Source organism: Equus przewalskii, chromosome 13 (assembly GCF_037783145.1).
Source record: "Equus przewalskii isolate Varuska chromosome 13, EquPr2, whole genome shotgun sequence".
In the NCBI taxonomy this organism is placed as follows: Eukaryota; Metazoa; Chordata; class Mammalia; order Perissodactyla; family Equidae; genus Equus; species Equus przewalskii.
This window is the reverse complement of record NC_091843.1, coordinates 64,713,875-64,785,963: the sequence shown is the minus strand read 5'-3', so window position 1 is coordinate 64,785,963 and position 72,089 is coordinate 64,713,875.

The following is a 72,089-nucleotide window of genomic DNA, read 5'->3' as shown; positions in this document are numbered from 1 at the left end:
GTGTTCAACCTAGCTTCAAATATAAAAGGATATTGATTCTCAGATGACATCATCAGAAATCTATTCCTTTTTGTATCTTAGTTGTACTTTCTTGTGTTTTGCTTTTATTCTCAGTTTTCTCATAATTGATGATCAAATAGTTGCCAGAAGCTCCAGCTTGACAACCTCAGTGGAAAAAGAGACTTTATGAAATTCATAGTACAATGTATAGGGCCAATGCTATTTGCATTTGGTAGACTGAATTTAAGTCAGCTGCTCATCCCTTCATCGTTTTAGCCAGGAGGATATGATACTCATGACCACTCATAAAGAGATTGTTTAGGATCAACCCCACCTAAAGAGAATGGCTGATCAATTCTACAAAGAGAAATCTTGGCGCTAGGATTAGAAGATAATAATTGGGCTGAGCAGTAAAAAGTAATACACACTCACTATATTATTTCACAGTAATTAGTTATAGAACTATTTATTAGTTGTTACGTTTTCTATCCCTTGGAGAAATAAGTTTATAGATTTAAGTTGGATTGTGTGTAGTTGTCACGACTCTGGAGAATTTTGCAGCGATGTAGATTCATGCTACAATGTGGGATTTTCTAAAAAGTTCGGTTTTACATTTCTATGTAATTTGTAAGCTCCTTTGATTCTTTCAAATGACACATACATGACCGATCTCAGGCAGTCAGATATTGACTTCAAGTAGGAAGATAAATCTTCTCAATGCAGCATTTCCTCTACTATGTAGGACAAGAATGTTGATCACATGTCTTTGTAATAAAATAATTAAAAATATTTGTGTACCCCTTGAGCTTAAGTAGCAAACATACTGTACCAATTTTCACTTTCCCAAGCAGTTAATTCAAGATTGAAAGTTATTTTCCCCTGTGTCTCAAATAAATGTTGGTCAGTTTCTTACTCATGGGAAATTATGAAAAACATAAATTGAAGAAAGATTCGTAAATCTTGACTCTAAGTCCGTAAAAAAGTCCAATACTAAGAAAAATTATTTTTGCCCATTTTTGAAAATATCTTCTATTGCATGGCTTCGGTATATAGTCCTTCTAAAAAGTATTAGGCTATTCTTCAGCTGAGTCAGTTCCTTAATGACAGACTGAATATAGGATTTTCCTGAAATAAAACCTAAAGTTAAACAAGCTTATTTCTATCATCCACTATATTCTGAGTAAACAATATTTAGGAAATCTTAAGGCATTTTCAAGACTCATTTTGTAACTTATTCCCAGTGTGTAAAGAAATCTAAATCTGGAATTTCAGTAGACTTGTTATTGAAAAACTGATTCACAGATCTACCTACAATTTGTTAGCATGATTAAAAAATAAGACTAGTCAAAACAAATCTTTAGGAAGGAACTGATGTGAGCAATGCTTTGTGCTGAGCAGTCATTTCAAAAACTAATTTCCTGGGGTCGGCACAGCAGTTAAGTTCACTCGTTCTGCTTCGGTGGCCTGGTGTTCAACAATTTGGATTTCCAGTGCAGACTTATGCACCACTTATCAAGCCATGCTGTGGCAGGTATCCCACATACAAAGTAGAGGAAGATGGGCACGGATGTTAGCTCAGGAACAGTCTTCCTCAGTGAAAAAGAGGAGGATTGGCAGCAGACGTTAGCTCAGGGCTAATCTTCCCCCCAAAAAACCCAATTTCAATCTAAAGACAACACCGCAATTTGAATTAGAGAAACCATCAGACAATAACTTAAGCCCTGACACTTTGGCAGCTGTATTTTTGTGAAGAAAATTTCATGGTTCACAATAGGTTCTATCAGCTATAAAGGGGTAGTTTTCAAGGGTTTGTGAGTAAATTAAATCGAATATGTCCACAGGAATGTACTTATTGACAATATTTCTCTCTCTTAGTAAATCGAGCTTGCTTTGGAGCTTAGTGGTAATTCTACTTTGTCGTTGTTGCTTTAGAGTGGTAAATCTGAAGCCTGTAATATTTTGATGGCTGCTATTCATTGCAGCTGCCCTAAGATAGGCTTGCCCTAGAAACACGTGCTGTTTCTCATCAGCCATTTTTTACCTAGGCTTGAATTGAGATGGTAGAAGAGTGGAACTAGTGTTATTGTTTTGAGATGGCAGAAAGGTTACACTTGGTGACCAGGGGCTCCCTAGGGAAAGACAACTTGAAAGTCAGGTTGCTCTGCCATTTAGGGCATGTGTGACATCAGGTGCTCATCATCTAGTCCTTTCAAGTTGGCAGAAGCAATTAGATATTTTTCCCCAGCACTCTTTCCCACATAATTGTCCTTTGCTTACTCTCTCAAGCTAATGGGTTGTGTTTTCCGACCTTGAGGCAACACTCTCCACCTGCCATCTCTGCTATCTTCTGGAATCCTTTCCCTAAAACCGCCAGGAAACGCAGCTGTCTTGAATTACATCTTCTCAGAATTAATATTAACGATCAAAGGTCATGTGTTCCAGAGTTTTAGAACATAAAACTTCTAAACTGCAAGCTACCTTAATGCTGAACTAGCTTTCATATTCCAGATCCATAAAGTTCAATAATCAGCCATAACTCTATCAGCTAATTACTAGCAGAGTCATGAGCAGCCAAAGATATAACCTTCCATTTCCCACACCTGACAAGTACAGAATTTTTTCCACAAAGTCACTGTTAAAATTAATTAAGCAATGTAAAGAATGTTTCCATATCTTTGTTGCATAACTCAAGAAGTTGACAGTAAGAAAGGAATTTCAGGCAAGGCTAAAAAGAAGTTCCCAAGACGTGGAAGGCTATTTGGGATTATATTAAATGAGGTGAATAAGTTGATATAAAGTAAAAATACACTTCATAGTGTGCCTTAAAAGATGCTTTTTAGGGGTTAGCCCTGGTGGCCTAATGGTTAAGTTCAGCATGCTTTGCTTTGGTGACCCGGATTCGGTTCCCAGGCACAGACCTACACCACTCTGTTAGTGGCAATGCTGTGCTGGTGGCCTACATATTAAAAAAATAGAGGGAGATTGGCATGGATGTTAGCTCAGGGCAAATCTTCCTCAGAAGAGAAAAAAAAAAACTCTCATTTAATGATAATTTTCACTGCTATTATTACTTATATTCATTATTAAATTGTCATAGTCTAAAATGACCCCAAGCAATGATTGGACCCATATTTCATTATGTTTTGCCTGCATATTAAGTTACCAAATAAAACTTAGCCTTTATGAGATTATCCACTTAAACTTCTGTATCTTGAAAATTTTAGTCCAATCATAAATAGTAGAACTAAGATAAAAAGTTTATTTTCAAAATTAAGCAGATGATACTCTGATTGGAATAATTTTTAAACACCTGAAAAATGCTGATGGTTCTCAAAGTAAATCATCTGCTATAATGACCTAAGTAAGCAAGGAGTTTGGGTCCCTAACCCTTCATTATATTATTAAAAGTCCACAGGTCCACATAATTTTGTTCCTTTGTGAGTGCTGAAGTCCTTAATTATGTGAAATGAAAATACTTCTAGGAATTTTACTCTTGTTTCTTGATAAACTCTCTGTGATGAGAGAACAATATTCAGTAGCATAATCAAAATGACCTAGATTGAAGAAACTCACTGTCACCTACTCCATCTGATAAACCTCATCTTCTTTGACTTAGATTCCAAGAAGAATCATTTTCCCTCACTTTGGTGGCAAGTGACATTAGAAAGTTCTCGAATTCCCCTTGCCCTTCTTGCAATAACTCCTATGTACATCAGTAGTAGGAGAGGGGCTGGTATAAAAAAGAGTTTGGGAGGATTCCAAGGATTTTCAGGTACTGATTGCCTAACTTGAGTTCCAATAGTCAAACTTGAATCTCCACATAGCAATACAGTTGCCAGAATTGAGGTATAGCACCAGAGGCCATGGCAATATCAGAATTCTCTCCAAAGTTTTCATATTTGAGTTGTCCCATTGTCGTTTTGTTTAAGATAATTTGCACAAGCATGACAAGCAATAGAGGAGGAAAACTTAGCTACAATTCCATCTGCTCTATCAGAAAATCAATTCAAAACACTCTCAGGAAACAGGACAGAAAGAGCAACAAAGTACATTATTGTTCAGTATTTAATGCTTACATTATGCTTGGCATGGTGAAACATCATTGCTATTTGACAAATTTGTAAGAGTCAAAGACTTGTGAAAAAAAATCATGTCCTTTTAAATTTTTTTAGTAAGGCTTTGCTTATTATATTTTTTCAATAAGGGATTTTTGTCAGGACTGAAGCTTTCCATAATCATGCAAGGCAGAATTTCTGGAAAATAGGAGACTCAGATTCACATTCAGAACTACTAAGTTAAGTTGATGGAAATTTAATGTCATATAGAAGTTTAAAGTAGGTAATCTAGTCTACCCTCCTTTTCCTCATCATTACTTGGAGTTATTTAGATGTTGGGTCTATACTGGATTATGTAAGATAGTAAACTTAAAATGAAGAGGAACCATTTACATTCAAATTACATTACACTGAAATGTTTAAACCAATGAATTTAGATGACTACCTTCTTAGGAAGACAAAAATTTAGAGAAGCCCATAGCAGTATAATATTCTTTATTCCGTAGGCTGGGTAACCCAAGCTAGAGTGAGTAAAGTGTTCTTTCAAGCTGATAGGGTGGCTTCAGTTTTGTTCTAAAGAAAAAACGTATTTGCAATTTGAAATAATATTGAGCTTCTTAACTGTTTTTTCATTTGTATATGAAATATTGGAAGGTAATCTGAATTAGACATCTTCCCAATTTTGAAGAAATTACAAATAAATAATACAAATATCTGCAGTACTTGAAAGTAATGATGAGACTGTCAGGAATTTATTTCTAGGATTTTCATTTGGATATGAATAATAACCTGCTGATACATTTGTTAATTCACTGAAGGATGATGAATTTTGTTACACCCAAAGATAAACTCAAACTGCTGTTAGTGAGAAAGAACAATACTGGAAAGGGTCCTGGGGAACAAAGTTTGTGGTGAGCACTTGGTGTCTTAATTGAGATATGGTGAAGAAGTAATTCAATTATAGAAAATTCGCTATTTCACTTGGGTGTTTGTCATTCAACTTGTATCCTCGGGAGATGATTTGAACACAGAGTTCAGGCTGAATTAAAGAAAAACAATGAACTCTCAGTTATGCCATAAGCCAATCATTTAGTTTATGTACCATCATCCAAGTCCTTTGATTATCCTCCTTCCTCTGGCCTTCCTCTCATGTTTCTTTTATTTTTCATTAGTATCTCCAGAAGACAGAAATAGGAAATATGTAATGGAAAGAAAAATATACCAGGTAATTTATCTCTTTGATGGTTGCTCTGGCAAATTAATTCATAACAGAGGCATTCTGGGAAGATGGTGGCCTAGGAGGATGCTGAACTCACCTTCTCCTACAGACATTATAAATCTACAACTACCTGTGGAATAATTTCCTCTGAGAGAGATCTGGAAACTGGATGAAAAGAGTGCCCAATAAGGGACAACACTGATAGCTATGGAAGAGGCAGAAATATACCTCTGCTGAGGAAAAAAACACATCCTAGCTGCAGTTCTTTATGGCCAGGCGCATGTGGGATCTGAGTGGGAGATCTATGCCACAATAGGCATTTAAAGCCTTTAGAGTCAGCACAACTGAGATTAGTTCCCATAATCCTTTGCTTTGCTGGCTTTGGAAACCAATGGAGAGTAACCCCAGAAGTAACTATCAAACTTCAAAGAAAGAAAAATTTACCTTTCAAGGGCTCATACACAGATTCACCCATTCTGGAAACCAACACAAAAACAAAAGAAAAATGCATAGTCCATTGGTAAAAGAGATTTGCTTACTAAGTTCTGAGCACATCTCAGAGAGGCAGGAGGTGAGTGGGCCCACTACCCCAGGGACTGAGACACTGGAGGAAGCCATTATTGTGACCAAGTTCAGTCATGCTGACATGGATGCTGGCAGCTGCCATTGGATTCCTTCCTCTAGCCTGTTAGCAAAGGGATTTGCCCCGCCTCCTAGAGCACCAATTCAATCTACACAGTCAGGGCAGGGAGCCCACTCAAGGGACTGACCCAACCCACCAGCAAGCCTGAAGTGAATTTGTAGGCCTATGTAGGTGGGGTATGTGAACCTCTGTAGCAGAGTGGGGCAAGTGTGTCCACTTCAGCAGGGCATGCACATGGGGTGGGCCTGCGTTGGTGTAGTGTGAGGATAACAGCAGACTTTTGCTGCTGGCCATCTCAAACAACCACACAAGTGATCTGCTCCACCTTCCAACTTCTGAAACGATTATGTGTTGCTGTGCCTGGGTCTGGCTCCACCCATCTGTGCTCCTGAGGGATACCAGACAACAGCTGGGAGCTACATAGAGCCACACTGGAGGCCTGCAGCAATAGCATAGCCTGAGCCTAGCAACCAGCCACTCTGGAGCCTGACTTGCTTAACAGCAAAATGGTAGTAGTTGTGTGCTATTGGATCTTGCAGCCAACTATGTCAGGGCTTGCCCCAGCAATAAAGCTACCATAGCAGCCAGACACAGCTGAGCTTCACAAATAGCTGGCCCAGGGGCCAGCAGCATATCTATGCACCCACAGCACGAACAACCCCACCACAACAAAAAGGCACATGCAGCTTACACAGGGGACACTCTTGAAACATTTGGCCTGGGTGACAAGAGGGGAGCACATTGCTGGGCCCATAAGGCATTTCTTACATGAGGCCAGATTTCCAAGATCAGGAGAGGTAGCTGATTTACCTAGTACAGGGATATAAGCACAGAGAAGTAGGCAAAAGGAGGAGACAAAGGAATATGTTTCAAATAAGGGAACAGGACAAATCCTCAGAGAAAGCACTAAATGAAACAGAGATAAACAATCTACCTAATAAAGAGTACAAACTAATTGTCATAAAGATGCTCACTGAATTTCAGAGAAGAATAGACAAACTCAGTGAGAATTTCAACAAAGAATTAAAAAATATAAAAAAGAACCAATCAGAACTGAAGAATACAATAATGGAAATGAAAAAGTTCACTAGAGGGAATCAACAGAAGAATAGATAACACAGATGATCAGAGAGCTTGACAAAAGAGTAGAAGAAATCACCCACACTGACCAGAAAAAAGGAATGAGGACAGTCTAAGGGACCTCTGGGACAACATAACATACTAACATTCACGTTAAAGGTGTCCCAGAAGGAAAAGAGAGAGACAAAGGGACAGAGAACCTATTTGAAGAAATAATAGCTGAAAATTTTCCTGAGAAAGGAAACAGATATCCAGGTACAGGAAGCACAGAAAGCACCAAACAAGATAAACCCAAAGAGGCCCACAACAAGCCACATTATAATTAAAATGTCAAAATTTAAAGATAAAGAGAGAATCCTAAAAGATGCAAGAGAAAAGCAGCAAGTTACATGCAAAGGAAACTCCATAAGGCTATCAGCTGACTTCTCAGCAGAAATCTTACAGGCTAGAAGTGAGTGGCATGATGTATTAAAAATGCAGAAAGGAAAAAAACATACAGCAAAGAATATTCTACCCAGCAAGGTTATCATTCAGAACAGAAGGAAAATTAAAGAATTTTATAGACAAGCAAAAGCAAAATGAGTTTATCACCAATAAACTGGCCTTTAAGTAATTTTAAAGGGATTGCTTTAAGTGGAAAATAAAGACCACAAATAGGAGTAAGAAAATTATCAAAGAAAAAATCACTGGTAAAAGCAAATATACAGTAAAGGTAGTGGATCAACCACCTACAAAGCTAACATGAAGGTCAAAAGACAAAAGTACTAAAAATATGTATCTCCTTGATAAGATGTTAAGGGATACGCACATACACACACAAAGAGGTTAAATATGATATCAAAAATGTATAATTTGGGGAGGTAGAAGTGTAGGACTTTTAGTAAGAAGTCAAACTTAAGAGACCATCAACTTAATATAGATTGCTATATGCATAGGTTATTATAAGTGAACCTCATGATAATCACATACCAGAAACCTATAATAAATACATACGCAAAGAAGAGAAAAGAATTCAAACATAATACTAAAGAAAACCATAAAATCACAAGTGCAGAGAGCAAGAGAAAAAGAAAGGAACAGAGAAGAACTACTAAAACACCCAGAAAACAATAACAAAATGACAATAAGTATATACTTATAAATAGCTACTTCAAATGTCAATGGACTAAATGTTCCAATCAAAAGACATAAGGTGGCTGAATTGATTAAAAAAATACGTATATATATACTGCATACAAGAGACATACTTTAGACCTAAAGACACTCACAAACTGAAAGTCAAGGGATGGGAAAAGATACTCCATACAAATGGAAACAAAAAGTAAACAGGGGTAGCAATATTATATCAGACAAAATAGACTTTAAATCAAAAAACAAAAGCTGTAACAAGAGACAAAAAAGGGCACTACATAATGATAAAGGGAACAATCCAACAAGAGGACATATCACTTGTAAATATCTCTGCACCCAACATAGGATCACCTAAATACAAAAAGCAGTTATTAACAGACATAAAAGGAGAAACTGACAGTAACACAATACTAGTAGAGGAATTTAACATTCTACTTACATCAATGGATAGATCATTTAAACAGCAGATCAGTAAGGAAACATTGGCCTTAAGTGACACATTAGACCAGATAGACTTAGCAGATATATACGAACATTCCACCCCAAAACTAGAGAATACATATTCTTTTCAAATGCACATGGGACATTCTCCAGGATAGATCAGATATTAGGCAACAAAACAAGTTTCAATAAATTTAAGAAGATTAAAATGACACCAAACATCTATTCTGACCACAACAGTATGAGAGTAGAAATCAACAACAAGAAGAAACCTGGAAAATCCACAAATATGTGGAGATTAAAAAAAATGCTGCTGAACAGCTATTGAGCCAATGAAGAAACCAAAGGAGAATCAAAAAATGCCTGGAGATAAATGAAGATACAATGGATCAAAATTTATAGGATACAGCAAAAGTGGTACTAAGAAGGAAGTTTACAGCAATTTAGGCCTACTTCAAGAAACAAGAAAAATCTCAAATAAATAAACAATATAATAACAATACACCAAAAACTAGAAAAAGAAGAACAAACAAACCCCCAAATTGTTAGGAAATAATAATAAATGAGGAACTAATAAAAATCAGAGTGGAAATAAATGAAATAGACACTAAGCAAATAAAAAGAAAAAAAAAAACCTGAGAGCTGGCTCTTTGAAAAGATAAATAAAATTGACAAACCTTTAGCTAGACTTACAGAAAAAAAAAGAGAGAAGTCTCAAATAAATAAAATCTGAAATGAAAGAGGAGAAATTAAAATGAATACCACAGAAATACAAAACCTTATAGGAGTATACTATGAAAAGCTATATGCCAACAAATTAAATAATTTAAAAGAGATGGACAAATTCTTAGAATCATAAAACCTTCCAAAACTGAATCAAGAAGAAATAAAGAATCGGAATAGACTGATCGCTACTAAGGAGATCAAAACAGTAACCAAAAACTTCCCAAAAACAAAAGTCCAGGACTAGAGGGCTTCACCAGTGAATTCTAACAAACATTCAAAGACTTAATACCTAGTCTTCTCAAACTCTTCCAAAAAATTGAAGGGTCAGGGATGCTTCCTAACTCATAATACGACGCCAACATTACCCTGATACCAAAACCAGACAAGCACAACACAAAAAAAGAAAATTATATGCCAATAGCACTGATGAATATGGATGCAAATCCTCAACAAAACATTAGCAAATCAAACAGAATACATTAAAAAGACCATACAATATGATCAAGTAGGGTTTATTCCAGGGTTACAGGGATGAATCAACATCTGCAAATCAAGCAATGTGATACACAACTTCTGCAAATCAAACAACGTGATACTAACAAAATGAATAAAAATCACATGATCACCTCAATAGATGCAGAGAAAGCATTTGATAAGATACAACATCCATTTATGATAAAGAAACTCTGAATAAAATGGGTATACAAGGAAAGTACCTTAACATAAAGAAGGCCATATATGACTACCCCACAGCTAACAGCATACTCAATGGTAAAAACTGAAATCTATCTTTTTAGGAACAGGAATAAGACAAGGATGCCCACTTTTGCCACTCTTATTTAACAGAGTATTGGAAGTCCTAGTCGGAGAAATTAGGCAAGAAAAAGAAATGAAAAGGATCCAATTTGGAAAGGAAGAAGTAAAACTGTCATTATTTGCAGACGACATGATTTTTATATATAGAAAACCCTAAAGAATCCACAAAAAGTATTACAAATTGTAAACAAATATAGCAAATTTGAAGGGTACAAAGTCACCATACAAAAATCAGTTGCATTTCTATACACTAACAATAAAATAGCAGAAAGAGAAATTAAGAATACAATCCCATTTACAATTGCAACAAGAAGAATAAAATAGCTAGGGAGAATTTTAACCAAGAGCTAGTGGGAATGCAAACTGGTGCAGCCACTATAGAAAACAGTACGGAGATTCCTAAAAGAATTAAGAATAGAACTACCATATGATCCAGCTATTGCACTTCTGGGTATTGATCAAAAGAACACAAAAACACTCAGTCAAAAAGACATTTTCACCCCTATGTTCATTGCAGTATTATTCAAAATAGCCAAGATGTGTAAACAACCGAGTGCCCATCAATGGATGGATGAATGGATAAAGAAGATGTGGTATATATACACAATGGAATAATACTTAGCCATAAAGAAAGATGAAATCTTGCCATTTGCAACAACATGGATGGACCTTGAGGGTATTATGATAAGCAAAATAAGTCACATGGAGAAAGTCAAATACCTTAGGATTTCACTCATAAGTGGAAGATGAAAACAACAACGACAACAAACAAACACCTAAATACAGAGATTAGATCGGTCCTTACCAGAGGGAATAGTGGAGGGAAGAGGGAGGAAGGCAAAAGTGGTAACAGGGCACATATGTATGGTGATGGATGGTAACTAGTCTTTGGGTGGTGAACATGATATAGTCTACACAGAAAACAAAATATAATGATGTACACCTGAAATTTATATAATGTTATAAACCAATGTTACATTGATAAAAGCTAAAGACAGAAAAGAAAATTCATAACACATCAAAAGACCTATTTATTTCTTCCCAATGTTTCCTTAGAAAGTGTATGTGAGATTTATTTTCTTTTTTTCCATGACACGTAGCATACAGCACATATGTACATACGCACAGAAAGCGGAGAGAGAGAGAGACTTGTTCATCCGTTCTGTTGCCGCCAGTGCAGGCCTTCCTTCTCTGAGACACGGATTTGTGCGGTGTCGTTCCTGATTTTATTCCATACTGCATATCTTTGCCCTACCAAGCTGCCTTAAACATTGCATTTTTATTCGTCTTAGAGTGACTTGTAAAGACCTGTTCAATAAAATCCAAATACTTCACATGGCTTCTACCACTTTTCACATTCTACTGCCACCCATCTTCTCCATTCTCATTTCAAGTAATTTCCTGAAAATCCCTCAGATTATCAGACCAGAGTCCTTTCACCATCTTACAAATATAACAAGTCACTCTTTTTCGCCTTGGTTCGCGTACTCTGTGCCACACCAGGCTGTGATGCTTTCCGTCCGTCTCTCTAGTCATCTGAGTGTTGCCTTTAATTAGCTGTTTTTTTTTTTTTTTTTTTACTTTTTCTCCCCAAAGCCTCCCAGTACATATTTGTATATTTTAATTTTGTATATTTTAGTTGTGGGTCCTTCTAGTTGTGGCATGTGGGATGCGCCTCAGCATAGCTCAATGAGCGGTGGCTTGTCTGCACCCAGGATTCGAACCAGTGAATCTCTGGGCCGCCGAAGCAGAGTGCGCAAACTTAACCACTCGGCCACGGGGCCGGCCCCCAAATCTGTTACATTTTATTTAACAAATGAAAAAAAGTTAGCTTTAATTTCTAAGAAAATCTGAACAGTATGATATTAAGTGAGACTAATGGCAATGTCCCTGCTACAAATTTCATCTATAAATAATTATTTTTTAGTACCGAATTTTGAAAGAGTACTCTTCTCGGATATTGTATAGATTATGCTTCTACATTTAGTATTTGGATGGCTGGATTTAAAGTGACAACAATATTGCTATTATGTAAAAATAGGTGTATTAAAGAGCTTCAGTTAGAAGAAGGGCAGAAGACCTTTGAAAATGGAGTAACATTTGAAAAATGTACAGAAAAATGCTTTAACTCAATCAAATTGGACATATCATTCTAACATTCACACAAACTATTCAAATTTCTTGAGCTATTTTTGTTATCTTACTTCAACATGAAATAACAAGCAACTAAACTTCACCTTTGCTAGGTAAGATTTAAAATAAGGTATTTCATATAGTCAAATGAAGAGCTGAATCCATATTTTAACCTCTGCATCAATTTTAAGTACACTTCACCGACAACTCAGAAGTTTGAGAGAAAAACAAAACTATCAAAGATACTTTTAATGGTTTAAATCATCAAGGATAATTTAAAAGAAAAAACTGTGTTTATAATGTTATTTCTTTCTCATTAGTGCAAGATAAGACACATTTTGTTTTGCATTTGAAAAGGCTATGAATCATCTTAAGGGATTTATTTTTTTAAAAACATGGTTTTGTTAACCTTTTTAAAGCGGTTCTATTAGGAATATTTATTCTACAGCCTTGTTTTTTATGTGAAAAACTGATTCACTTTGAAAAACCCTCTAAGATTTTGTTAGTCATTAAAAATATTCAGCTATTAGATAGGCATTCAAGGCAATATCACAAATGTCTGTTATTTTCAATAAAGACTCAATTATATGTCTTTATTTTTCTTTCCCTTTGATATGAGCAACCATCAAAGACGAATATCATTTCTATGATGGACAAAAGACATTTCATATTGACTTCTGGCTTTCCCAGAGAATGAAGAGGATAATGAAAAATAAAAAGGAGTGAATAAAGAATGTAATGCTTTGTAATCTTGAAATCTATTCTTAAAGAATCTGTAGCTGAAATCCACTTCTGAATGACACCATACCTCATCATATCTAATACTTCACCAGAAAGACAGCTTGTCTTTTCACAGAAGTTTTATCAATTATCTATTTCAAAAATGCCAGGCACATGAGAGCTTCGTTGGCCTAAACCATCTTAAATCCTTTCAGGTCAATGGGGCCATTGATTCTGTTCTCTGGACATATCATGAATGTGTTATGAATTGTTGGGTCTCTGTCCTATGAGGACAAAAACTCAGCCAAGACACTTTTGAAAGAGGAACTAGTTTGGTGGGGTTTTGTTGTTGTTGTTGCAAACTCAGAGAAATCTGCTTAGTTTGATCCTAGTCTCATTTCTTTTTGGAAACAATCCTAACTTGTTTCAAGTCCTATCTTCAGTTCAATAACTTAAGCAAACAATAAGCTCAAGGAAAAAAAATTGATCCACCAAAGTAGGCCTTCTTCTGCGGGGACTAAATGACAATTTATGGCATATTTCAATAGTGCATGATTTTTTCACAAATTTCATTAGCACACCATTGATTGCTCAGTTTTCAGCTCTCAAAACAATTTAACATAGTCTCTTTCATGCAGAGGATAACATATTCATATTATTTGATTTTTGATGAAACCAAATGACCCTTTAAATTTGCAATAGAGTTCTTTAATTTTGTATGAGTTTCTTTACTGCTGTTCATTTAATTTTCTGTTTCCATTAACCATCTGCAAGCATTTGACTCTATAACAATTATTCAGCTGTGCTACATCATGACTGACATATTTTATAAATGAAAAAAAAAAAAGAAAAGAAAATGGAGGAGGGTTAGCGATCACCAGAGAAAGGAGGAGAAAGCAATCGAACACAAATGTCATGGTTTGGAATCATGCATTTTCCATTCAGCTGAAACATCTGAGTGGTAATTATTGGTCCAACTGTAAATCTAGCCTAATTGCATTTTGTCTTCATTTCTGATAAGCACTTCACGATGATGATGATTACTCCTGCTAAATACATTCGTTCCATGAATGTTTTCCCACACTGATGGCCAGGGGGCCTTGCAGATAAAAAGACTGCAGACAAAATGCCTCAATTCTGCCACAACTAAATCAGTATTGATTTCTTTTTCCAAGTAGGAGAGGGATCCACTATATATGCCTTTCATTTCTCTGCCTACCCACCACATACAGAGGTTTGGTCAGCATATACGAGAATGTACTTTAATTAACTGACATAACTGAGAGGCCAATCCTGGGCAATTAGCACTGATTAACTGTGTCACTTGTCTGACAAATAAAGAACATTACATCTTGCCTGTTTCTTAAAGGCCTCAGTTGAAAAGAACCCCACTGTTTGATTTAATTTTTCTTTGTACCATGGAAACCTTTTGCCATGTTGATTTAAATGTAATTTTTGCCTCTTTATACTTATGCTTTTTTTCCTCCCTATTATTGAATACCCAGCAAGCCTTTTCAATGATGGCACGGGGCACAGGCTGTTAGCGTCTTTTCATAAATCTCTGTATTTCATACTAGGGCAATTAAGCTAAACATTTAGATTTCTGCTACAAATTTAGATGCACAAGTGGAAGCAAATGGCTATGGAATTGAAGGCCATTATATGACTTCATCGTTGCAGCTCAGCTTTTCAAACTCGGTGAGTGCTCTGACAAAGAAATTCTAGAAAAATTGTAGTTCTGGAGTCTTTCTGAGAAAATCTCAGTAACATAGCATCAAGTAAAATCCACAAGGACTAAAAATCACATTTAAACTCCTCATTTGGCTGATTTAGACATTTCATCTAACCTCTTGAAACATTCATGAGCAATACTTGAATCCACCTTTGACAATGGGGCAAGGGAGAAAGACTGTCATCAAGCTTCTGGAACACAGTCTCTAAATAATGCTTATTATATCCCAGGGCTGAACATCTGCAGATGGTGGATAATAGTCAAAGATGTAAAAAGCTAATATAGAAAGAAGTATGGATACAGAAAAAAAGGCTTACGTTAAAGGAGTCTGGTTCTTAAAGACTGGTATAATGCTTGAAACGTTCAGAAGTAAATAAATCCTGCTAGAATAGAACTTTCATAAAAAGCATTCTCAATGGACACTTGTTATTTGCTTTCCCACTATCCATTCCTCTTTCTTCCTGCAACAACCCCTGCTTTTCATTTGGTGTTCTATTTGTCTCCCCTTTTCAGTGTATATGGCCTGAAAGTGAGGCTCCACTCTGGCAACACATGCGGAACACGTAAACCGGGCCCATCCTTGAATATTTCCTGGCCACGTCATTCATTTAGGGGTGAACACAATCTAAGCTAGTCTGATTAAAGTAACTCTCAAGGCTTTTTCAGACTGCCTCAAGAAAAGATCTCCCTTCCACTAAAGTTTAACAAAGGGATATGTATTGTATCCACATAACTTGCCATTATGCATAACCACAGAATGAAGTCAACACACTAAAGAAGGTAGAAAGAAACCAGAAGCCTGTGTCATCATTTGGGTTTGTGCTTATATGCGTCAATATATTTCCTTGTTGCTTAAGCCAGTTTGCATTGATTTTTCTGTCACCAAAATAGTTAATTATAGAAGCTAAATCTATTTGAGCAGGATTACAGAGCAGCATGAAAAGCAAATAGACATAGGTAAGAAGATGTTCAAACTTTAGTTTGGAGCAAATGCTACTTAGCATCTTCCACTAGCCCCTTAAACTTTATTCATTAAGTGTAAACTTCCCTGAGCCAGATAAAACTTCTAACGGGATCATGATTTTACTTCACATTATATATCACAAACAGTCCAAAAATCGCTTTTAGTTTCAGTGATTCAGAAATAAGATTGTCCAGTCCCATAGAAGAGAAAAACTCTAAGCTTGCGTCTGCTGTCTTTTTACCAGCTTCAGAAATGGAAGCCTATAAAAGGAAGAATATGATTCTTTATTTTTCTTCTCTTGCTTTTTCTCCTTGTTAACTGTGGCTTCAGAATTGACTGGAGAGAGGCAATGAATCTTAGGATACACTTTGAGGAAGTCAAGGGAGAGGAAACCAATTTATTTAGTTGCTACTGATAGAAAGACACAGACAAGATGGAGAGGTATTTGAACTGGGACGGAAAAGTGGCTTCAAAATCATAGAGATGGTTAGCATCTCTGCCCTGCTTCACTGGCTGTAACCTCAGGGTAAGTTGCTAAACTTTAACCTTCGCATTTGAGGTTGAAACCTACCTTCTAGGGTTATTGTAAGAAATACAAGATCAGTATGCGCAGCAGGCTTACCCACTGTAAGAGTTTATTAAATCATTAAAGTTATTTGGGAACAGTTATCAGCAGGAGGCGGGAGGAGGAAATCATACCTTTTTCTAGTCACACAGAGTGAAAGTATATGAAGAATGGTTACTTCATTTGAAGTGTTATGATTTACCACAATGTGAAAAATATAAAAATAAAAATAGATAAAATCCATGTTAGAGATTTATTCTAATTATCTATCCTTCTGACAAACATTTTGAATCAAGAGTTAACTACTTCTGAGAAAAGAAAATACTAACTGTAGTCCAGCTAGGAGATCTAAGCTCTTTGTGATTAAGATTAGCAGACATTTGGTCCTGTCTAAAACATCCATAAGACATTTGGTCCACACCAAAAGGTCTTTGATATTTGCTCATATTTGGTCTTGTCCCAAATGTCCACAGAGTCATTTGGTCCATGTCAAAAGGTCCTTGATATTTGCAGGACCGTTTGGTCCAGGCTAAAAGGTCCTTGATATTTGGTCCTGTCCAAAACCATTTGGCATGGACCAAATATGCTCATGGGCATTTTGGACAGGACCAAACCTCCTGCAAGGGCAGATAACAACCTAGGCACCCCTGGGAGCACAATGAAGAGTACTTTGCAAATAGCATCAATAACTCTCTGGTTAGCACATTCAGGAATGTTGGCCAAATAACCTTGTAAGCAAATATTATGAATACCAGAGATAACAATATATTTTACTTTTTTGCTAAAAAATTATTTTGCTTTTGTATCATTTACAAAACACACCAAACTGAAACTCCTCTTAGTAATTATTTTCTTCCTCAAGCATTTATGGTTGTACATGATTGCATATTTCTACAACTGTTTATGTGTTGCATTAATGTACTTTGTAAATTTGGCTGCCACATGCATTATAAACATTTGCTTTTTCAACTCTAGGTGTTAATTTAAGGTTCCACAATTAAACATGCTTTAATGAGTGATATACCAATAGATTGGGCCTGTTTGAGACTAGAAAGTAGGAATTTATTTATTCAAAGTATACCTATGTCTAAATAAAGAGAATATCACCCCTCCCACTGGTTGGAATATGTATGGCATGTGTATGAAAAATATTCTTGACAAAAAATTGTATTTTTTGAAAAAATGAGATTTTGACTTTAAAAAATATGATTATTATAATAAAAATAATAGATAAAGCTTAGGTTAGTTCTATAGTTAGGAGCTGGAGATTACTCTGAAGATTGGAGTCTGTATTAGTTTTCTATGACTACATAACAAAGTACCAAAAACTAAAAAGTATAAATTAGCATACGTGTATTGTCACATTTTCTGTGGGACAGGAATCTGGGCATAGCTTCATTGGGTCCTCTGCTCAGGGTCTCACAAGAATGAAATGAAAGTAGTTGCCATGCTGCATTCCTTTCTGATGCTTGAGGCCCTCTTCCTAACTCAAGTGGTTCTTAGAAGAATTCAGTTCCTCGTGGCTGTATGATTGACGTCCCATTTTCTGGCTAGCTGTGAGTTGGAGACTATTCTCAGCTCCTAGGATGGCCTTCATGTCCTCACCATTTGGCCTCTGTGTAGGAACTCTCGCTTGAACATTTACAAGTTCAGCAGGAGAACATATCTGACCTCCATGAAGCCTCCCGTCCTTCTTCTATAGGGCTCTCTTGATTAGGTCAAACCATTCCAGGATAATCTCCCTTTTAATTAAGTCAAAGATAACTGATTATTGACTTTAATTACATCTGAAATAATTCCTTCATCATATAACATAACATAATCACTAGAATTATATCTCATCCTATTCAAGAGCTCTTTTCACAGTCTGGGAGACAGATCATACAAGACATGTATACCAGTGCATATGAACCTGAGGGGCCATCTAGAATTCTGCTTACCACAGAATCTATTTGGGAAATATATCCTTATTAGAGACTATTTAACTTTATTTCCCCAAGTACAGATTCCTAGGTAATGATTAAGAAGAATTCACTGAATCCAAGTATGTAAATATACTCATGAACAATCACGGTTCTTTTCGTGTCTCTTTAATGTTTTCTACACTTTAAAATGAGAAATTGCACAGATATATCTACTTCTTACTTCAGGACTAGCATTACTAAAACTTAGTTATTGTTTATTCATTTGCCCAAGGAAAAATCTTCAGTTATGCAGTCTTCATCAATTGTTCTTAGGATTGGTTTTGATTCCATCTAAAATGCTCAGAGAAATGTTGGCTGTGACGACATGATGCTATAGTTTCCATTTCTTTAACTGTAATTATTATTTTGCTTTGATTGGTGCCATCCATGTGTTCTATTTATAAAAATGGAAGTTTGATGATTTTATGATGAAATAAGCTAATTTTATCCTGAAGTCTGAACAGAAACTGGAACCATGACGTCTGTTTAATATCATTACACATCCAGTGACATTAGTAGCTTACTTTATGCCCAATATCATATAAAGTTAACTAGATAGGAACAGACAAAGCTTCAGAGAAGAAGCTGGAAGCCCACCTTTAAAACATTCAATTTTCCTGATTTTAAAAGTTTATCATCACCCACCACAAATTAATAGGATGTTAGGGTACTGATAACTCCATCTTTCACCCCTTGGACGTAGGAAGGAGTTAGAGGTAAGTGAAAAATGGGAAGGTATATTACTGACTTAGAGCCAGATGGATTTTTGGGTGAAACATTTGTTTTCCTTGTCTGATGTCAGAATCAGCAGAAGCATGCAGAAAAGTATTTGTTCTTATTGTTAATTCATGTACCATTCCAAGAGTAGCAGTGTGGGGGGGTGGTGTGTGTGCGGGTGTGTTCATGCATGTGTGTGTGTGATGTGAATAACTTTGGAAAGAACTAAAATTTATACAGTTATAAGTATTATTCCTCAATATATGTGTTTGGGGCTACTTGAATAAGTTGTCTTTAGCATCTTTCTCTTTGTCACTCTATTGACTGCCAATTAGGAAGTCAACAGACATGAAATTATTTTTAAAATGTGGTATCCATTCTGAGAAATGATTTCATAATACAGATGTCTATTTTGCTCAAATAATTGATTTTTTAACATACAATATAAACAATTTTTTAATAGTCACAGATCATAAACACGAGCGAAATGGACCCAGACATCTAGGACCCAGCAGGCTCAGCACAGCCTCTGAGCCTCTTGATATGATTCCGACAGGGTGATAACATCCCTCTCCCCACAGGGCCTTCCACGTTCAGGCTGACGGAGCAGCTAGTGTCCTCAATGAACTCCCTGCACACCTGCGTTCACTGTACCTGAGAGCCTGTCCTACCCAGCACCTGGTAACCCTTGCCTGCTTGATGGGCTACAGACAGCTCTGTCTGTGATGTTGGCTGGTGGCGGTTACGCAAAGTGCTGTGCAAGTAATTCTTTTATTTTTTTTAAATTATTTTATTGAGGTCATTTTGGCTTATAACATTGTATAATTTCAGGTTTGTTGTTATATATTAGTTTCTGTATACACTGCATTGTGTTCTCCATCAACAGTCTAGTTTTTATCCATCACCATACATATGTATCCCTTTACCCCTTTCGTCCTCCCCTCCACCCCTCTCCTCTGGCAACCATTAAGCTGTTCTCCTTATTCATGTGTTTATCTTCCACATATGAGTGAAATCATATGGTATTTGTCTTTCTTTCTTTGGCTTATTTCTCTTAGCATAACACCCTCAAGTTCCATCCATACTGTTGCAAATGGCACAATTTTGTCTTTTTTATGGCTGAGTAGTATTCCACTGTATGTAAATATCACATCTTCTTTATCCATTCATCCACTGATTGGCACTTGGTTTGCTTCCATGTCTTGGCTATTGTGAATAGTGTTGCAATGAACCTAGAGATGCATAAATCTTTTTGAATTATTGATGTCATGTTCTTTGGATAAATACCCAGTAGAGGGATAGCTGGATCATGTGGTATTTCCATTTTTAATTTTTTGAGAAATCTCCATACTGTTTTCCATAGTGGCTGCACCAGTTTGCATTCCCATCAGGAATGTATGAGTGTTTCCTTTTCTCCACATCCTCTCCAACATTTGTTATTTTTTGTCTTGGTAATTAGAGCCATTCTCATGCGTGCGAGGTGAGATCTCATTGTAATTTTGATTTGTATTTCTCTAATAATTAGTGATGTTGAACATCTTTTCATGTGCCTATTGGCCATTTGTATATCATCCTTGGAAAAAAGTCTGTTCATATCCTGTGCCCGTTTTTTGATAGGGTTATTTGTTTTTTGTTGTTGAGTTGTATGAGTTCTTTAAATACTTTGGAAATTAGTCCCTTCTCAAATATATGATTTGCAAATATTTTCTCCAAGTTGGTGGGTTATTTTTTTGTTTTGTTCATAGTTTCCTCCGCCTTGCAGAAGCTTTTTAGTCTGATATATTTCCACTTGTTTATTTTTTCTTTTGTTTCCCTTGCCTGAATAGACACAGTATTCAAAAAGATACTGCTAAGACTGATGTCAAAGAGTGTACAGCCTATGTTTTCTTCTAAGAATTTTATAGTTTCAGGTCTTACATTTAAATCTTTAACCCATTTTGAGTTAATTTTTGTATATGGTGTAATATGATGGTCTACTTTCATTGTTTTTCATGTGGCTGTCCTGTTTTCCCAGCACGACTTGTTGAAGAGACTTTCCTTTCTCGCTTGTATGTTCTTGGCTCCCTTGTCAAAAATTAGCTGTCCATGGATGTGTGGGTTTATTTCTGGGCTCTCACTTCTGTTCCATTGAACCATTGTGTTTCTGTTTTGATGCCAGTAACATGCTGTTTGATTACTGTAGCTTTGTAGTCTGTTTTGAAGTCAGCGAGTGTGATACCTCCAGCTTTGTTCTTTTTTCTCAGGATTGTTTTGGCTATTTGGGGTCTTTTGTTGTTCCATATACATTTTAGGATTCTTTATTCTATTTATATGAAGAATGTCACTGAGATTCTGAATGGGAATGCACTGAATCTGTAGATTGCTTTAGGTAATGCAGACATTTTACCTATGTTTATTCTTTCAATCCACGAGCATGGAATATCTTTCCATTTTTTCATATCTTCTTTGATTTCTTTTAATAGTGTCTTATTTTTCAGTGTATAAGTCTCTCACCTCCTTGGCTAAATTTATTCCTGTATATCTTATTCTTTTTTTTTGGTAACTGCAAATGGGATTATATTCTTGACTTTTCTTTCTGTTAGTTCATTGTTAGTGTATAGAAATGGAACTGCTTTTGTATGTATTATGTACCCTGAAATTTGTGTAGTTGTTTATTATTTCTAATAGTTTTCTGGTGGATTCTTTAGAGCTTTCTATATAGAGAATTATGCCATACAGAAAGAGTGAGAGTTTTACTTCTTCTTTTCCAATTCGGATACCTTTGATTTCTTTTTCTTGCCTAATTGCTCTGGTCAAAACTTGTAGTAGTATGAGGAATAAGAGTGGCAAGAGTGGGCACCCTTATCTTATTCTTGTTCTCAGAGGAATTGCTTTCAGTTTTTCACCATTAAGTATGATGTTGGCAGGGGGTTTTTCATATATTGCCTTTTTTAAGTTGAGGTACTATCCTTCTATATACATTTTATTGAGGTTTTATCCTAAATGGACTTTGAATCTTGCCGTGTGCTTTCTCTGCATCTATTGAGATGATTGTGTGATTTTTATTCCTCATTTTGTTAATGTAGTGTATCATATTGATTGAATTTATTTTTTTGCATCAATGTTCGTGTGCAGTATTGGCCTGTGATTTTCCTTTTATGTGTTGTCTTTGTCTGATTTTGGTATCAGGGTAATGTTGGCCTCATAGAATGAGTTAGCAAGCATCTTGTCTTATTTAATTTTTTGGAATAGTTTGAGATGTATGGGCATTAAATCTTCTTTGAATGTTTGGCAGAATTCACTAGACAAGCCATCTGGTCCTGGGCTTTTGTTTTGTTGGGAGGGTTCTGATTATTATTTCAATCACTTTACTTGTGATTGGTCTATTTAGATTCTCTATTTCTTCTTGATTCAGTTTTGGGAGTTTGTATGGTTTAAGAATTTATCCATTTCTTCTAGGTTATCCAGTTTGTTGGCATATACTCTTTCGTAGTATTCTCTTATAATCCTTTGTATTGCCATGGTATCTGTTGTAATCTCTCCTCTTTCATTTCTAATTTTATTTATTTGAGATTTCTCACTTTTTTTCTTAGTTTGTGTGGCTAAGAGTTTGTCAATTTTGTTTATATTCTCAGAGACTCAGCTCTTAGTTTCATTGATAATTTCTATTGTTTTTTTAGTCTCTGTTTCATTTAACTTCTGCTCTAATTTTTATTATTTCCTTCCTGCTGCTTATTTTGGGCTTTGTTTGTTCATCTTTTTCTAGTTCTGTTAGGTGTAGTTGAAGATTTCTTATTTGAGATTTTTCTTCTCTGTTGAGGTAGGCCTTATTGCTATAAATTTCCCTCTTAGTACTGCTTTTGCTACATGCCATAAGAGTTGGTATGTTGTATTTTCATTTTAATTTGTCTCCAGGTACTTTTTAATTTCTCCTTTGATATTTTTCATTGATCCAATGGTTTTTCAGTAGCAAGTTGTTTAGTCTCTACATATATGTGACTTTCCCAGCTTTTTTCTTGTAGTTCACTGCTTCCTTGTTGACTTTCTGTCTGGATGATCTATCCATTGGTGTATGTAGGGTGTTGAAGTCTCCTACTATTATTGTGTTCCTGTCAATTTCTGCCTGTAGGCCTGTCAATAGTTGCTTTATACACTTTGGTGCTCCTGTGTTAGGTGCATATATATTAATAAGTTTTATGTTCTCTTGGTGGAATATTACTTTTATCTTTATGTAGTGCCCCTCTTTGTTTCTCATTATCATTTTTATCTTGAAGTCTGCTCTGTCTGATATAAATATGGTTACTTCCATCCCTTTATTCTGAGGCTAGGTTTGTCTTTAGAGCAGAGATGTGTTTTCTGGAGGCAGCATATTGTTGTGTCTTGTTTTTTAATCCATCCAGCCACTGTGTGTCTTTTGATTGGTGAATTCAATCAATTTACATTCAGAGTGATTATCGATATATAGGGGATAATACTACCATTTTACCTCTTGTTTTCCAGTTGTTCTATATTTCCATTATTTCTTTTCCCTTGTATTTCTGACTGCCATTTCAGTTTGGTGGTTTTCTGTGATGGTTTTCTCTGTTTTTTTCCTTATTTATGATTTGTGACTCTGCTCTGATTTTGTTAGTGGTTACCATGAGGTTTGTATAAAAGATCTCATAGATGAAATAGTTTATTTATTGATAGGCTCTTATAACCATTAGTCTAAGCAGGTTCCATCTCTTTCCTTTTCCCCTTCTGTGTTATTATTGTCACAAATTATTCATTTTGGTGTTGTGAATTTGTGACTAAATTGAAGTGTTCATAGTTATTTTTGATGCTTTCTTTCTCTTTATCTTTTATGATATAATTTGCTAACCTGTTCTGATAGAGGGCTGCTCTTGCTGATTTTGTCTGTCTATTTGTCTCCTTGCTCAAAGCTTTGTAAACCTTTCCCTTTTTGTTTCAGATGAGAGACTCCCTTCATCATTTCTTGTAAGGCAGGTCTAGTGGTGATGAACTCCCTCAGCTTTTTTTTTTTTTTTTTTTTTAATCTGGGAAAGCTTTTATTTCTCCATCATATCTGAAGGATAATTTTTCTGGATAGTGTATTCTTGACTGATAATATTTGTCTTTCAGTATTTTGAATATATCATTCCACTCTCTCCAAGCCTATAAGGTTTCTGCTAAGAAATCTTCTGAAATCCTGATAGGGGTTTCTTCGTAGGTTATTTTCTACTGCCGTGATGCCCTTAATATTTTTTCTTTGGCATTGACTTTTGATAGTTTTAATATTATATGCCTTAGAGAAGGTCTTTTTGCATTGATGTAATTAGAAGTTCTGTTTGTTTCATGTACCTATGAGTCCAGTTCTTTCCCCAGGTTTGAGAAGTTCTTAACCATTATTTTTTTCTTTCAACAACCTCTCTGCTCCTTTCTCGCTCTCTTCTCCCTCTTGTATACCTATAATCCTTATGCTACTTTTCCTAGTTGAGTTGGACATTTCTCAAAAAAAAATCTTCATTTTTAAAAAAAATCTTAGTTCTCCTCCACCTGAAGCATTTCTAGGGTTCTATCTCTGAGGCCACTAATTCTCTCCTCCATAAGGGCTACTATATTTTTTATGCTTTCTACATTATTTGTTGTCTCATTAATTATGTTCAGCATATCCAAAATTTCTGTGTTTTTTAAGGGCTTCAATCTCTTTGATGAAGTATTCCTTCTGTTCATTAATTTTATTCCTGAACTCATTGAACTGCCCTTCTATGTTTTCTTGTAACTCATTGAGTTTCTTTATGGCAGCTATTTTGGATTCTCTGTCATTTAGATTTCAATCTTCTGTGACTTCAGGTTTGTTTTCTGGAGAGTTGTATTTTTCCTTCTTTTCTGCAGTGTTTCTGTAGTTCTTCATAATGATTGACAAATTTACCCTCTGCTGGCACATTTGTGGTGGTAATCACCTTTTCCTTTTTGGGTACAGCTTTGGTTACTTCTTTCTGGTTATCTGGGTCTAGTGTTCCTCCACTGGGGCTCTGTGGGCTCAGATGCTGCTTTCCTATGCACCACCTGCACTGCTCTTCCTGGGTTATCTTGGGGTGCTGACTGCTCTGCTGTAAGGGGTATTGGGTTTACAGGTGTCACTGTAGCTGGTGGGGGCCAGGTGGTCTGGGGATTTGTATACAGCCCCTGCCACTGTTGGAGCTGGTGGTGGTGTTGCCACCACTGGGGGCTGGGTCACAAATTCTGCTGTGGCCCCTGTTGCTCCTGGTGACAGATTCCACCTGCCACTATTGGTGGGGGGCAGGAGCTGTGTTTTCTGTTCCCACCCCGTCTGCTTCTAGGTGTGCCATTCAGGCCACTCTGCCTTAATGCATGCTGGCGACAGCCACTTGGTGGGTCACACTCATGCAGGCAGAGCTGTTGTCCTTGGCAGACAGGTCACACTCATGCAAGTGGGGCTGCTGTGTTCATACAGGTAAGTCATGGCCAGGCTGCTGTGCTATGCAGGTGGGCAGGTTTCACTTGAGTGGATGGGGCTGCTGTGCTTAGTGGGTGAGGCACCGTCATGTGAGCTGAGCCCTGACACTTAGTGGGGAGTGTTCACCCAGGTGGGGCCACCACAGTAGGTGGGTGCACTTGCAGGCAGGGCTGCCATGCCAAAAACCTTCACGTGTAGGCCAGGCTGCCCCCACCTCCACTCACATCCTGTGTGAGGAGCCACAACCCAGATCACTCCTGTCAGGAATGGGAGGAGTCCACTCCCTTAATTCCACTGCTTCCCCAGGGGTCCAGTCCACTCACCTTCAGAGTGGATCTCTCAGGTGTCCTGTTGTGTTGTGTAGGGAATCCTCTATTGGTTAATGGATGTCTCTTTAGTTGTAACTTAGAGGGGAGAGACAAAGGGAACAACTAACTCTGCCATGATGCTGAAGTCACTCTTCTTCCAGTAATTCTTGAATAAAAATTTGAAGCTGGTACAGAGTTGCTTTTTGGAATTGATTTTTCAAAATATAAAATATATTCTCCCTTTGTTATTCCCTTGATCTTTAGAATTAAAATTGATCTTGAAATCAGCTACAGGTAAAGGAAGAAACAGGATTCAAGATTATATATGAGAACTATTTAAAAAAATAGAACCGCTTTATCCTCCCTTGTAGAAAATCTTCATCATTTCATTCCCCATTGTAAACATTTTATACCTAAGATAAATCTTATACACGTGTTCTTGCATCCACAGTTGAAAGTCAACTGAGCAAAGCCACAGGTGCTACACTTGAATGATAAGGCTGAGCCTGATGATGTTAATATCTATGGCAAGATGCAATGCCTGCATATGTTCCTGAAGTTACTGTTCAAGCAATAAAAATTTAGGGTTAATAACTTACTGTGTGCTAAATACTAGTTTAAAAAATAAGAATTATTATGTTGTATGAGACACAGTCTTTTAATCTTTTTAGAATCCAATCTCTGTGAGTGACCTGAATGGGGGGGTAAAAGTAGGGTAGTAATTGATGACCACTGCAGGTTCAGCAACATCTATAAGGATCCTAATCATTTTTAGTAAATATATTATGGTTAAGGTATTTGTAAATTTTCCTCAACCTTCTAGAGATAAATGGCATGTTGTTACAGCCATACCTAGAACAACAGATTTCATTTTGTCCAATTATTGGCTAACGTGTTAATTTTTTCAATAGTAAACTAAAGGACTTTTTTCTTATGTTTATAGTAATTTTGCCTTTTTAAACATTAAAAACTTCAAATCAGTAAAATTATCCTATAATTTGAGTAATATATTTTGTTTATCCATAACCACAATGATTTAAAAAGAAAATTTAATTACACTCAAATTCAAGATAGTGTAATAAGGCTTAAGTATGTACACTTTAGAGAGAGTCTGGAGTTTGATTATTGCTCTTATCCCTCACTAGGTATGATTTTGAGCAAGTACCCAAATGAATCTTTAAACTGTAATTGAGATTGCACACAAAGCATTTAGTATAGTGCCTGTTTCAGGGCTGTGTCATTAAATATTAGCTATTAATATGATTTTCTCATCCTTCTCATCATGATTATCATCTTTCTATAAGGAAAAAATTATAACGTTTAAATGAGGACAGCATCTTCAAACAATCACTTGGGTTTATATGACTTTCACAATTAAAATTTGATCATAAAGTTTTATAAAGCCATTTAGGACCTGAAGAACTTGTCAAAGTTAAGTGCTGAATATATAATAAAAGTCAGGTTGTGAATTTTCATCAGCAATATTGAGCACATAGTTTTGAGGCTTCATATTCATTGAAATTGTTTTAAGTTCAGATTTACTAAAGAAATTATTTTTTTCCAGAGGTGAAACCATTGCGAACTTAACGACTCGGCCACCGGGCCAGCCCCCAACCATTGCTATTTTTTATCATCAATAGCAGTGTTATGACTAAATTAAAAAATAAATAAAGATGCAGCATTATGAGATTCTAAAATTAAGAGGTTTTGACACATAAATAATATCAAATAAAGCAAATCAATGCCCTACCCTTGGAACTCAGAGGTTTACTCTTATATTTAACTTAATATAAACTCTAGCAAATTTCTAAACAGTGATATGCTTAGGTTCTCCTTCCGTAAAATGGTTAAACATAAGTGTTAAGGTTTTCACTTTATTATATTCCGTTAAAGGAAGGTAATTACTGAGTTCCTTTCCATTCAGGTTGAAGCCATCTGAGACGATCTTAGGGCACTGCACGCTGACCTAAGGAGCATCTTGACAAGTGGAGTGTATACTCTAGCCTTTTAGGACAAAACTGTTTTTAAGGTACTGAAGATCACTTCTTATCTGCATTTTTTCAACTTCCTTACTCTCTTCTAAAATTGCTATAAGGTGATATTAATATTTCCTATATGGGAATTTACTGTATTTATGTTTGCCTAATAATAAATTATCTGATATTCCTAACTTCCAACTGAAGGAATCTCATGTCTTAATCAACCAACCTCTCAAATTTCTTCAGTGTGGAAACTAAGGTCCCCTAAAGTGGGTTGAAATCAATTAAATTACATTAGATGATCAATAAATTTTGATTGTTAATGACAAAAATGATTTAATATCAGTACCTAATAGATAAACAAGTATACCCTAATAATCATTCCAGGACATCAAGATCCATGGCAGAAGTCTCAGAACATTCAAGTTTAATGAAAATGAACATACTGTACTTTCTTCTTGAATTATTCTAGTGATGATCAATACTACTAGATTAAAGTTTCTTGCTTCACCAGTATCCATAGCTGTCTTAGTCTGTTCAGGCTGCTATAATAGAATACTATAGACTAGGTAGCTTACAAACAACAGATATTTATTTGTCACAGTTTTGGAGGTGGGAAAGTACAAGATCAAGGTGCTGGCAGATTTGATATCTGGTGAGGGCCACTTCCTGGTTCATAAATGGTCTTATTGCTGTGTCCTCACACATTGGAAGGAATGAGGGTACTCTCTGATGTCTATTTTATAGGAGCGTTAATCCCATTGATGGGAGCTCTTTCCTTATGACTTAATTACCTTGCAAAGGCTTCGCCTCCAAATACTATCACATTGGAGATTAGATCTCAACATATGAATTTTGGGGGACACAAATCTTCAGTCTATGGCAATAGCCATCATTTTTACGGAGCGTTATCAGTCCCCAGCATTTGTCACCATCTGACAAACTATATGTTTTTCTAGATATTTATTTATTTTGTGCTTTTACCCACTGGAATGTGATCTCTATATGAGAGTCTTTATTTGTTTTGTTGCAGTGTTGTCTTGAAAGAGCTTAACCAGCACCTGCCACATAGTAGACATTTAGTGAATATTTACTAAATAAAAACCCAAATATTGTTATTACTAAACAAGATGTTTCTTTCTGTTATTAATCAGCAAAATGTGTTTATGTACACATTCTATATACGTACATGTGTGTTTGTAGTTTCAATCCTGAACACCAAAAAGTTGGATTTTGGGTGATAATATCATCAAATTATGAATATATTGAGATTTCATATTCATTGAAATTGTTTTTAGTTCATATTTACTACAGAACTTATATTTTTTCAGAGGTGAAAACATTGCTATTCTTTCTTATAAAAAGCAGTATTAAAAATAAATTTAAAAAAATAAAGTTTCGGTTTTACAAAAAAACTTTAAAATCTCAGTGTGTGTGTGTGTATACATGTGTGTGTATAATACATATGTATTATATATATCCCCGATATATGCATATATAAAATCATATGTTAACTTGTCATTGTTTAATTATTTGCTTTCAAAATTTCACCTTTTTATCTGATTCTTTTCTTTTTGCCATATTTTATTTTTAACAGAAGGAGAAAAGTAATATTTTCACCATTTAAAGTATTCATTTGAAAAATCATTATCATTAGAATCTGATATTTCTATTTTCTACTGTTCAAACTTAGGATTATGAAATTTCTGATGTTTCTTATCCTATCACCTTACTCTCCAGTAATTCCTAAGTGACCCTGAATGTAGCTAGCAGTGTAGCTATTATAAATATGTTATTCTGATTTACTATGCACCCTCTTGCAGTTGATTAAAGTGCATTTTCTCCTTACAATTGCCCCTGTTTTAGATTGTGTTTCTCTTTTATTTATTAAAATATGAATTAGAGTCTGGTAAGTAAAAAAGAATCTTCAGAACCACAGAATATTTAAGCTATGGGAAACAAGCTCCTAGGGTCATCCCAAATATCATAAACTTTAAATGTTTACTGGGCAATGTTCTCTATCAAACAAGTAATCACAAACAACTGCCATCTTAGCCTCTCTATTTTTTTTAATTTGTCTTCACTCTTCCAATGGCACAGCCAATGTCTCAGTCTGCATTTCATCATTTCTTGTGTAGTGTGCTTCTGAACCTTATAACTGTGTCTCCATATAAGATTTGTCTCTCTAAAGTCTATGTCTAATCATTCCATTGCCAAATGTACAATGTTTCAATAGTACTTGAACTTCTGGAGAGGTATAGTATATGCACTTCTTCCTATTCCACCCTCATAGTAGAAAGTTAATAATCTGAACATGATTCGGGCTCTCGGGACTCAATGAAAGGTGAGTTTCCTGACTCATATATCCCAGCCTGAGTGCTGGAAAAGCAGGCAACCTGAAAACACCAACAGGTGTAGACCAAAAAAAGTCCTCAAAAACCCTACCCTCTCAAAACAATAGACCAGGAAAGAGACAGCTGGCAAGACAGAAATCTTTCAGACAATTACGATTCTACTCCTCAGAAAAGAAAAACCACAGAAAAAATGCTGCCAAATCTCCACCGCTGACAACTACCTCAACTTCCACTGGCACCAGGTTGTAAGGAGGAGACCTGATGCCACACCAACTCTGGTGATGTGGTGTCAAACAAGGTGCAGTGTAGAAGAGGGCCTTTCATTGCCACCCAGCAGTACCAAGCCACACCCAACCACCCCCATCAGAGACCACACAGGGAGCCTGAATTTCCTCCCTTCATTACCTGGAGGTAATGAAGCTCCCTCAGCCTCTATGTTGAGATGATGTCAGAAGACCTAATGGAAAGTCACAACTTTCACCTTTGCCTTATTGTAAGGAGGCTACCTCCATGGAGGCCAAGTAGGAGTCACTGTCTGAACTAACATGGTATAAATAGAGGCCTTATTGAGTAGTGTTAATTGACACCCCTACCTTGAGAAGCTAGGAGAACCTCCCCACTAGGTGTCAACAGACCCCAAGTGGGAAAGCTGGACTTACAATCCTACTTGTAAGTAAATACTTGGTGTCTCCTCCTTTCCCTTGTTGGAAAAATCAGGAAAATCTCAAGTTGAATGAATAAAAAACCAACAGATGCCAATATTGAAATGACACCTGTATTAAATTTATCTGACAAGGATTTTAAATCACCATCATAAAATGTTTCAATAAGCAACGATAAGCACATTTGAAACAAACGAAAAATTAAAAAGTCTCTGCAAAGACTTTCAGAAACCAAATGGAAAGTTTTTTCAAGACTTTACCTTTTTAAAGCAGTTTCAGGTTCACAACAAAATTAAGAGGAAGGTACAGAAATTTCCCATATACCTCTGCCCCCAAACATGCATAGCCTACTTCATTATTGACACTGCCACCAGAGTGGTACATTTGTTACAATTGATAAACCTACATTGACACATCATAATCATCCAAAGTCAAAAGTTTATAATAAGGTTCACTCCTAGTGTTGCATACTCTGTGGTTGAACAAATATATAGTAACATGCGTCCATCATTATAGTATCATACAGAGTATTTTCAATGCCCTAAAAATCCTCTGTTCCACACCTATTCATCCCCACCCCACTGATATTTTACAGTCTCCATAGTTTTGTCCTTTCTAGAATGTCATATTTGAAATCACACAGTATGCAGTCTTTTCAGATTGGCTTCTTTCACTTAATAATATGCATTTAAGTTTCCTCCATGTCTTTTCATGGCTTTATAGTTCATTTCTTTTTAGTGCTGAATAATATTCCATTGTCTGGAGGTACTACAGTTTATTTATCCATTCACCTACTGAAGGACATCTTTATTGCTTCCAAGTTTTGGCAATTATATATAAAGCTGCTATACAACCATGTGCAAGCTTTGTGTGGACATAAATTTTCAACTCCTTTCATAAATACCAAGGACCATGATTGTTAGACCACATGGTATAAGTGTGTTTAATTTTGTAATAAACCATAAAACTGTCTTCCAAAGTGGATGCACCATTTTCCATTCCATTCCAGCAACAAATGACAGTTTCTTTCACTCCACATCCTTGCTAGCATTTGGTGTTCTTAGCGTTCTGGATTTTGGCTATTCTATTAAGTGTACAGTGGCATTCCATTGTTGTTTTAATTTGCATTTCTTTGATGACACATGATTGAGCATCTTTTAATATGCTTATTTGCCATCCATATGTCTTCTTTGGTGAGGTGTCCGTTCAAGTTTTTGGTAATTTTTTAATCAGTTTATTTTCTTATTGTTGAATTTTAAGAGTTCTTTGTATATTTTGGATAATAGGCCTTTATCAGATACATCTTTGGCAAATATTTTCTCCCAGTCTGTGGCTTGTCTTCTCATTCTCTTGTCAGGGTCTTTTGTAGAGCAAAAGTTTTTCATATTAATGAAGTCCAGTTTGTAAATTCTTTCTTTCATGGATCATGCCTTTGATGTTGCATTTATAAAGTCATCACTATCCTCAAGGTCATTTAGTTTCTTTAATAGATATATGCCAATTCAGATTTTCTATTTATGCTTGTGTGAAATTTTGATGGTTTTTGTCTTTCAAGGAATTGGTCCATTTCATCTAGGTTCTTAAATTTGTGAGCATAGAGTTGTTAATATTCCTTTATTATCTTTTCAATGTCCATGAGATCTGTAGTGATGTCCCCTCTTTCATTCTGATATTACTCATTTGTTCCCTTTCTCTTTTTTTTCTTAGTTAAGTTCACTAAGGCTTATCAATTTTATTGATTTTTTTTAAACACAGTTGGTTTCATGATTTTCTCTATTTTTTTCCTGTTTTCAATTTAAGTTTTATTTTTTTTTTTTGAGGAAAATTAGCCCTGGGCTAACTACTGCCAGTCCTCCTCTTTTTGCTGAGGGAGACTGGCCCGGAGCTAACATCCATGCCAATCTTCCTCTATTTTATACATGGGACACCTACCACAGCATGGCTTTTGCCAAGCAGTCCTATGTCCACACCCGAGATCTGAACTGACGAACCCTGGGCCACCGAGAAGCAGAACATGTGAATTTAACCACTGCGCCACTAGGCCTTCCCCACAATTTAATTTTTGCTTCTAATTATTATCATTTCTTTTCTTTTTACTTAGGATTTAGTTTGCTCTTCTTTTTCTAGTTCCCTATGGTGGCAACTTAGATTATTAATTTTAGATCTTTCTTCTTTTGTAACATATGCACACAGTGCCATAAACTTCCCTCTGAGCACTGCTTTGCCTGTATTCCCCAAATTTTGATATTATGTTTTCACTTTGATTTAATTCAAAGTATTTCTTAATTTCTCTTGATGTTTCTTCTTTGACCTATGTGTTATTTAGAAGTGTGTTGTTTAATCTCCACATATCCTTCAAGTAGATGTAGTATAAGTCCTTACACTTTAAGTAAGCTGTGCAAAGTTACTTCCTTCCAAAGAGTAAAATATGGAAAGAAGCAAAACAGGAGTAACTTTACAGTGAAGAAACCTGACAAACGCTACCTCAGCCAATGAGCAAGCTTAATAAGAATAGCAGTTGGTCATGTTGATATTATGTATCATTGATATGATGTGTGACAATCTCAGTTTACTTCTGTTTTCTTCTCTCAAAAAACCCAAAATCAGTCTAATCATAAGAAGAACGTTTGATAAATCCCAGTTAAGGAACATTCTACAAATTATCTGACCAGTACTCTGCAAAATTTTCACGGTCGTTGAAAACAAGGGGAGTCCAACTGTTACCGAAAGAATCCCATGAGCCATGAGGACTGAAGTAATGTTCCCTGGATAGGATTCTGGGATAGAAAAAGAATGTTAGGTAAAAAGTAAGAAAATCTGGATAAATTATGAACTTTTGTTAATAATAATGTCTCAATATTTGTTTATTAATTGTGACAAATATGCCATAGTAATTTAAGATGCTAATAATAGGAGAAACTGGGTGTGAGGCATGTGGGGCATATGTTACTATCTTAACAACTTTTCTGTAAATCTAAAACTATTTTCGAATAAAACTTTTATTAAAAATAAAAATAAAACATGTCTCCAAGGAATCCAGGACTCATAAGCGTAAGATGCTAAAGAAAGACATAGACAATTATAAGGCGAAAGGCTTACATGCTCACTTCAATAGGATGAGGAGCAGGTAAGGAAATGGTACAGGTGTTTTGGACAAAATTAGGGGCAAGTCTAACACACAGGCACTCTAATAGCTTTAAGGAAGAAAATTGCAGACTCTCATTTGCAGAGTTTCACCTAAAAGGAGAGACAATAGGCCATAGTGAGAATTTCAGCAAGGTAAAAGAGATTCCTGCCCGACTGGCTCATATCTTACTGAGGATTCATAGTGCATCATATTATCCAGAAGGCAAACAGGTTGAATGTGATCACTCACGATTGCGATCAATCATAAAAGTGCTTGCTGAAAAGTAGTTTTCACTTTAGAGAACTAGTTCCCCCACATGCCTGGAGAAAACTGTACGGATATGTGGCCAGGGCCTCCGGAAACTTTATGTGTAGAACATTTTCCAGCTTGGTAGACTTAAGTATGGTGTTTATGTGAGGAGCCAAGTAACTTGGTATGTTAAATAAAAGGTAGCAAGTGAGATCTAAACACTAAGGTTATACTTAAAAGTTGGGTTAGGTTTTGTATTTGGATGTGCTGCTCTCCACCCCACCTCCTCTTACCATTACACTAGAAATTAGAAATAAAAAATATGAGGATAGCAGAGTGATTCTAAGGTTATCACTATAAAGTAGATATTAATATGCATAAACTATGACTTGATAATCTCCCTAAATATAAATGTTATAAGATCTGATAGTCATCATGAATTATGAGCAAAAAAACCTGAAACAAAAATACAAAAACCTCCGAAGAATATAATCACCCTTTTCTCAAGTATTTTAAATAAAACACTTCTATTTAACCCAAAACAGGAAAAGAAATCCAAGTACCTAAACGCATCTATTTGAATTTACCTTATTATGCCTAGGTGATATAAGGATATTACAAAATCAAATTTTGTAATTTGAATATATGTTTGAGGTATTTTGATTAGGATGTCAATTTTAAATCACTTTGAATGCATGTCTTTATTCAAATTGAGCTCATGCCTGGAAATAGATACATATGTATGCAAATGAATATGGAATGCTATGGAATGATAGAGACGTTGAGCTCATTTTAGCCTTGCTATAAACAATGGCACCTATAAATCTGTACTGTTGTCTAAACTAGAAAAGTATACTAGATAGTTAATTAATATTATGATCAGCCATATTAATAGTACAGGAACTATTAACAGTTAACCATATATTTAGAATACTGGAGTACTCATTTTTAATTGGTTACGTTCAAAACTTAAAATATTGTGGACCAGACTGTATATGACTATAATCTTTAATTGTTTGTCTGCTTATCTCCTGCTGATACACACAGCATAATTCAAGTCAACGTACAATACTTTTGGACTTCCATTGCAGTGGCCTCTATCACTGTAACATTGTTGTACATTCTGTCATCCTTCCTTGTTGCAAAAGTATGCTCATTCAATGTTGAAGAAATCAAACCTTCCCTTCAACTCAGATGAATATTTCCTGTCTCTAAATTGCATTTTTCTCCTTTTTATTTTGATAACTTTCTAAATTGCTTTCTGTTTTTCTCCCATAAATGAGATGACAATAGCATTGAAGGGAAGGGAAAAAAATACAGATTACCATCGATTATCTTCCTCCTCTTTGCTTCCTTATTTGCTGACTGAGTGTGCCTGGGTGAGCAGAACAGTTTGTTAGCACATGCTGGGCAATTACTGTGCTGCAAATTTGCAGCTACAGTGATCCTGTAAGACACTACTTTTGTGATCTTTCTGTCCTCAATTAGGAGATGAAATGACTAACAAAGGTATTCTTATTTTTAGCATGAAAATGACTGAATTGTGCTTGCAATTTATAAAAAAGAAAGTGAAAATAAGGATAAATATGTGAGCAAATTTAATTAGGGTGATTTGGACCATAGAGTGCTGACATTCCTTTCTCAATGTAAGACGTCATGGATAGCAAACTTTATTTAATCCACTGGGTACTAGATAACCCATTTATCTTAGATGATAGGTTTATGCATTTTGTTTTTTGAAAAAAGCTAGTAGATTTTAAAAATTCCACTCAGCCCAAGTAATTCTGCTGGGAGACAGTCGGATGTAAGAGATGGTCCTCAATATCACAGTTCTGATTCAGATGAAGTATTTTGAATATAAAGTGACAGTAGAAAATGGCATAGATTTCAATAACTTTAAGAACCAATATCCCATTGTCTGAGTAAAGTCTTTGGCTGGTGGCTATTGAATAAGCATGCTGACCTGTGATTTTACATAGGAAAGAGTATCACTTCATAGCAAAATAAGGATCCATGAATTATAAAAGGAATTATTAATGTTCAAATAGTAAATCCTAGGAATAGATCAAACTGGAAGGTTATTTTCTGCATTTCCAATTGAATTAAGTATTTGATTTTATTACAAATAGCAAAAACTGAATCATTTTTAGGATAGTGTCAAAAAGAAAAGAGGAAAGTGTCATTCAAGACCCTTAGAGTAATTTTAACATCATCAAATAAACCTTCAGAATAATTGAGTTGCTTCTCTGAGGGGAACATAAAAGAATTCAAGCTCTACTACAAGTTGCAATCCAAATTTGCTATTTTCATGCCTATTTCTGGCACCAATAGGCTGTCATAAATTGAAAAGAATTATTATGAAATGAGTTTAGTAAGCTGCCTGCTGATGGATCAGCACGGGTTATCTGGGGTTCTTAGCCCAAGACAGATAATCAGAGTAGGTCTGATCTGGAGGCAACTAGAAAATCCCAACTAGCAAGGCAGAGCATCAACTAGCATTGATGCATATCCATGCAGAGGAATAGTTTGTGTCAGGGAGGATGGTGGCGTGAGACATGGGACTTGGTCAAAAGATTTCAACCTAGACTGGATAGGGAGAAAAGCAGGAATGTGTGTTAGGGCAGTGTATCTGCCTATTGTGAGAATCAACAGAGACATTAGTGAAAAATAGATTTCTGTACTCCACCAAGACGTGCTCAATCAGTAGCTCCACGTGAGAGAAGCTCTGCAAATCTGTGTTGTTTAGCAAACATCATAGATGATTCTGCAGATTGACTAATAAAGGAACTATCCTAAAATAACCAAAAAAAAAAACCAATTAGTCATTCATTCAGCAAATGTTTCTTGAAAAATTAATATGTGCCTTCAAACTAAGCTTCATGGTGTAGTTGATGGTGGCCTTTGTAAACAGAAAAACTCATTTGTAACAACTTGATTTTTTAAATTGATATTCATTTATTGACTCAGTGTATGAAAAAATATTGAACATTTAAATTCAACCAACAAATATTATTAATATCTCTAGCAGTTTAGTGCAATTTAATTATCATTATTAAAAAGGCTTCTATAATTTTATAACTTATGTTACATTATCAGCATTTATAATGTTAATAATTTATGTTCTTTTTTAGTTCCTAAATTATCTGAATAACCAAATGAACTCTCTCAAGCACTTAAGTATTACATAGATTCTAATGAATCAAGCTTAAATGTAGTGAACCATAATTGTGTTTGTGAACTTAAAGTAAAACTGTCTATTTACAACTTAAACTCACAGACTAAAGCAATTATCCAATTACATGTTTTAAAATGGAATTACAAATTTTCCTGAAAAATTATATTAAACAATTAAGACTGAAAATAATACACAAAATGTATGGATAAACTTTAAACACAAATACGAATACCATGGGTTTACGCATTTGATTTATTTCATCTCCCATTTGATTCTAAACCTTCCTTTGTCACTAGCAAATAATTACACAATAAAAACTTGATGATAACATCTCAAGAAAATTGGTGTTACATTTTCCCCTGGCTGAGCTGCATGTCAACCTGAGATCTGGGCTGAAAAGCGGGAATCTGGGTGGAGATTGTTTGAGGCTCTCTTAGTCACTAAAATGGAGACTATTTAACAAAAGTGTTGGTCTCTCAGCCAACATTCATAAATTGAAGTTAACTATTACTTGATACTTAGAGCTCATTCATGCTTGCAAATCCTCCCCTACCCAAAACCCATCCTTAGTCAAATTGGTTCAACACTTCATTGGATTCAATTAGCCTATTTATTAATTGATTCTGAATTATTTTCTTATTCTTTTTGTTGATGGGATATGACTCATAGCTATTTCAGTAATAATCAGTTAGATTTGGTACATCTTATTTGTACATGGTGGCACAGCTTTTACTGTCCTTATATATCCAGGCTCAGTTCTTTGCTCTGGAGATAGAAGAGCAGAAAAACCAAAATTCTTCCCATTATACATTTTATCTTGTACTAGAGGACAAAACATAATGAGAAGTGAAAACACAAACACATGTATATCTTCAGACACACACACATACACACATATTTAATAATTTTCCAGTAGTAGCAAAAGCTTTGGAGAAAATAATGTAAAGGGATAAAAATGGCAAGGTGGCAAGTAGGAAAAAGAGTTCTTTTAAATAAAAATGATAGGGAAAGCCATTCAGGTGACATATGCTGGGATCTAAATGTTATGAAGAATCAGTTATAGGAAGATAAGGAGGAAAGTGCTCTCCATAAACCAGCAACATGAAGAAAAGTCTCAGACAAGGAGAAGGTAGGAGAGAAGAGCAATGAAAAAAAAAAAATACAGAGAAAGGAAGCAAGAAAGGAGGGGGGAAAGGAAGGGAAGGAAGGACAGAAGAGAAGAAGGAAAGAAGAAAGGAAAGAAGGAAAAAAGACAAAAAAGAAACTACAGCTACAGTTATTGGATCTTAGTTTAAAGTTATAAGCTTGGGGTCAGGACAGGATAGAAGCCCATCTACTTAGCATCATTGTAGTGATGAATTTCAAATACATACTTACCACTGTGCTCTCTATCACATCCACTTCATGCAGTTTCCAGTGATCGGCAGTCCCAACTGTTCCCTGGGCCTCAACCTCTTGCTTAAAAAAGAAACCCAGATAGGTCTCCTAATGGACTGTCCCAGCCTTCCAAGGTAAGAATGTTTGACTTTACCACAGCCCTTTCAGACTCTATCAGCAGAAGACACCAAAGCTTGATCAGACCCAGGCAAGACATTCTGATTGGTTGCCAGAATGGGTCAGTATTATAGCCCAGAAATGTGATGTGTTAATTTTCCATTGGGTGATGTTGAAACAATGAGAGATAATGGGTTGGAGCAGGCAGACAAAGAACACTATCTTCATCCTTTGAGATGTGGTAGGTTCACATAGTCTATCTGTTGAGAGCTCCCACTTTATCTGGTAAGTGACTGCGTTTTCTTTGAAAACTGAGGCCAGATCAGTTATGGATAGCTTTAAATTTGCTTCTGGTATTTCATTTCTTCTTTCTTCTCACTCTTGTTACTTTGAAATCCCTCCAACCTTAAGATGGGCTTTTGGAGTTGGATCACATACTTCTGTGAAGGCATTAAGGGCCACATTGCCGGCGGTAAGTGATGAGGTATTAAACCCTGTATGTGATGGTAGCACAATTACTAACGTTTTAACCTGGTCAATTGTGATGAACTAAAGGTGCAAGGCAAGGTATTGGAGGGCAATACTGTCCAATATCTGTATCAGAACGATAATAAGTACATAGACTGTGCGGTTGGCAGTTGCTTTTAATAATTTTTGTCTTAGTTCAGGCTGTTTTACCAAATTTCAGCTCTTTGCTGGAATTTAGAAGTTGGGGTGAACAAAAGGTAAACTAAAAATTACAAAAATTTTAAACCAGCCTTGGATCAGCAAAGTCCTTGAATAGGTTGAGGATGTCTAATGTTATAATGCCTGCTAGGGGAGAGAGTAATGTTCTCTATTGGAAGATGGCATCATCCAAAGCATTTACAATTTTCTATACACAATATTGGTATTCAATAATAAAACATAATTGGTATATTAAGAAAAGAGAAAAAAATTAACATACAAAAGAAAAACTCATCTCCACATTCAGATATTTGAAATATCAGACACTAACATTAAAATAATTGTGAATTAAGGAAATAGATAAGAAAATGAGGAATTTCATCAGAGTTGGAATCTATGAAGTATAATCAATAGTGTAAACAGAGGCAGATAGTAATGAAGTCAAAGTGGTTAGGAGAATATTTCTTAAAATTTACAGCTAAATCATCTAGAGTCATGAAAAACGCAGATTCATTTGTTCTGAGGTGGAGCCTTGGAGTCTGTATTTTTAACTAGCTCATGGTTATGGTAATGCCGCTCATGTAGGGGCCTTCGCTTTGAATAGAAATGTTCTAAGGCTTTGCATTTTGGGGCAAGAATTAGAAATGCAAATTCATATTAAACTATAATAAGTGAAAGATGCATATTTTAATCTCCAAAGTAATTATTAAAAAATAGTAAGATAGGAGCCGGCCCCACGTCCGAGTGGTTAAGTTCGCACGCTCAGCTGCAGGCGGCCCAGTGTTTCGTCGGTTCGAATCATCGGCGCGGACATGGCACGGCTCATGGAGTCACGCTGAGGCAACGTCCCATATGCCACAACCAGAAGGACCCACAACTAAGAATATACAACTACGTACTGGGGGGCTTTGGGGAAAAAAAGGAAAAAAATACAATCTATAAAAAAAATAGTAAGATAATACATAATGGGTTAATAGAGAAGAAAAATTGAATAACTTAAAAAAATGCTTCATTACTCCAAAAGATGAAAAAAGGAGAGAAAAATCATAAAACAAGTACAATAAAAATAAAACAAATTGCAATATGGCTGATAACAACCCACACATATCAGCAATTATAATAAATGTTAATTGTGTAATATTCCAAGTAAAAAACAAATATTATCATTACACAATTTTTCTTAAAAGTAACTTGAATATAAGAACATATTACAATATATTCAAAGATAACATTAGCCAAAAGGAAGTTCATAGAGACACACTGAAATCAGCAAAGTTAACTTTTAAGATAAGAAGAACTACGAAAGATAGAGGAAATTTTCATAATGATGAAATGGTCAAACCATCAAGAAGATATAGTAAAACTAAATGTCTATGCCCCTAATATCATTACTTCAAAATATATAAAGAAAAACTTGACAATTCATAAATGCATAGCTTTATGTTGGAAAATATCAAAATATATAGCTTCTAATAAATTTCAAGTACACAAAACAGTATAATTAACTGTAGTCGCTATGTTGTACCGAAGATCTTCAGAACTTATTCATCCTGCATAACTGAAATTTTGTATGTTTTGACCAACATCTCCTCCCCATTTCCCTCACAACTCAGAATCTGGCAGCCACCATTCTACTTTCTGCTTTTATGATTTTGACATTGTTAGATTCCACATATAAATGAGATCATGCAGTATTTGTCTTTCTGTGCCACACTTTTATTTCACTTAGCACAATGTCATCCAGGTTCATCTGTGTTGTCACAAATGACAAGATTTCCTTCTTTTTTAAGGTTGAATAATATTTCATTATATATATATTTATTTATCCATTCATCCATCAACAGACACGTGGGTTACTTCTATATCTTGACTATTATGAATAATGCTCCTATGAACATGGGAGCACGGATATCTCTTAGAGATACTGATTTCGTTTCCTTTGGATATATACCCAGAAGTGGAATTGCTGGATCATATGGTAGCTCTATTTTTAACTTTTTGAGAAACCTCCATACTGTTTTCTATTGTGGCTGTAAAAGTTTATATTACCACCAACAATGTGCAAAGCTTCCTTTTTATCCACATCCTCATCAACATTTGTCATCTTTTGTCATTTTGATAATAACCACTCTAACAGGAATGAGGTAACACCTCATTGTGGTTTTGATTTGCATTTCCTTAATGATTAGTGACATTGAGCACCTTTTCATGTACCAGTTGGCCATTTGTATGTATTCTCTGGAAAAACATCTATTCAGGTCCCTGGTCCATTTTTTAATAGTGTTAATTTTTTATTGTTGAGCTGTTTGAATTTCTTATGTATTTTGGATATTAACCCCTTATCAGATGTATGGTTTGCAAATATTTTCTCCTATTCCATAAGTTGCCTTTCACTCTGTTGATTGTTTCCTTTGCTGTGCAGAAGCTTTTCAGTTTGAAGTAATCCCACTTGTCTATTTTTTCTTTTGTTGCCTTTGCTTTTGGGGTCATATCGAAAAAATAATTGCCCAGATCAATGTCAAAATGCTTTATCCCTATGTTTTATTCTAGAAGCTCCAGTTTCAGGTCTTACATTTAAGTCTTTAATCCATTTTGAGTTGATTTTTGTATCTTAAGAGAGTAGATCTTTGGATACTTAAGTAGCTAAGTCTACTAAGTAACAGTAGATGTTAGGTATTATTACCACACATACAAAAAATGGTAACTACGTGAAGTGATAGATATGTTAATTAGCTTAATGTGGTAATCATTTCATGATATACGTATATCAAAACATTAATGTGTACACGGTAAATATCTATGATTTCTATTTGTCAACTGTACGTCATTAAATCTGGAAAAAATAAAATAAAAAGTGTAGTGTATATTACAAAAGAGAAAACAGGAAAATAGATGTTTTATGCATTCCTCTCAAGAAGTCAGAAAACAAAATGTGCATTAAGAGAAAAAAGAAAAAACTTAAAGCAAAAGAAGTAAAAATTATTTTCAGAAAATAGGAAACAGAAAATTAGAACACAAATACATAATATAATAAAATAATGATTTAAAAAGAGGGAGATGGAAGGTAAAACTCAATAATATCAGGAATTCTAAACAAAGGACACCACTATAAATCTTCCAGGTATTAAAAAGTCTAGAAAATCTCAATAATTTTGTGTCACTAATTTAAAAATTGAGATAAAATAGATATTTTCCTAGAAAAACAAACTTACCAAAACTAAATCTAAAATAATAAATAATAAAATCAGCATAATTATGTATCTAATCAAGAAGTCATTTGCATAATTATTTTTTAAAAAAAGAAAAAGATCTTTCTCTAAAAAAATCTCTTGTCTCTGATGGTTCCATTTGTGCATTGTTCCCAACAATGAAAAGAAGAAAAATCACCAATGTTATTAATATTCCTTCATATAATAAAAAAATATAAAAAGACTTTCCCATTCACTTTATGAAGCCATTATGATATTCATTAAAAAATTATGGCCAATCTTTCTAATGAACACAGTCAAAAAAATACACAAAATATTAGCAAATCAAAGACATCAATTTTAGCATAATCAACCAGGCTTAAATTAGATTTATTTTAGGAATCAAGAATAGATAAAAATTAGAAATTAAATCAATGTAACCTATCATATTTAAAGAACACAAGATAAAAACACATGATTATTTAAATAGATGCCAAAAAATTCATTACGTGAAATTCAACAATTATTGTGATAAAAACTGTTAGTAAAGTGGGAAAAAATTCCTTTTTTGATAGAGATTATTAACAAAAAAATTACAGGTAACATCATATTTCATGATATGTTACAAAAAATGAGTTTGAAGAATATTTAAAGGATTTGACCATCAAACTAGGAGAATTAAGTGAATGCAGCAGAGTGGCAAGTACTCTAGCTACCTTAAAAAGCCACAAGTCTGTCAGAGGACATATGTCAAAAATAAGCTCTAAGGACAACTTCTGTAAGGTAAAGAGCAATTTCATATTACAAAGCAAATCTCATACCACTTTGCATATCATACCGCAAAGCAAGAGGTACATGTAGTATGTCCAACATTTGGGAATACAGCTCATACTTCAGAGCTGGAAAAGGCTCTGAAATGGGTTCATGCTACAGAGCATACTGCTCAGCTGTTTGGACCCAGCACACCAATGGTGCTGGAGGTATATGTAGTCGATAAGGATGTTTCAACTCCCAGACAAAACCCTTACTATTATGGAGCAGTAAAGTCTTCATAGCTGAAAACTATTTTCCACTTGAGGAAGAGTCAATGCTCCTGGCATGCTTTTGACCCTGGGACTTTAGTAGAGAGTTAGCTCCTGGTTATGGAAGGCCAAGTGACTATGTGACTGGAATTTCCCATACTGACCTAATTATAATTGAAAATACTTCGCCATAAGATCAAGTGAATATAGTTTCAGTTAATTATGATATGAAAGTAATACATTTGGATCTGGACTTGAGCAAAATAAATTACATGGACAGTTGAACAAACTTTTCATGTTACTTCCATTTGTTACCTCAGTGCCTCACCTTCATCTCAGTTTGGCACATGGGGAGAGGACAAAACTAACTCATAGGATAGAAAAAAACCTTAGTTTTGGTTCACAAGGGGCTGGAGAAATATATTGGCATCAGTTGCAAATTGACTTCTTCCACACTGCAGACTGTCTTAGGGGAAGCCCTGAAATATATGATGAATAGAAACCATTCCCATGGACAGAGCTGTGACGGGTATGTGGAGATGTCCAAAAACAAACTCTTGATTTTGTTCTCCCGACTCTGTCATTATCGCCTGGTATGGACTGAATATTTGTGCCCCTCCAAAATTCATGTGTTGAAACCTAATGCCCAATACAATGGTATTGGGAGGTGGGGTCTTTGGAAGGTGCTTAGATCATGAGATTGGAACCCTCTCGTGTCCTCTCATGAAAGTGGCCTGAGAAAGCTCCTTTGCCCTTCTACTATGTGAGGTTACAGTGAAAAGACTGCCATCTAGGAAGCGGGCTCTCACCAGACATGGAATCTGCCCATGCCATGATCCTGGACTTCCCAGGCTCTATGAGCGAGAAATAAATGTTTGTTGTTTATAAGCCATGCAATCTCTGTTATTTTGTTATAGCAGCTGCCAGAGCAAGAAAATAAAATGTGTATCCTAATCAGTGTATATATATATATATCTATAAATATTTCTCTGTTACCATCTATATCTATGTTAAGCTAAACATCTATAAACATTTTATGTAACCATTTACAGTTTGTTTATATTAAGGCATAAAGATGTCTCCAACTCTAATCCATTACCATATGGATGATTTTATCTCCTCTTGCTTATCTGTAGCCTCCCACTCCAACTGTGAGAAAACTGTCTACCAATATCTGTCACCCATTTGCTTATTTACTTCTTATATACAGCAGTCCCCCCCTTATCTGCAGTTTTGCTTTCCACAGTTTCAGTTACCCACAGTCAACTGTAGTCCAAAAATATTAAATGGAAAATTCCAGAAATAAACAATTCATAAGTTTCAAATTGCATGCCATTCTGAGTAGCATGATGAAATCTCGTGCTGTCCAGATCCCTCCTGCCTGGGACGTGAATCATCTCCCTGTCCAGCATATGCACACTGCAGACACTATCCACCCATTGGTCACTTAGTTGCCATCTTGGTTGTCAGATCAATCATCGTCATAGCATTTCAGTGCTTGTGTTCAAGTAATCTTTATTTTACTTAATAATGGCCCCCCAGTGCAAGAATAGTGATGTTGGCCATTTGGGTTTGCCAAAAAGAAGTCATAAAGTGCTTCCTTTAAGTAAAAAAATGAAAGTTCTCAACAATAAGGAAAGAAAAAAAATCGTATGCTGAGGTTGCTAAGATCTACAGTCACTTTTATTACAGTATACTGCTATTATTGTTCTATTTTATTATTAGTTATTGTTAACCTCTCACAGCACCTAGTTTATAAATTAATCTTTATCATAGATACATATTATAGGAAAAAACATAGTATGTATGGGCTCGGTACTATCTGTAGTTTCATGCATCCACTGGGGGGGTCTTGGGACAAATCCCCCAAAGATAAGGGGGGACTCCTATACAAATATAGGAGTTTCAGACATTGTCAACCCCCCAACCCCATAGTCCTATTGTTTTCCGTCTTAGTAAATGTATCCACTGTTTAATTATATTGGACAAGAACCTTGGAGATATCTTTAAATCCTCCCTCCTTCATATCCCACATCGACACCATTTACTAATTCTATCAGTAATTTCACATTAAACCACGTTTTCTCACCTTTAACTTGATCGTCTTTCACCTGGACAACTGCAATTACCTGCTAACTGCTGTCTCTGATTCCATTCTTGATTCCGCCTCTGCATGGTATTCTCTACATCAGAGCAAGAGTGACATTGAAAAAAATAAATAAATCATATCACTTCATACTTGTGTACAATGGTATCTCATCTCTTTTAAAATACCACTCAAAATCTTTTCCAGGGGCTGGCTCTGTGGCCCAGTGGTTAAGTTTGTGTGCTTGGCTTCAGAGGACCACGGTTTCGCTGGTTCAAATCCTGGGCACAGACATGGTGCCGCTCATCAAGCCATGCTGAGGTGGCTTCCCACATTGCACAACCAGAGGCACTCACAACTAGAATATCTACAGCTATGTACTGGGGGGCTTTGGGGAGAAGACAAAGAAAAAAAAAAGATTGGCAACAGTTGTTAGCTCAGGTGTCAATGTTTTTTGTTAAAAAAAAATATATTACCCGTGCCTAGAACTCTTTTTTTTCCAAGAAAATTTGTTTCCTCTTACTCTCATTCTGTTTCAGCCTTTCTGGCCATTTTTTCTTCAAATGTCTCAAGCGTGGTCTCAAATTAGATGCCTTTGATATTCTTCCTCCCAATATCCTCACTCCTTCAATTCTCTCTGGTCTCTTTAATGAAGACTTTCAGGGAGAATTTCTTTGGCCACCTTTCCAAAATACCTCTTCTCTCCTATCAATCTTTACCTCTTACTCTTCATTTTGAGTGTATGAAGCTTAACTTTGCTTCACATAATTTGTTACTGTGTCATATAATAGTATAAGTTTACTTGTTTATGTATTCATTTATTTATGTTTCTTCTTCACTAAAATGTCAGCTTTCCATGGCAAGGATATATACTTCTTTTCACTGTTATATCTCTATTTTCAATAATGCTGTTCATCTCATGGTCCACATTAAATAAATTTTTGAGAAATTAATAAAATTTTTAAAAATCGTCAGTGCTCATGTTAAGGTTTGTCTAAAGTTATGCACCTATTATTGCTTACATTGACCTGACAAATGACAACACTGTTCTCAGAGTTTCACATAAGGGCTTTGATGAATATAGATGGTAGGATCAGAGAGTCAGAAGGAAATTACACAGATGACTTGTAAAAGAAGTGAAATTTATAAAACTTCTATTATTCATCATAAGCAGTACAAGTTTCTATTATTTTTTTAAATTAGTAACATTCCAAAAATTTAAAGTGACATAACAATTATGCATGCATCTCTTTGGTACCTACTGCTAATTATTTTCTTTTCTAGTTGTCTATCCTTCACCTCTTGAACTCCTAAGTTTAGTGAAAACAGCTAGCTCTTATTAACTTGTAAATTTATAAAGTCTATCACAAGATCAGGTTCATTTAGTTGTTAAATAAATATTTGATAAGTGAATGACTAAGTCGAAAGCACAACCAATTAGCATTGTGTATTTTTGGTGGATTCAAAGTGTGATTTCCATTTGTATGCCTGCCTTCAAAGTCTATCATTTCATTAATGATAATCTCAAAAGCAAAACACCAAGGTTAATAATTCTGTGTTTCTTGGTAAACTAAACCAGTGTGAATTTCTTTTTCCTCTTCTTCAAACAAACAAAAGATCTTGTTTTTAGCTTAAGAATGCTTTCATTGCTTTCTCTTTCTTGCAAAATGCATTATCTTTGGGATTCAACTTATATTTAATAGAGGGCTCCCTCTCTTCTTTTTACATCTAAGGCTGCATTAATTTGCTCTAGACCATCCACATAGTATTGGTACTTAAGATCCTTCTGCTGGTGAAAGTAACTTGTTGTAGCCATTATTCCTTGCTTTTTTTACTATTGGTTTCTCGGGGCATTTGGGGCTTAAGAGCGGACAGGACACTGTTTTTGTAAATCATCTCTTGATTGGAAGACAGCTTCTAAAAAATGCAGATGAACTATCTCATTTTGACTGGAGAATTAGCACAGGAGCGCTGATAATCCACCTGACTTGCTGGCTGTTCTTCAAATTCACTGCTGAGACACATCCTTTCTGGCAAGCTCCATTTGAGGGTTCTCCCCAAAGTAATCCTTTTTCCAATTCATTGTATTTGTCTCCTCCAGCGTCACTATCAGACTGCGCAACTGGCATTCACCTGGGTTCGAATTTTTGTTATATCATGAATCCAGCTCCAGACATTTCTCTTTCAATTTTTAACTTCTGACCTGCAATAGTTGAGCTCATTTACTTTCTCAATTGTAGCATTAAGCTTCTTCTATGGAACCCAGACCTCAGAAATACAAAGACCAGTTTCTGACTTCTGCACAGCTTTTCCAATTAGCTTCTAATTCCATCATTCACCCATTTTCTTAGAGAGAGGGTAGTGGAGATATCTGTCAAATCCCCAAATTAAGTCATTATGTCACTTTATAAAGGAAGTATGAAAAAAGAGGGAAGAAAATATATTTTGCATACATCAAAGACATTCATAAAACCCACACACAGATTTACTTTTCTGTGGTGAGGTTAAAAACACATTATTTATTCCAAAAGTTAATTATATGACATTACACATGTTGCTTGATAAGGGCAAAAATTTGTATTTTGCAATGATATTATAAAATGTGGAATTTTGTCATCTTTGAATGTACATATATAATCTTAGGAATCAAAAATTGTTAACATAACAATGAAATGTGACCAACTAATATTCATAGCTTAATTTAAATCTATATTTGAACTCTTCATAGCTAAATACAATATAGTAAAACATCGAAATGCTGTCCAAATACAGCCACTCATAGGGTTGCATAGTTGAGGTGTTTTGAAAGGTTTAAAGACTTTCAAGAAACAAGAGAATTTAAATACTTGTAGAATAGAAAGTCCCTCTGAGTAAATTCACAGGTGGTTGAGCCAAATATTGTCCACTGCAATGTAGCGGATTAGGGGATAACTGACAGGATATACCAGGGTTTTATTTTTGAATGCCTATCTATGTAATAAATTTTTCAATTATTTTAGAGATTTGTATTCAACTTGTGAAAATCCCAATGTGATTTTTCACTTTCCAAAATTCTGATTTTATAATATACTTTCAAGAACTATATCATATGGAAGCAATAAATCAAAGATGATGTTTAAGATTCCAAATGACTATCAACTTTTTAAAAACAGCTTTCTTGAGGTATAATTGACATAAAATGAACTATTTTAAGTGTAGAATTTTATATATATGCATATATATATCCATGAAACCATCACCACTATCAAGATAATGAACATATCTAAAGTTCCCTTGTGCCTCTTTGTAATCATTGTCTCCCACTCAAACCATTCTCCACATAACAACTGATCTGCTTTCTGTTGTTATACATTAGTTTACATCACCTAGAATCCTATAAAAATGGAAACACATGGTATATACTCCTTGTCTTGCTTCTTTCACTCAATATTATTTTGATATTCTTCAATATTATAACAAGTATTATGATTCATTAGTTTTTTCTTGATAAGCAGTACTATATTATATGGATCTGTTACAAATTGTCTATTCAAATGTTGATGGGTACTTAGTTTCTTTCCAGTTTGGCTATAACAAATAAAACTTTTATGAACACTTGCATAGAAGTATTTATATGAATCTTTCTACGGGCTTTTATTTCTCTTGGGTAAATAACTAGGACAAGAGTGACTGAATCTCGTGGTAGGTGTACAGTTCATTTATTTAAAGAAATTGACATTTTTCCAAAGTGGTATACCACTATGCATTCCTCCCAGAAATGGAAAAGACATTTTTCACATTCTTTCCAACATTTGGGATGGTATAAATTTTATCCATCCTAATAGATTTATAGTATTATCTCACCGTAGTTTCATTTGAACGTCTCAAATGACTAAGAATGTGCAAAATCACTTCATGTGCTTATATTCCATCCATACATATCCTTTGAAAAAAGTGGTGAAATATTTTCCCAATTCTAATTGTTGTTTTTTTGTTTTCTACTTAAGTTTTGAGTAGACTTTTGAGAGTTTTTAATGTATTCTTGATATAAATTCTTTATCACGTATACAGTTTGCAAATATTTTCTCCCAGTCTTTATTCTGTCTTTCCATTCCCTTAGTGATTATTTTTAGACAACATACATTTTAATTTTAATGGAAATCAATTTATCAACTTCTCTTATGGATTGTGCTTTAATGTCATATCTAAAAAATTGATGCCTAATACTAAATTACAAAGGCTTTCTCCTAGAATTTTATAGTTTAGGCTTCCTTTCAGAATTGTAAACCATTTTGAGTTCATTTTTGTATATGATTTGAAGTATAGATCAAAGGTCTTTTTTGCATGTGGATATTCAGTAGTCCCAGAACCATTTATGCACCTAAACTGTTCTTTATCTAATGATTTGTCTTGCAAAATCAATACACAGGCATATGCATACTATATGTGTGTGTATATATATATATATAAAATTATATAATATATACATACATATATAAAACATATTGATAAATTATATATATAAATTATGTATTATATATAAAACAGTTTCATTTATAGTTATGTACAGTTTCATTTAAGAATCAACAAACTTAGCATGTTCACTTAAATCTTTGCTCCATTATATGGAAAATGAGACAGAAAATATTTGTATGTGTATGTGTACATATGCTATATTCATTTAGCATTACTGTGAACAAAAAACTATTTTTACGTAGTTATCTTAGCCAATGCTTACAAAATCGTGTGGAGTAGACATTATTATAGACGTTTTAAAGAAAAATGCCTGCTAATCAGAGATTGTAAAGCAGGTGTTCAAAGTCATAGATATTTTAAATGGCAGAGGTAGAAAGCAAACCCAGATGCCTGATACTCTTTCCAGCACAGCCCATCATGAGGGATTGAAACATTGCATCAATTAAAGCTGACAACCACAGCACAACAGTACTTTGGACTATGACAGTGTTAAGACTGCCCAAATGAACCAACTCAATATTTCCAATTTTATTACTTTTGTTCAAAATATAATCACTTGTTTAAGTGATAGCTACATAAGGAAAGTAAAAGAGAGAAAAAGATATATATTGTAAATTTTGATCAGAAATTCTCAAGTCTGAATTATAAAAAGCCAAACAAAATCCACTTCCTCCTCACTAGGGAATTTTTAGTGCATTATAAAGTCATTCTTCTTAAATTTTAAGTACTTGAGGCCTGACATAATAGAACTCATTTCAGTGAACTTAACTGAATTTCTATACAAGTTTGATTTTCCCCACAACGTGGATGCCTTCCTGAATCATCCCATGGAAGCAACATGACTGACATTATGTATCCTGGAGAGAGCAGCCATTCATTGATCAATGACAGTGGTTTTGGCATACAGATCCTCAGTCAGCACTTTGCCTCATTCCCAAAGCAGGGATCATCTGGCAAAGTTCAGAGTCAAGAGGGGTGAGTGGCTCTCAAAAGTGTATCTGCTACAGGCTCTGAACTCCACTCAAATCCCAGGTCATGTAGTGTACTCATGCATGAAGGATACGTGTAACACAAAGGCTTAACGGTCAACACAAATCTCTCTCAATATGAGTCACTCCTAGTTTTGTTACACAGAGAGGAGTTCTTACAATGACATTGTAGTAACAATTTCAATAAGCCCTATGAAGATTCACTTTCAGAGTCTCGAACACAAGACTGTCTTTGAAAAGACAGGACCAACAAGACAAACTGCATACTTAGAATTATGGTAGTGTGACTCAACTCATGACATTGACATGTATTTGATCTAATTTTTCTGTAAAACACTTAAGAATATTAAATTCTAATTGCTGGACTTAAAGCTTCTATAACTCCAGGAGAATGCTCAGATACATTTTTTCATTCATCCACCTTTTCTTAAATATGTGTTGAGTTCAATAGTACAGGCCAGAGTATTGTACTAAGTTAAAAATATACAAATATGTCCTGTATGTATATAATATACAAATATGTCTATAATACACACATATGTCTTCTCTTTGAGCCTTAGTTTCTTCACTTGAAATTTGGGGTAATAACAGTAAGGCCTCAAATGTATGTTGTAAACATTCTAGAACAGTGTTGTGAGGGAATTGATGGATACTCTTCCCCACAAAATAACCACTTAACTGGTGAAAATTATTTTTTTAAAACTTAAAGTCTCTGAAAATTTTCCTAAGGATGTATAGCAAACAGACATTTATTCAAGAAAATTTGCTAAATTTTGTCAAGAATGGCAAGGGTCTCAAAGGCCACATTTGAGTCATGACCTTCTCTCATATCACCCCCCTCCCCTGCTAAGTGACACTAGTTCTATTCTGGGCACTCTACTTTGAGTTGTTGTGACCAAGAAGACAGAGGACTTCTGTCCTGCCATCTCCTAGTCTAGGGCTACTGGTGTACCCAAGGAGAGGTAGGCTACCAGCATCTTTTGTCCTCCTCAGTCCTGTGTTGTAGAAGTGCTATTATGATCAGGCACAACTGAGAAGACTGGGGCTCCCTTCCCCCACCTAGATCCCACCCCTAGGATAAGGGCTTCGAAAACACTCGGGCCCTAATTATGCCTAAAACAGCTTGCTGGTAGAATGGAGGATCCACACCGGAAGGGACAAGCCAAGAAGACCAGAGGCTATCACTACGCTGCTCCCTTTACCCCCACCATCTCAGTGCCCAATCTTAGAGCAGTGGAGTCACTCAAGGAAAAGTGGCCCACTTCCCTCCTCTGCTAACAGCTTCAGTGGAGTGGAATAGAAGTTCTGCCCAGCAGGAGATGCAGACCATAATGGATGGAATGACCTACAACTCTGTCTGAGAAAACTGACTATTTGGGATAGAACTTAAAGAAGTCCATGTCTGATGATGTTTTCAAAAATTCAGGATAACTTGGTGAGCAGTTAAGAAGGACTGGTAGTGTTATTGTTAATGTAGCAACAAGCAAAATGTCCGAACAGCTAGAAACAGGGAAAAAGCCAATAAGAACTTTTTTGGTATCACGCTATTCGCTGGTGGTCTGGAAGGTTGTGTTTATCAACTATACTGCACCCTCTCAGGACAGCCATCAGAGTTCCCACAATAGGAAGACTGGAAGTATTCCCCAAGCCACTCACAGATCCAACAACAAAACACAAGGGGCTTAAGGGTCTTACATATTCACCAACCTCTCACCAAATATCAGCTGAATAATGAATTACTCTGACCTAGGGCATATCCTAGGAATCCAGGATTGAAAATAAAAATCACATTAATTACTGGTGATCTAAAAAACTGTTCACATGCCCAAGACTACATACTCTTAGGAATTCCTGGAGAGACCGTCTCTGAACTAGTAGGCCCTAGCTGACCATGGAGGGAAAAAATTGTAAACTCCACGAACTGTGAAGATATTCTGCAAGCCACACGTACATCCAACAGTAAAGGGTAAAAATATAACTGCCCACGCTGGTTTAAACGAAGTCTTTGATTAATAAGTGGTTTATGTGCAACCTGGGAAGCCAGGCTAGGAAAAACACAAGGGGAAAATTCTAAGTGGGGCCATTAGAGGTTGAACACTGTGGGGGAAACAGACTTCAAAGAATTTGTCTTACAAAGTCAGTAAACAAATAAAGGCCAGATAAACAAAAATAAAGACAATCCTCAAGAAAAGAGGGGAGCTCAGCATCCAGAGATGCTACCATATATGATCTAAAATGTCAAATTTTCAACAAAAATTATGAGACATGCAAAGATACAGGAAAATATGACCTGTACATGGCAGGGAGGTGAGGGGGGTGGGAAAAGGCAATAGAAACTAAGTTTGAGGGGTTAGTTTTTGCCCAGACGTGGGACCTGACAGATAAAAACTTCAAAGCAGCTAGTATAAATATGTTCAAAGAACTAAAACTATTTCTTTAAATTAAAAGAAGGTGTAATAAAAATGGTTCATTAATAGGTACTGTAGCTAAAGGTACAGAAACTTATGAAATTGAAAACTACATTGAAAAACTACAATGACCAAACTGAAAAGTTCACTAAAGTGGCTCAGCAGTATATTTGAGTTGCAGAAAAAATTTGATTTGAAAGTAAATCAATAGAAATGGTATATTCTAAGCAAGAAAAAGGAATGAATAAAAATGAACAGTCTCAGAGAAATGTGGCATACTACTAAATATGTTAACATAAATGTGATGGAAATATCAGAAGGAGAGAAAGGAACAGAAAAAGTATTTGAAGAACTATGGTTGAAAATATCCCAAATTTGATGAAAAATATTAATTTACACATCTGAGAAGCTCAATGAAATTCAAGAGGGATAAACACAAAGAGATCCAAATCCAGATACATCACGGCCAAAATATTGAAGGCCAAAGATAAGAAAAAATTTTGAAGGCAGCAAGAGGAAAATGGTCCAATACAAACAAGGGATCCTGAAAAAATTAACAACTAACTTTTCATCTGTAACAATGGAGGCCAGAAGGCAATGGGATGATATACTCAAAGTGTTGAAAGAAATACAATAATTCACCAAGAATCCTATATTCAGCAAAGCTATCTTTCAAGCAAAGGTCAACTAAACCTTCCTACATAAACCAAACTGAGAGACTCCATTGGTAGGAGACATGCCTTATGAGAAATACTAAAGGAAATTATTCAGGCTGAAAGGAAGTGATACCAGACATTAATTCAAATACACAAGAAAAAACAAAGAACTTTAGTAAAAGAAATTACCTAGGTAATTATAGAAGACCATATAAATACAAATTTCTTCCTCCTTATTCTTTTAATTGATTTTAAAATAGCTGTGTTTAACTGATTTGAAAATATTTCCACTCTATAATGACTATGTTCTGAAAACGTAAACATGAATTTTGTCTTTTCAAAGATGTGTCTGGTAGAGGAGAAAAGTGGTGGATTGTGAAAACTTTTTTACTTTTAGAGAATTAGCAAGTGAGAGGGAGCCTGAAGGAGTTCAGACCATAAAAGATAAGAAACATTGAGGCAATGCTCTTTCTTGAATCCATGATGACAGTACTGGAGAGCATTTACCCGACATTTGACCTAGGCTTTGAGTCAAGTTGAGTATAAATCCAGGGACATGTTCCTGGAAGGACTGTGAAACGTTTGGACTTCCATGACTAATTTCCATTTGTCTAGTAATTTTTAGTAAAAATTCTCTTGTTGGAATTTTAGCCAGCCTATGTTTAATAATTTGAGTCTGTGGGGACCTGGAATTGGCCACCCCAAGATATGTCTCTTTGACATCAGGATTATTTGAGGCTGATTGCTTTTGATAAACTGGGACAGGGAAGCAGTCTCTGAGGAGTGGAACTTGCTTACCCTTCGTAAGAGACATTTACATTGTAGAGGAACTCTCCATCTGTAAAGATATCTCTAGAAACTCTTAATCAGTGGGGAAGGCAAGGACTTAAATCTGCTTTTGTTTATTGTGCTTCTCTGGTAACCTTCTGTTACTGACTCCCCTCCCCCTCCCAACGTTGGCATTTCTTTAAGGATTAAGCACCTTTCCTTAGGCTAGGAACTGATTGTTTCACTCACCTGTGACCACCCAGCTCAAGACAATAGACTTGCCTCCTGCTGTGTCCATCAAGCACTGTGCCGACAGGGCAATCTTGTGACTATTGTGGGAGGGACATTTCAATCATATGTGAAACACCCTGTTTGGAGGTATATAACCACTCTATGCACCCCATTTCTTTGGTGCCCTTTCTTCCTTCGGGAACAAAGGCCCTGGGCCATGGTTCTCATAAAGCTTTGTTTAATTTTCTCTTGCTATTTTGTCTCATGTGAACTTAATTCATTCTCCAGCCAGACAAACCCACTTTGGATAGAGGAAATGTCTTCCTCCCCTACAAGTCCCATAGATTTCTGTAGAGCTAGAAGCTTGGTCTTTTTTGAAAAGTAATTTGTTGCCTTTATATAAATTATATAAGGTTCAAGAGAATCAGAAAGGTGAAATTCTGGGAGAGATGGGGTTCATTTATTTAACAGTGAGAGAAACATTCACCTGTATAAAATTATCGATAAAGATAATAATTGGGAAACTAAAATATTTCTAGTAACAATAAAATAAACTCAGAGTTAAATTTAACTTATCAAAAATATTATTAATGGAGGGGCCAGTGCTGTGGCATAGTGGTTAAGTTCAGCATCCTCCACTTTGGTGGCCCTGGGTTCATGGGTTCAGATCCCGGGTACAGACCTGCACTACTCATCAAGCCATGCTGTGGTGGTGACCCACATACAAAATAGAGGAAGACTGGTACAGATGTTAACTCAGGGCCAATCTTCCTTAAGCAAAAAGAAGAGGATTGGCAACAGATGTTAACTTAGGGCCAGTCTTCCTCACCAAAAAATATATATATATATATATATATATATAATTGATGGATTTGATTTCTAGGCAATATGTTATGAATATCTCACGACAATGTTTTGAGGTGACTGCTTTGTTGGATAATATTTTGGGAAAGTATCAGAGATATCAGTAATTAATTGTTTTAAACTTTGCTTTGTTTGCACAGAAGAGCATAATATGTACAATAATCAATGAGTGAAAAAAATTGATGTTACCTAAGAGTTGTTTTCAAATTTTTGATTTTCATGATCTTTTCTCTACGAATTGCTATGCACTGTCCAATTCTCCTATTACAGTATTGATGTTCAAAGAGAGTAATTAGACCAAGAACACTGTTCCTATGATTGCAAAGCCAGAGTATTATTGATTTAACAAAACCTCCTGAAGATGCTACAAAATTATGACAACACTTAAAACAATTCCACAGAATTTTCCTTACAAATCTGATCATGAATGATCATCACACTGTTTAATACACAGTTTATTTGTTTGTTCACTAGGAAATTTATAGTTAATTCAAGGTTACTTAAAAATTTATTTCCCAGACAAAACCGATACCTTTCGTACGTGCTGTGACCATGCTACTCCTCAGATGTAGGCACCGTATTTGAATGCAATAGCTTCCATTTGGTAAAGAGCCATGCTTACCAATCTGGAGTCATTTATCTCTTAATTTCATTTCCTTTTATTGTGGCTTTGTTTTGTTCCCATCAAAACTTTTCTTATACATAAGGCCAGGTGAACTCAACTATCAGAGCCTGCATAAAATGAAAGATAAGAACACAATGCATACTGTTTGCTAGAATTTTGTAGCAAATTACAGTAACTTAGGACTACCTTTAAGATTTACTTTAAATGCAGAGTTTTATTTTATTCACATGGCTATGTGTGAAGAACACTATGAAACGCATCTAAATTGGCAGCTACTCCCACCTGTAGCTCATTACCTTATGATGAAAATGAATCGGATACTTTTAACAGGCCATCTGCAACTGGATAATTGGAACAAAGACAATGGCTAGTCTTTGGACCACTGTTTCGCTGCTAAACGTACTTGCTCTAAAAGGAAAGGGACTCATCTTCAATAAATGTGTTCAACACCAATATTTCAATGATGGAACAATTCTTTTCAATATGCAAGTATTTATATCCTACAAAGAATGCTCATTTAGACTCAATGTAATCTTCCTGCCATCTTGACTAGTAATGTCATTTGCCTGGAGGTCACACCTTCACCAAAACAGTTACTCTAAGTGGAGCTGCTCCATTCTAAACCTTTATATCCAAGTATTTAAAACAGTTGAGGAACCCACAAAATAATATTTTTTCTTCATGTTTTTGTTCTTATTGTTAGTTTTCTCTTTGTTCCATCCTTGGCCAGAATTGCAGCCATGTTTTCCTAATTAGGAGTGTATTTTTCAGCACATTTTTATGGCCTTGCTTCACGATGAGATGAATGAGTAAGTTCTGGGTCAATAGTGAAGATTGAATACCAGACAGATAAGATCATCTGTATGAAGTAGCTTTAATTGTGCACGAGGCTTCAATCTCCTAGGCGAGTTTCTCTCTTTAGTTCTACATAATAATCTAGGCAAACAAATGGCAGTGCAGCAAAGAGAAGCAGATCCCAAGGATTTCTGCAATGTATCATCATGATTTACTTTAGCTGCTAATAGCTAACTGTGACAACAAAAATAGCAGAAAAATATTCATTGAGAAAATGTGCTGACTTGCTGCAACCCTCTGTACTCATTGGCTTTTAACCTAATTTATATACATCTGATTGTGACCCATAAAATTTTAGCATTCCCACTATAGTAAATTGGAATTTGTTTTGTTTAATAAAAATATTGCCAGATAGCAACTGTCAGTTAGAAAATTAGATTTAATTTCCCTTTATGAGTAATTAGCTGTTAGCATCTCGGCTCTCTTTATGCATATAATTAACGTTTCTAATCAAATATAACTTCTTTGGTGTTGAAGATAATACTATGAGCTTTGTCATCAAATATTACACTTCCTTTTCATGACAGACTTAAGTGAAATAAATTGTTTTCCCTATTTTACTCAGGAGATTTTTACACACATATGGAAAACAAACAGGAAAGATTGTAAAGAGTGTCTAATGTCAAGGTTTCTTTCTTTGGAAAGGCATTTCAGTTCTAAATTTCTATTTTAAATAGGCTATTGAAATTCTGAAATTGCAATCAGGTCTATAAAAACTTGGATACGAGCAGGTATTTGGCTGCTCAGCTACATTGTGCTTTCAGGTCACCCTGAGCATCATTTACATCAAAACGATTCAACTCGAGTCTGGCTCATTGCCCATCATTCTGGGAGAGAACTCAGAGATACATTTGCATGATATAAACATACTGTTTAAAAAGTGAAAACTCCAGCTACACTACTTAATTTACTACCATATAATTTAAAAACGTAATTGAATATTTGACTGAACTTATAAATGTAATTTGTAGAGAGGCAAAATCTTTTAAAAAAGAATTTAATTAATGATTATTTCTAAATTAACAATATAATCACTCTTAAATATTAGTGGTTTGCTTTGGATATTAGTAACCCCTACACGGCCTCAGAGAAATACGTGAAATACTCTATTGACTACTATATTTGATATTGGAAAAGCAGTAAATGTGGAAACATCTTTAAAAACAATTGCTCATTGAAAAAAATGCCAATTCTATTAATATTGTATGTATAGATTTTACTCAACTAAGAAAAATCCTTGCTATCTCAAGCAACAGTGTGAACAGGGAAGGGTTACTGCAGCAAACCCAGGTTTTCTTCCCCTGCTGCATTACATAATTATAAATATTATAAGATACTTTTGCCAGGACCACTACTGAATCATGGCTGTCAACTATGTACACTGGAAAAGAAAAGTATATTTTTAAGAGAATAACCGACTTTGAAGAATTTCTAACTTTCAAGCAAACCCTACCAAATTGTTTGCCTTCAAAATTGAGAGAAAACAGTAAGAAAGTTCACTCTTCCTTTAGAATAAAAACAGGGAGAAAAATCTGAGTCTCTCTGAAAAAAATTGTATAAACCTCATAAAATTAGTATGTGTTCATTTTTTTCCCTTAGAATCTCAAAATATTTTACCCCAATACTAATTGGCCACTTACATTAGTATCTTGCTTATTTGCTGGTTTTACTTTAATAGATAAGCTGTCATCAAAATGGACTTACATATAGTCCATTCTAAAAGCAAAATATAAGTTAACTCTACTATTATCATTTAGTTAGACAAGAAATCAAGTTTTGTGCATACATTAATTTTTATAGACATATATCTCTAAACATGAGTAAAAATCTATATTGCCACTTAACTGACTTTTATCTTTTGCTTTAACAATGTGGATTATTCTGACATACAATATATTCCATGGATGTGTATATGGGGAATATAAACTCATTTTAATATTAAGGTTAATATATCATAATTACTGGATGAAATTTCTGTTAAAATTAGAGTATATTCCAAAGCCAAACAGAAATTACTTTTGGCTAATCAGACATGGCTCCCTTCCATTATTGTAGCTAATTCAGAATTAACTCTGTGAGTGTTTGTGTGCAAAACTCATTATAGAGACATTAAACTTCATCATCATTCTTATTATTTCTTTTAAATAGAAGTATAAAGGAACAAAAAATAATACAATTTCATTTTTTTTAAATTAACATTTCTGGATATATGGCATGACCAATTTCTGAAGTGAGACAAAAGATAACTGATTTTATGCTTTATTTGCAATATACCAATAGGAAATGATGAAATTTTCTTCAGCTTTCTACCAAATGAATTACTCTTAATGTACCTAACGTATACATTAACAGGAGAAATTTGGCTTGTAGTACTGGTTCTAATAATTTGAATTGCCGTGAAGTATTTAATTCTAATATCAAGAGGCTATTTTAGAGTATATATATATATTCATTTTATACTTCCCTCACTTCTACAAATAAAGAAAAGTAATACAAAGTTCAAGAGTGATACTCAATGAAAGTCCTAGCCCTTTCAAAAATAATTGCCAGGATGTAGTATAGTCATTTAAATTATATAACTCTCTTAATCTGGTTTTCTTAGCCATTTACTGTCAGTGTTCATATTCTTCTAAAGCCAGTTACAGGAATGAGGCACTGCATCGCTGTAAATTGTCATCTGTTTTTATAAATTGCACCATGATGTATTCCCACATCCTCCATAAATTGTATGAAGATTCAAAGAAAGGCCAAGGTCCAAAATGTGTTCTCAGTTATTTGTTCTTCATAGATAGACAAATTACATATTTGTGCTTACAACAATTTTGCCTAAAAATGATCTTTGAATTTACTAAATAGTTATTGATAATCTAGCAGATACCAGAAATGCTGGAAGTATAAGTAATATAAAACAGAACCTCTGACTTACGGAAATTTATAGTCTTGATTGGGGATATAATATGTTCACCAAAATATTAAATAGTAGAAAGTTGTAGACAGTATGATTTTTGGAAGGATGAATGTTAGATTATTCAAAGTATTTTAAAAATGAGAATAGAGTGGTCTTGAGGATTCAAGAAAGGACTTGTGTAAAATTTGAGAGTTAAATTGAATTTTTAAGGAAGAGTGAAAAGACTTGGTGGATTAAAGAGAATAGTGGCAAGCATTCCAGAAAGTGGAGCACAGAAGAAAATCCAAGAAATCAGGATTTAATAGCGTATTTGGGTCTTGCAAGAAAGGAGTGTCTTGTTGGGGAGTGGGAAAGGTAAATTGCATCCAGACCAAGAAGAGTTTGAAACATCAGTTTCAAATGTTGGATCTTTTCCTCTTAGGAGCAAGGATTCCTCATCGTTCTGGTCACAGGGATGCTGTTATGGACTGTCTTTAGGGGCTTTGTTTGGGGCAACTGACTTCTAGATCAGCAAGTGGACAGACTCAAAAATCAGCTTATGTGTATCAAGAAAGGAAAAGAGACTCTCTTCGAGTAGCTATTCTCTCTTTCCTTCAGTTTATTTGTTTCCTAAATTTTTATTTTTCTCTCTTTTTCACACCCCCCCCCTCCCAGGTGCACACACATGATCAGCTCTTTTTAACAAAATTATTGGAATGGGGCCATGACTAATGAACTCAAAATCCAAAAATAATTTTAGTTTGGCTTTGGAATGCTTAGTAAAATTTATCAAAGCAGATTATTTTACCAATTACTTTTCTTGCACTGATGTTAAAATGAATTTATAAAATAGGTTTGTTTTATGTTGTAGCCACTTTTTGCCATTCCCCAAACACACCACCTATTCAGCTGCTTCCGCACATTGGTCCCTGCCGTCTCACTCTAGGAATGTTAACTTGAACTACTGTTACATTCTCACAATGTGCCAAGCACCATGCCAAGTGCTTCTTATTGATCATCTCATTTAATCCTTGCAATAATCCTATGATGTTGATTTTACAAATGAGGTAATTGAGACCCAGAGAGACCAGTAACTAATTCCATCCCACACTAGGTCATGAACTCATTGAGGGTTGATTCTAAGTATGTGTCTTTCTTCTGCCAGTAACAATCACAGTGAAACTAAGTCTTGGTTGATTAAATACGTAACTGGTAAGGAGAAAGACACAGGTGATTACATTAACTCAGAAAGAGCCAGCATTACGTAAAAAGATATCATATTTATATGGAGAAGAGCTAAATGTTAGGGAGTAGAATATTCATGTAAAAGATAAGTAGAGATCTAGTCAAGTTTTGATGTAATTATTAGGGGAGATGATCAGACAGCACCATCACAAATCATAAACCCCAACACATAGCCACATTCTGCACTTACTTATCACCTAGATGTATTTTGTTTTTAACATTTTAAACTCTAATACCACCCTTTCTGACCAAAATCTTCAATATTAGAAAATATCACTCCTTAATTAGTTTATAATCCATCAAGATACGCTGTGCTTTTCTCCACAATTTTCTTCAAGAAAACATGATCACTTTAGTGTAATTTTCTAATCAGATTGGCAAAGAGTTGGCATACCAGCTCATTAACAGTCTTAAAATTATGACCCTTATATCCTTCTGCTGCAAGCATCATCGAACCCACGAAGCTGGTTAATTACTATGATTTTTTATTTATTTCCCTGCACTAAGACACTAAATACTTTTGCAAAAAACTGCAAAAATATTTGGAATGGTAGATTCATACAACTCCAGTATTATTGTTTTCAGTTCTAGTTGAGCCATCTGCAGTACTTGCCAATCATTTTTTAAAAATATATTTGCACCCTCTTTCCATTAACAGGTTCTTCTAATAACTTTGGCAATCTCTGCGGTTCCATATCAAACTTCCAAACCGCTGTTCTCAGAACCGATATGCCCTGTGACTTCCCTCAGCCAGCAGTGGCCTGTGTTTCCCCACCCAATTGTCCCACTAGCAATGTTCATTAAGCCCGTATACTTACCTTTTTCTTTTGTGTGTGTGTATGAGAAAGACTGTCATTGAGCTAACATTTGTGCCAATCTTCCTCTATTTTATGTGGGATGCTGCCACAGTATGGCTTGACAAGCAGCTCGAGGTCCACGCTCCAGGCCGCTGAAGCAAAGAGGGCAAACTTAACCAATAGACCACTGGGCCAGCCCCTATACTTATCTTTTTCTTACTCATTTCTAAATCTCTGGAGCCTAACACATTCTCAGGAATATCACAACTCATCAGTTGTTGAATAAATGAAGACAATCATGAGGCAGTTAGTATAAGTGAGGTTGATAATGAAACCAGTAGTTTCAAATGAGGATAAGGTACTAAATCTGAAGATGGACAAAGGAAGTAGCAATAACAGATGCTGACAAAATGGTTATGAGTGCTTGAAGTAAGGCTGAGGCCTAGCACAGGAAATAACCATGTCTGAACAATAACTATAATCAGTCCAGTCTTTATATTGTGTTTTGTGGGGAAACAGTACAATAATACTTTCTTCTGGCTCTAGTTTTAAAGAAATAGGAGAACTTAGTCCATGAAAGAGAATGCAATAGATATCCTGCAGAGAGATATGGGTTATCAGGGTTCAAGAAAAGGCGGTAGCACAAGAGTGTTGGCTGCTAGCCTCTCTTTTTGTTAAAAGAACTAGGCACGGAAACCCTGCTGTTTATAGGAACTTCCTCTTAATTAGAAAAGGATGGCTTGAACAAATTGCAGATATAGGTTAGCAATAGATACTGATAGCTACTTTTGTGTGTGTGTGTGTGAGGAAGATTGGCCCTGAGCTAACATCCTTTGCCAATCTTCCTCTTTTTCCTTGAGGAAGACTGTCCCTGGGCTAACGCCTGTGCCAATCTTCCTCTATTTTCTATATATGGGATGCCACCACAGCATGGCTTGATGAGCGGTGTGTAGGTCTGAGCCTGGGATGCAAACCTGCAGACCCTGGGCTGCCAAAGCAGAGTGTGCAAAATTAACCACTACACCACCAGGCCAGCCCCTGATAGCTACTTTTTAAATTTGTTTTATTGTTTTTATTATGGAAGGAAGAGGAAGAGAATTTTAAATATAGACATGATTCTACATTAGATATTATTGTGAACACATGATAGCGTACATCTCTTTTAATCCTTTCAATTCTCTTTGAGAAAGACATTATTATCATGTTTTGAATAAGGAAATATATGCTCAGAGAAGTTGTTTGCTTAAAGCCATTGATTATATGGTAGAACGGAATCTAAAACCACATTGGCCTCTCCCATTATCCTGTACTGACTAAGAAAATAACCTGCATCTTCCTTGAGGGGTAGGATAAAAAGTAGGATTAGAAAATTTAGTGAGAAAGTTTAGGTGCCATTTAATTTATCATAGCTTAATGCTAACCCATTAAATAACATTTTCCCCTAAATGATAAAAGGAGAAAGAATGTGTTGCTAGAGTTTAAGGAGAATCCCAACTTTAAAAGCCCTTATAGACGTTGGTGCAGGTGTTTTCAGATTCTACCTGTCTATCTGAACTTCTTTCAGTCCTTGTCAAAATATTATCTTCTTTTAAGTTTGTTATGCAAACTTGGGTAATTAATATTTACTTAGATATTTATGCTGTGGTATAAGAATTTATTTTTGAGCGAAAAATATTAGTGACCTGGTGAATTCTGTGTTCAGAATTCAGGCCCTGGAAACAAATTTTACTGTCCATTTTGCCATCTTTCTGTCATTCATTCATGTTTATAAAGGTGAAGTGTAGTAAAAATGAGTATCATTGGTGACGTTGAAGGAAGAACAGGAGAATATATGTCACAACAGGATTTTGCAACCTTAAGAAAAAAAAGCCTAATTAATGTTTATGTTTTATTTTGCCTTGAAGTTTACACTTTATGCTACTGATTACATGTATCTAATCCATTTGTAAAAAATAACTACACTTCTTCATACTAGTATCACCTCTTGCACTATTTTTTCCTTTGATGAACTTAAAAGTATAGCACTTGAGACTAATTCCATACTTACCCAAGCTTGTGACTGTTTCTCCTCATGGCTTATATTGTCCCAAATCAGACCCACTGTTAGCAGATATGCATGCAGGGGCAATACATAATGCTGATTTATGCCCACGAGGCAACATCTATTTCAAAAATCAAACTATCAAATGTCTGTAAACATTTCATACTAACTTTTAACCACTGATTTTGCCTGATCGCCAATGAATTAAATAGCGTTTAAACTATGTGAATTGTCTTTAATTAACAAAACCAACCAATTCTGTGAGATATTGAGCAGCTACTCTGTGTGACAAGGAAAGGATTAGAAGCCATTGGTATTGGCAATCCCCTCTCTATTCAGCCTTCTAAGGAGTGAGATGACTTTGATTTCTGAGGTTTTATTCAGGCAAGTAATGGGGCTAAAAAAGAACTGGAGAAGTCAAGATGCTAAACTATGACAGATGGGGTTAAATTAGAATAAGCCCTAAGGAAATCTAAGTGATGTAAGCAAAGGAGCAGTAAATCAGAAGTTGGAGAGAAGTTGTCGGGAAAATAGATGCAGGAGATTCCGAAAGGAGTGAAACTTTTAAGAAAAGAGTGAAATATTGAAAAATGATTTTCTATGAAGTCTTTTTGTGAGTAGTGTGATAAACTCTCTGGCCTGACATAATTAGTAAACTTGGCCCTACCTTTCAAATATTTTAATGGTAGGACTTTGTGTGTGAGTGTGTGCCCACACATGTGTGTTTTGTGTATTTACAATTATATTAATAATAGTTTCTAAAGAGTAATTCAGAAGGATGGCTAAGAAAGTCCCAGGAAATATGCAATATTTGATTTATAAAGACAGTGACAACCTAAGAAGACACTTTACAAGACATAAAAAATAACAAAAATTACTACAGGTATTTATGATTATGCATATATTAATAAATATATCATATTCTAAAATGAGTGTACATCTAAATCTTCCATTTATTGAGGTAAATTTTATACTCATTATTCTTTTAGCCCTTTGGGCTCATTGAACAAATTAATGTTATTGATTAGGTAAGGATAAATTGATCTCAGTAGATAGTTAACTGTAAGTTATTATCACACAGTTATTTTTCTCCAGGTTTATATTTTTATCCTTTCCCTCTTTCTAGCAATTAGAGGCAGCAGAGATATCTGATATAACTTCAGAAAGAATATTTGATTCTCTCATTGATGTGCAAAATATTTTATAAACTCTTAAGAGTGTTTTTCTAACATTGTTTACTATGTATGTTATATAAAATATCTGTAGAGTTATTGTTTATTTAAGTGTTTAAGCATCTTTCTTCAACTCTGGCATAAACATGCATACTTAAATTTAATGAAAATGGAAATGTTTTATTTTCATTCTAAACATGTGGAAAATAGGTATTTGGCTGCTCAGTTACCTAAATTATATAGACAAATTTAACTATACAACTTCTACCATTCAGTGGATTCTACACTTGTTTTAAAATCACAGATTTCACACAGCTACCTTCCTTGACTTTGAGTTATCCAGACTTATAGAAGTCCTCCACATTCGATTCTGGATGATTCTGAAATCTATGCTTACAAGTTTAGTCTACAAAGATATACATGACTATTTTTGACAGCAGAGATTAGAGTGCCTCGCTGAAATTGAAAATGAATGGAAATCAGTAAGTCTTGGTGATAGACCAACTTAGCACACAGTTTCCGTACCTGGAATACTCACGTATTTTCAGGCCAAGTGACTGTTCACTATTAACTATTGCTATGTTTTGCCATCCAATTTAACAGGATAAATAGCAACTAAAAGTTTTCTATGAGCATGCTTATCTTACCACTTATATGTTTACATGGTGTTTCCTTTATTGGGATTGTGATGGCTTTGAAATTCAAATCTAAACAAGCATAGTAGTCTCTTAGTATTCTAGCATTTAGAATGAAATTTTAAATATCCCAAATCAACCTTAAAGTTACGTGACAAACGGTAATCAGTAATTTTACTAAAGTACTAATTTGAATCAGAGGTTTTTGTTGACAAAGAAGTTGATGATTGACCTAGAAAACTCATCTCAGGGCTGCTTTGTGGTTCTTCACTTGTCATGTGCATATTTTATGCTTATTTTTGTCAGGTTTGAGTACAAGAAAGAGAAATTACACTGGACATTTTAAGCAGAAAGTGATTTAATAGAGTTAATTAAGAGTATACGGACACATTAGAAAGACAACAGGAGCAAACTTTATGTTAGGATCCAGGAGAGGCTCTCAGAAGCCCTATAACTGATCCACCAGGGGAGCAACTAATTCTGGCACTGTCAGAAAGGCAGGAAAGCAGGAAACCACCACTAGAACAATTACGTTCAAGAAAACACCACTCTAGCTGCTATTCAGGAAACTGTCCCTCCATCCACAACTACCATCTCTCAACACCCCTGAGGCTCAGGACTGGAGCTGGAAGTCAGTTGCAGAAAACATTTCGCGTGTCCACAACCATACTTGCTAGGAGACAGAGCAAATCTTGAGTGAGAGGGCATCTGCCTTATCTATTTGCTTTGATTCTTGTGGAGTATATGTAATTGTTGAAGCCTACTTTGTATTCATAACCCTAGCGGAAAGGGACTTTAGGGAATATAGATTTCCAACCTCAGTAGCACAGGAAAACAGACTAGAGAGATGAGGATGGATGCTGAGAGTTAATTAACTAGTTCTACCAAAATGCAGGAATTGTATTTGGAAATTCAAAATTTTGTCAAGATCTTAGGATGATTCCTCTTGAATGTCAAGAATCTTATATGGCACTTATTATGTACTGTACTTAAATTCCATTTAAAGAAAAATTAAAGGCAGGGAGAAGTTACACTCTTCTGTTCTGTACTGCTTTAACATAAAAAGGCTGCAGCTTTACAGCCAAGGAGAACATTGAATAACAGAGACCTGTAAAGTGTGTTTTTAACATCCCAGGTGATATTCAAGATGATTTGTAGTGATGGAAAAACTTTTGTGTGTATTCCTGTTTTATCTAATCCCTTACATTTACATTTGTTAAATATGATGTACAACATACATCATTTATTAGTACTTCATAAGCATCTATTTAAAAATAGATGTTGATGACATTTACTCAAAAATACTGTAGTAATAGTGATGCAAGATGAAAACATTTGGAGGTCACTGGTATAAAACAGCTTTGTTTTGCCATATCCATCATTGACTGATTCTGATAATACTTGTATGCCATATATACGTTCTAGAAGAAATACAATTTAAAAATTTTCAGACAAGAAGATTATTTGTGCCCTATATAATTAAAGCATAGGCTTTATTTAGCTTGGGGTGCCGCATTTTATTGCCTTCCCAGAGTCTGACAGTAATGTCTCTTGACATAAAGCACCCTCTACATCCCATGCCTGAAAAATAGCAGAGGAAGAAAAGCAAGAGGGAAATGTCCTTCAGACCTATTTTATTTTCACACAAAAGTGACAAAAAAACACAGTCTCCACTGCCTGATTTCTCAAGCACACTTTCCAGCTCTCAATCAAACAAACAGGAACTTCGAGGCTGCTCAGAGCTCCCTATTCTTTGGCAGATGCACACTTGTCCCTCCCTGGCAGAGCTACACATATTGCCCACAATACTCAACTAGATGTATAATGGCTTTTTTGCAACCTAGGATTGTTCTCCAGGCCCTGGCCACCTACACTGAGCAATAAGGGGACAAAATTGAAGAAGCTTTTTAGCTTTTATAGCTTATTGATTTTTATATTTTCTGATGTATTAGAGCAATTTTTCAAACGTATCCTCCTTACCTTGATATCTTGAGTGTGGAGAGAGGATTTCACATTTATTAGCTTTGCTTCAGTAAAAAAAAAAAAAATATATATATATATATATATATATATATAGTCTCAGTGTTATCTCACAGATATAAATGGTTCAGTGTAAAAAAAATCAATTCTCAGAGTAAAATTCAAAGGCTGTGTGCAAGTGTTCCATACAAAGCAGACAACACAGAATGCACCCTTTCCAACCAGGTAACAAAGATGGTTTTGAAAAGTACAGTTTCTGGACTGCGGTTCAACTCACAGATGCTTGATACATTTCAAATAGAAAAGTTCTATCATAATGGAGAGCATATAATGTGGTAAATACTTTTTTATTATCTCTGATCATCCGTGACAGCATTAAAGACAGAAGTGCAGCAGAAATGTCCTCTCCAATGGGAGTAGTCTTTGCTCAGAGCTCAGACACTGAGACAAGGTGTGAAGCATGTCATGGTAAAGACTCTTTGAAGTTTTGCATTTTAAAATAATAGGTGCAAAAGAAAATTACCTCGTGGTGCACTAGTTCCCTGTCTCATACAAAAGAATTAATAGTTTCCACCTATTTCAGAGAGAGTTTATTGCTTTATAGTCATGAGTTTAACTCGAATATTTTCAATCTTTAAAATGGTTTAGAAGCAGGCTGAATGTTCCCTTTTTAAATTTTTTTTGAAAAATAAATTGCATGATGTATCAACATCTTTCAAAAACTTCAAAAACTACACTCATAATGTATTTAGATAGAGAAAAAAACCTAAAAACATCAAGGAATTTTTAGAAACCTCAAGTCTTCCTACCACCAATAACATTTCCTATTATTTTGATATAATGAGTAAACTTTATTGAATTTTATTTTCCTTGAGGGAATTTTTTCTTCAAGAGTTAACTATTACAATATATAGAGCAGATTAAGTTAAAGACATACTCCTGATTTAAAACAAATGACAATTTTAGATTTGTTTTTTTCTTTTCCTTTTTTTTGCTAAGGAAGATTCATTGTGAGCTAACATCTGTGCCAGCCTTCCTCTGTTTTGTATGTGGGTCACCAGTACAGCATGGCTGCTAACAAGTGGTGTAGGTCTGTGCCCAGGAGCCACACCTGGGCTGCTGAAGCAGAGCATGCCAAACTTAACCACTAGGCCACAGGGATGGCCCCTAGATTTGTGTTTTTGGTTTTTTTTCTTACCATCGATCTAAATTTAAAAAGCTAGAGATATTGTAAACTTCTTTTGATGAAGGGAGTAGGAAAGAGAAACTTAAATGACAGTGTCAAATCTTTTACTGCATGACCTTTGTAAGTTACTAAACCTGTCTGAGAATAGTTAATTCATCTATAAATTGAGAATAATGATACCTAAACACTGGGTTGTTTTGAGATCAAATAATGTAACTGATATGAAACAGAAAGTGCCCAATCAGGAACGTAGTGTGCACTAAAAAATATGGCAGTATATTTTCTTGATTGTTCCATCTCAGTGCTTATGAATTTATTTGATTCAGAGGAAAATTTGGAAAATAGTCCTGATGGTGATTAGATGTGGTGTAAATGGTAGGAGGTAGGAGTAAAGGGTTCTAAACTCATTCCAGGAAAGATGCAGGGATTGTATGAAGGAAAGAGAGGAGAAAAATAGATCCTGGAAGGAGAATATGGTAAAAGGAGTGGATAATTTCATCTGCATTATAATTTTATCTTGGACTCACCCTGAGCTTTGCTTTTATATACACAAGATATTTGCTGGAAGCTGTCAAGCCTTGAGCTGCTGCGGCATTGGTTTATAAACATTTCTTTCAACCACAGTATTGGCATCCTCAGGTCTTCAGTATCAACGGACTACTTTACATCATTTCCTTAGCTTCTGAAGTTATTGAAAGTTGTCCATTTTAATTTGCTCACATACATCTTCTGGCAAAGAAAAATACGCCAGTGTGGAATGTGCCCCATTTGGTTCACTTCAGTGAATCAAGGTAGGGGTCGGGTATGATGGTTAGAAAACTGTCACTTAATTCTTAGCAGCTGTGTGAATGCTCTGCATCAAGAATGGGCACCCCTAAGCTCCTTGTCCAATGGGAGGAAATCTCCATCTGGTCTCTACCTCTTTTCCTATCCCTTATCTTCTTTTCATCCTTGAAAAGCAACTGCAAAGCACTGCCATCAGTTCTGCTTTAGGAGCAGAGAACAAAGATGATCTGACAGCCCATTCTGTGATCATCCCACAACAGATTTCTGGAGTCCAGCCCAGTCTTTGGAATTCTCACTGAAGTTCTGAGCAGGGGTAAAATCCCCTTTGCTTGACCCTGATGGTTTTGACTTCAATTTTCTGACAGGCAAGTTTGTTCTGGACAAAGGACTGGGAGAAGAGGATTGGAATTGAAGGAAGAAGGCTTTCTAATACCTTGATTGAGAGCAATACAGCCTTGAGTAAACATTGACCTACAGTGCTGCTCAGATCGCTACCTGAATGGATTATCTGCCAGATGTACACTAGTTGTGTAAACTAAGGCTTTCTAAGTATGGTTTAGCCTGAACTCTTAGAATCTGTAAATGGTCTCCCATTTTTTCTACAGTTTACTTGTAGTCCACCTTATATTGTTTGCTTTTTATAAATGCCCTCTTTTCCATTTTTCTCAGCAAGTATTCCACTGTCTAATACTAGGAGCCATATAGTTTATGATCCAAGCAAGAATACACTTGATAGTGAAAGAGGGTGGGGCAGGTAATACACCAATCAGAACTCTGGGACAACAGGACAAATAGGCATAAACTGGGACATCACAGGCAAACTGTGACAAATGGTCACCCTTGCTTATTACCTATTTTTATTTCATCTATTGGAAAGCTTAATGATTTTGGCAATATTAGGCTTGAATTAAACATTTAGATATAATTTTATTTAAAAGATCATCTGCCATGGTGTGTTGGAGCAAGAAGAACTTGAAGTCAAAGAAGTGGCTTCAGGTCTGATTCTGATCCTGCCCTAATACGAATTATGTGGAAAATGTATTTAATAATGTCTGCACTTAGAATTGTGAGGATTAAGTAAGATAATATATTTGAAAATGCTTTATAAACTGCACAGCCCTATCAAAATTTAAAAACGTTATCCAAGAACGAGGCGTGTTAAAGGAGAGAGTCATGGGTTGGTTACTACTTGAAAATATAACCATTTTAAGAATGTAATTCTTAATAATGGAGATAAACTTTGCTGTTAAAGATCTAGAATCTATATTATTGGTAATGAGGTTTTGGGGGAATTATTCTCTGCTTATTCTCTAGGCTCCACATTAGAAAAGTAGAAATAACTTATGGACCAAGAACTCTTAAGGATCTTAAGGATTTTCAACCTCAAAGGATATCAAGAAGGCAGGAAAACAAATTCCAGCACTAGATAAAACTGTGAATTGGTTAAGCTAATGTATATACCTTCAAAATATCTCCCAGGAAATAATCCATGATAACCAATATGACTATACATTTTTTTTTTTAAAGATTGGCACCTGAGCTAACAACTGTTGCCAAACTTTTTTTCTTTTTCTGCTTTATCTCCCCAAATCCCCCGGTACATAGTTGTATATCCTAGCTGCAGGTCCTTCTAGTTGTGGCATGTGGGACGCCACCTCAACGTGGCTTGACGAGCAGTGCCATGTCCGTGCCCAGGATCCGAACCGGCGAAACCCTGGGCCGCTGCAGTAGAGTAGGCGAACTTAACCACTTGGCCACAGGGCCGGCCCCAACTATACTTCTTTAAAGCAACAACATGTAGTACATCCTTAACGTGTAAAATGGTTTACACAGCTGAGAAATTACTGTTGAAAT